The sequence below is a fragment of the Plecotus auritus genome (genome assembly GCF_963455305.1).
Source record: "Plecotus auritus genome assembly, chromosome: 1".
Classification (NCBI taxonomy): domain Eukaryota; kingdom Metazoa; phylum Chordata; class Mammalia; order Chiroptera; family Vespertilionidae; genus Plecotus; species Plecotus auritus.
This window is the reverse complement of record NC_137770.1, coordinates 109,789,480-109,861,568: the sequence shown is the minus strand read 5'-3', so window position 1 is coordinate 109,861,568 and position 72,089 is coordinate 109,789,480.

The window sequence follows — 72,089 nt, the reverse complement described above, 5'->3', positions numbered from 1 at the left end:
CAAGAAAGTAGTAGGCATCAGTTTTTTTCTAAATGAAGGTAACTAAATAATCAAAATACAATTTTTGCCTCTTTAATTCTTTCTTTAATTCTAGAGACCATAAAATGAAAGCAAAACTGTTTCTTTAAGTCATCTATTATTCTCTCATGTTCTTCTTAAAAACTTCAATTAATATCATTCCTGTGATCTTCCTGGAAATAAGATGTGAAATACCTTAACTTTTATTCATTCATTCATACACTGACATTTTCTCTAAGAATTCTCATTTCTCCATTCCATTTATTCCTGCTATTTATTCCCAGTGCTGATTCTTGCCTCTTGGCTTAATCCTCAAATAATTATATCCAAACACCAAAAGAGCACAAATGTAGCAGCCTAGTGATTTAACGCAAATTCTAAACCACTAGTTATTTATATTAATTGTTATAATGAGTTTTTAAAGCATATATTATCATTATTTAACATGCTAGGAATGAAGTTTTGTGCTTTCTTTTTCTCACTAAATTTCAAAAATAGCTGGGGTTAAAAATCACAACAAACCCTTTTGGTTGACCTGTGGGTGTGACAGGGCAGTTCTTATCCATCTTCGTGCCTTTTCACCTCCTTTCTCCTTCAATGACCTCTTCTGTAGAAAGTAAACAGTAAGAGGATCAAATTAACTATATCTTTTTCATTTTTTCCATATCTTACCCACTTGCTTAGGTTAATTGGCAACATAAACATGACTATCATTTTCTGAGAGGAGAGCTTGTAACACCGTGGGTATACTTCACGTCTTCTTTACACACACACATGAACACACACACACACACAGGCACTGTTACTGCTCCTTGGTCTCATGCTTTGTGAGATTTCCCCAGCTGTTTATGATGGGAAAACTGGGGATATCTGTAGATTTACTCTACAGCAAGTCAGCTTGTTCAGACAATGAAAGACTGGAAGTTAATCTTTCTATTTGGTTTTATGTTTCTCCCAAAAGAATGCAAATGCCAGCCCTGTCACCAGGATCTACTAGTATACCCTCCCCATTACTCTTTTCCACATACCCTGATTCATCCATGTCATAGTCAAACCAAGCCACCAGAATGGAGTAGAAGAGCCCAAAGCATTGGGGCATGGGCTCAGAACAGTGGTGGAGGGACAGGTGCAGATGACTCAAGCCATGATTCCAAATATGCCTTAACATGGCTTTCCCTTTCTCTCTCCTCTTTCCTACCAGAGTCCCCATATACTTCTGATTTTCTTTATCCTCTCTTAAGTCTTTATTTTTCTGCCATCTATTAGCCCTATCTATTATTTCAGGAATCTCTCTCAATTCCTTCCCTGAAGAAAGATTAAAACATGCTGTTGGTGTCCACTCTGCATATACACCAAATTCCACAGGATGGTAACTGTACTTGTGACTCTGGAAAGAGACACTTTGTCAAGTGTGTCAGCAGCTTTTAGTTGCAGACAATAATAGTGGAAGGCTATTTGGTGCATGGGTGTTTGCAAGGATCATGCAGAGGTAGTGCTTTTTATCTCAGTTATCTGGCCACATGAATGTTCCCTTCTGTCTGACTCTAGCCCAACATTTGAAGTAAGTCAAAGGATAATCTTTCTAATACCAGTTCTTCCATCAAAGGCTACCTGGATTAGCAGGCAAACATGTAGGCATTGGCCATATATCAGGCTTTCCTTTTTACTTCAGTTGTCTTCTAAAACGTATTTCCTAAGCTGAACAATATATATATAACATTTCTTCTCATTCAAAATTACCTGCCCTTCCTGCCTATCTGCCTGCCTGACCACACTTGATTCCATGGGAAGTTCTCTCCATCAATGTCAGAAGGTCTTCTGGATGTTTCCAATAGCATTCCAAAGAGCATTCCTTTAGCACTGCACTAGAGGCCAGATTGAGTATTCAACAGCACCAAGATTTCCCTTTCCTTCTTGCCAATTTGAGGCATCTCTATAGCGGCAAGGGACAGGAATATTAGTAACTGCCAAGGTTAAATGATTCACTCCCCAAAACCATAGTAAAAATTTGTAGAAAATAAGAGGCCAAGAACACTCAGTGGAAACCAGTGGTCACTTTAAGTGTAAATTTCATGGTTTTCTGTTATAAAGAAACAAACAAATTAGTAGAGCTATTAGCCCCAAAGAAATTAGTTTGGAATTTAGAAAGTGTGACAAACAAATTTAAAGAATTTATCAAAAGTTGACATTTTTATCTAAATAATAAGTCTTGTATTTCATCAAACTTCTTCTTAGAAGATCATAAAATGTTCCATTATGAATATAGTGGAAACTTGATTATTATTTTTGGCTTTATTTGCAAGAAAGCTGCCTTTGGCTGTTATCTAGACTGTTATCATTAGCTATGATATTACATGAATCTATATATCTCTGATTTTTTTTTCAAACTAATAGGCATAAGAAAATTTTCTCTTTTCCACTTAGTGAGTTATTTTATTTTGTCTCTTCCTTGGTATGATCTCAGAGGAAAAGGAGTTGAGAAACCCATAGGAGATTAGGGCAAGGGACTATGGTTGGCAGATAGAGGCGTGAAAAGCCCTGGTAAGTCTATAAAAAGTTGGTTAGATATCTTAAACATAATTATTATTCAAAATCTGCCCCAATATGATGCTAGTAGAAGAATTCCAAAATGTTGAACAGTTTATTAGACAATCTCTGGTCCCCAGCACTGTAGGACAGCTACACTTAGGAATATAAACTATTGTATCTGACTAATGTATGATGACTAAGCTGTTCATATGGAGAGGGAGGTTTGAGCCAAAGTTGCTAAACTGGTTCTCATTAAGACAGCAATGAAGATTATGAGACATACCCTTTAGCGTACTAATATGCACCTTGGAGTCCTAAGACCAGCCACTCTAGAGCCTTATATCACTGCTACTGCTCAGGGGCTTTCATTCACAGAACAAGGTCGAGACTGGTGATGGCAATGATAAGAGAAAATTATTGTTAAAAACATTTCAAGAGCTCCAATTTCTTGTAAGATTTGAACATGAAGCAAGCAAAAGGACAAATATTATATATCAGACAAAGACATCCTGATTGAGAAGAAACAGTGAAAGCTTACCACCAAGTTTAGGCAAAAAACAAAACAGGGCTATTGATGGCGCTGATCAAGGAAGGGAGGGGGTGCGAGAGTAGGGGGTGAGGGTGGAGGGTGATGTGGGCAAACATTACCAGCATCTATAGAATAACTAGAGTGCTCCAGGACCTCCCAAGTCAAAGAGCAGTGCTCCTCCCATCCCCCCTTTTCTCTGTTTGTTGGGAGCTACTTTCTTTAAAAAAGCTCATTTAGTTAAAACTTGTAAATATAGACAATGAAACTGAGATACCAATAGTGAAAGAGGTCCACTTACAACTAGACCCTTTCAAAGTCTTGGAGTATGCCAATGAGTGATGGGTAGGAGGATAGAAACTGATACTAGTGCTGGGTGGGGCGAGGTTGAAATATACCCTGGAGTGGGGGTGGGAGTATCCCAGAAATCCTGCAATTGACTAATCTTGTAAATAAGAAGGGAAATATATTTGTTCAAGATCACACAATTACTGGTAGAACTGAAGTCTTCTGAGTTCTTCCATTATGAGGAGCTACTTCTCCACACTCAAATATCTGAGAAATAAAGCTAATGGAATTGAATAACCCATAACCCAATTTCATTTTTCAGTAAGATCAAAAAGGGCAATATGAAGTCATTATGTGTGTGACAGCAAATAGGGCAGTTCAGAGAAGACCAAGGGTGAACGTGGGTTTGTGCAGATATGTATCAGGGAGGCAACTTCTGCCAGGGTCTGGGAAGTCTTCAGGGTTATGCAGACATGGCTGAGAATCACAGGTAGATATGAAGAGGATGACCACAAAGGTCAACAAAGAGGATGAGACCTACCTGTTCAGAAATATTGAGAAATGAATTATTCACTTATCTTATGTTACAGGCTCTTCATCTCCCCAATTTTATGGGATTTCTGCTGGCTAGAAACACAACAGACTGCCCTAGAGAGAGGCACTGCTTCACAGGCCTTGATAAATACTGGTCATGGCAAATACTAGATATTGTCTTCTATGACAGAGGATTTGAAGAATCTAATAGACTTAATTTGAATAATCAATTAAACTAGTTTTAATTCTTGAGAAGAATGTATGTATATATAGCTGGGCTTCTTGATACAAATAACAAAACTAATTAGAGTTACTTTTCATCCAAAATATAATTAGGGGGGATTTTTACTATGAGTATACACACTACCCTACCAAACTCAAGGTCAGGAAAGAGATAGTCTTCTGCTAGAGACTGAGAATTGCCAGAATTCTGTACTTGCCACATCTCTGCTCTGAACATGGCTTCATTCTTCTCTCTCTACATCCTGACTACTGTCTGACTATCCACTCTGGGCAGGAAGCGACCACCCTAAAGTTCCCAAACTCACAGGTCACCGCACAGCCAAAACATATTCTGTTTGGCAGGTTCTGAGGCTTAATGCCAAGTACCTAAACAAAAGAGAATGTGCTCATTCCAGCTAGATTCCAGAGTCCAGAGTTATATATAAGGGGCTGTATCCAGAGGAAGTGGTATTGCAGTGTGAGATGGAGCTGGAGCCTGAGTAAATGGTTCCCAGGAAAAGAGGTGGTTGTAGGACCCTGGGGTGTCTAACATATTCATTTATGGAATTTAAGATTTGGGACCTTAGAGAACTTTCAGGCCAAGCCATCCATTTTATAAATAAAGAATCTGAAGCTCCAAGAAGTGAAATGCTTGCCCAAATTTGCACTTACAAATTGCAGAGCCAGAATTAATCTGAAGTCTGTCTTCTCATTCATTTATCAAGCTCATATTGACCTACAGCCTGTCAGCATACAGTATGGCAGGCCCTTGGCCAAGGACTGGTAATCAGACTGTGTTGCAAACCAGACAGGATCTTCACCTTCCGGAGGTGTACAAACATGTAAGGGAAAGATTACACAAATAAATAAAATGATAACCTTGCTCAGTGCTAAGTGAGACAGTGCCAATCCCCATTTTGTTGTTTGGTGTAATTTGCTAGGACAAAAGAGTAGGTTCCAGTATTGGCACTCTGAAGAGGAGTTGCATCTAAAATAAACATTGACAGGCCCTGGCCAGGAGGCTCAGGTGGTTGGAATGTTGACCAAAAGGCAAAAGGTTGCAGGTTTGATTCCCGGTCAGGGCATATACCCAAGTTGCAGTTTGATTCCCAGTTGTTGGTGCATGCAGGAGGCAACTGATTGATGTTTCTCTCTTATATTGATGTTTCTCCCTCTCCCTTCTTCTCTCTCTAATATAAAAAATAAAATGCTCAGGTTATAATTAAAAAATAAAATAAAAGAATTGTTGACAGGAGTGACATCACCAAGATGATGACATAGGAGGCTCCTGATTTTCCCTCCTCCCACAGATACACCAAATGTACAGCTGCCCATGGAAAAATTCCCTCAGAGAAATCCAGAAGTAGTTAAGTGACTTCTACACATTAAAATGGGTAGGAAATATTGAGACACACTCTTACCATAAACCCACCTGGGCACAGTGACATACAATTGAGAGGAACCCTTAACGCCCAGCTTGTCCTGTGGTGCTGCAGGTGTGGTTTGGAAGGGTTTTGACTGTATACTTTTCCATCTGCTGCTGGAGAGACCAGCTTTTAATCAACCTGCATCTAGATGCTAACTGGAATCCTACCAGGAGGCCAAAACACCTGGTGTACACTTCCCCTGCATTCTACCTCTGGCTTTCTCCAACAGTAAAACCAAAGTCTCCATGTTATCCCTGGATGTAGCTTGTCCACACATCTACCACCCAAAATTTGTGGCTTCCATCCAAAGAGATGAGCCCTCAGATTATTTAGCTTTTGTAGCCAATGTGCCTCAGCATTTACATGACCACATTAAACAAAAATGCAGTTTTCAAATGGGTGCATGAACACTGCCTACAGCTATACCCCTGCGCTCAAGCAAATGCCAAACAAAAATAAAGAAATCAGTCCCAATTGCTATTGCATCAAAATAATAAAATACTTAGGAATAAGTTTAACAAAGAATTTTAAAGATTTGTACACTGAAAACTATAAAACATTATTGAAAGAAACTGAGGAAGACAAAAATAGATTGTCCATGTTCATGGATCAGAAAAGTGAATATCATTAAATGTCCATACTATTCAAAATGATTTACAAATTCAAAAAAATCCCTACCAAAATTTCAATATCATTTTCACAGAAATAGAAAAAATAATCCTAAAATTTGTATAGAACCACAAAAGACCCAAAATAGCCAAAGCAATCTTGAGAAAGAACAAAGCTGGAGGTACCACATTTCCTCATCTCAAACTGTTACCAGAGAAAAACGTGTTTCTTCTTCTCCTGTTGCTATTGGGAGTGGGGTCCTTGTGATATTCCAAAAAAAGGAATTTCCTGAGGCTTGCACTGGAGGATGCGATATAGTAGAAAGCTTTACATCCTTGGGTTTCCAAAGTGCCCTTTCCCTTAGACCAGTCATAGAAGAAGTGTAGCTCGGATTTCGGTAGGGCTATCATCAGAGGCATAACAGAGAGTTTCCGTCCAATGTTCCAGCAGGGTTCAGTTTAGCACTAGGCTAGCTACAGTCCATGAGTCCATTATGTGTGGGGGTCCCTATGGCCCTGGGCCACATGGGAGAATGCCGGGAAGCCAAGTATAAGCCATGAGCCAAGCATGCCAAAAGGAATCAAGAGAGTGAACTTCTTTGTTCAGGAGATTATATATCCCAAATTTCCTGGAGCTTGCAGTGGCCATGCCCATTCTGGCCAACCATCTCTGTCCCCAGAGATGTGATTGACAGGCAAATATCTTCCCTTTGTCATCTCAACTTTACTGGGCATCTTTCTATCTTCCCTGTGAGGTTCCTTCCCCCAGTGTTTTGCAGGGAACATACCTATAATATCTGGCCTTCCCTTTGTTCCTTTCCTATTATTAATAACCAGAGGACTGATGCACGAAATTCTTGCTAGGAACTCAGCCCTCGCAGCCACGGCAGCTTGCCTTGGCACTTGCAGCCCCAGCTTCATCTGGAAGGTTTTCTGGAAGGATGTCCGGAAGGTCTTTTGGCTGTCCAGCCTAATTAGCATATTATGCTTTTATTTTTATAGACTAGCTAATTACAATGGTATCAAAATTATACAAAGCTATATTAATCAAAATGGAATGATATGACATAAAAACAGACACATAGATCAATGGAATGGAACACAGAATTTAGAAATAGACCAATGAAGATGTGGTCATTTAATTTTTTGACAAGGACACCAAGAATACCCAATGTGCAAAAGATAATCTCTTCAAAAAACGGTGTTGAGAAATTGAATATCAACGTAAAAAGAGTGAAACTGGACTCCTATATTATACCATTGACAAAAACCAACTCAAAACAGATTAAAGCCTTGAACATAAGACCTGCAACTATAAAACCCTTAGAAGAAAACATGGCAGATAAGCTCCTTGACACTGGTCTTAGTGATGATGAAAAGCAAAAATTAAAAATAGGACTACATCAAAGAAAAAACTTTACACAGAAAAGAAATCAATAACAAAATGAAAAGGCAACCTATGAAATGGGTGACAATATTTGCAAATCACATATATAATGGGATAATATTCAAAATATACAACAAACTCATACAACTCAATAGTTAACAAACAAATAATCCAATTTTTAAAATGGGGGGAAAAAACACTGAATGGGCATTTTTTCCAAAGACGACATGCAAATGGTCAACAGGTACAAGAAAAGGTGCTTAACATCACTAATCATCAAGGAAATGCAAATCAAAACCACAATGAGGTAGCACCTCATATCTGTTAGAATGGCTATCATGAAAAAGACAAGAGATAACAAATGTTGGTGAAGATGTGAAGAAAAGGGAGCCCTAGTGCACAATGAAATATCATTCAGCCTCTGGAGAACATTATGCTGAGTGAAAAAAGTCAGACAGGAGAAGACAAATACTGCTTGGTATCATTTATATGAGGAATCTAAGAAAACAGCCTTATTCATAGAAACAGAAAGTAGAATAGTGGTTGCCAGGGGCTAATGGTCAGGAATAAGGGAGAGGTTAAAGGGCACAAGCTTCAGGTTTTAAAAAGATAAGGTATGAGGATCTAATGTACAACATGGTACCAATAGTTGATAAAATTGAATTGTGTAATTGAAATTTGCTAAGAAACTAGAATTTAAGGGTTCTCACCCTCCCCAAAAAAGTAAATATGTGAGGTGATGAATATGTTAACTCAATTGTTTGAATTCTTTTACATTGTATACACATATCAAATCATCACATTGTAATATTTTATTTTTTAATTTTATTTTATTGTTTAAATTATTACAAATGGTAGTATATATGTCTCCTTTTTTATCCCCATTGACCATCCCCCAGCCTCCCGTACCCTCTGTCACCCTCATCCCACCCCACCCCAGTGTCTGGTGTCCATTGGTGTGCTTATATGCATGCATACAAGTCCTTTGGTTGATCTCTTTCCCCTGTCCAAAACACTCCCCAGCCTTCCCGCTGTAATTTGACAGTCTGTTTGATGCTTTACTGCCTCTGTATCTATCTTTTTGTTCATCAGGTTATAATGTTCTTTATTTTCCATAAATGAGTGAGATCATGTGGTATTTTTCTTTCATTGCCTGGCTTATTTCACTTAACATAATGCTCTCCAGGTCCATCCATGCTGCTGGAAATGGTAAGAATTCCTTTTTTATAGCAGCTTAGTATTCCATTGTGTAGATGTACCATAGTTTTCTAATCCACTCATCTGCTGATGGGCATTTAGGCTGTTCCCAAATCATAGCTATGGTGAATTGTGCTGCTATGAACATAGGGGTGCATATATGTTTTATGATTGGTGTTTCTAGTTTCTTGGGATATATTCCTAGAAGTGAGATTACTGGGTCAAATGGGAGTTCCACTTTTACTTTTCTGAGGAAACTCTATACTGTTCTCCACAGTGGCTGCACCAGTATGCATTCCCACCAGCAGTGCACAAGGGTTCCTTTTTCTCCCCAACGTCACCAGCACTTGTCTTTGTTGATTTGTTGATAATAGCCATTCTGACAGGTGTGAGATGGTACTGCATTGTCATTTTGATTTGCATCTCTCGGATAATTAGTGACTTTGAGCATGTTTTAATATGTCTCTTGGCCTTCCTTCTGTCTTCTTTTGAAAAGTATCTATTTAGGTCCATGGCCCATTTTTTTATTGGATCATTTTATCTTCCTTTTTTAAGTTGTATGAGTTCCCTGTAAATGTTGAAGATTAGCCAAAACCGGTTTGGCTCAGTGGATAGAGCGTCAGCCTGTGGACTGAAGGGTCCCAGGTTCGATTCCGGTCAAGGGCACGTAACTTGGCTGCGGGCACATCCCCAGTGGGGGGTGTGCAAGAGGCAGCTGATCGATGTTTCTCTCTCATCGATGTTTCTAACTCTCTATCCCTCTTCCTTCCTCTCTGTAAAAAATCAATAAAATATATTTAAAAAAAAAAATGTTGAAGATTAAACCTTTATCAGTGATAACATTGGCAAATATGTTATACCATAGAGTGGGCTTTCTTGTTGTTTTGTTGGTGGTTTTTGTTTTTTTTTTTTTTTTGCTGTGCAAAAGCTTTTGATTTTGATATAGTCCCATTTGTTTATTTTCTCTTTAGTTTCCATTGCCCTAGGAGCAGTATCGATGAAGAAATTGCTTCGGCATATGTCTGAGATTTCGCTGCCTGTGGATTCCTCTAGTATTTTTATGGTTTCCTGTCTTATGTTTAAGTCCTTTATCCATTTTGAGTTTATTTTTGTGTATGGTGAAAGTTGGTGGTGTAGTTTCATTTTTTTTTTCATGTATCTGTTCTATTTCTCCAACACCATTTATTGAAGAGACTGTCTTGACTCCATTGTATGTTCATGCCTCCTTTGTCAAATATTAATTGAGCATAGTGGTTTGGGTCAATTTCTGGGTTTTCTGTTCTATTCCATTGGAATATATGTCTGTTCTTGTGCCAGTACCAGGCAGTTTTGAGATCAGTGGCTTTGTAATACAGCTTGATGTCTGGTATTGTGATCCCTCTGACTTTGTTCTTTTTTCACAGGATTGCTTTGGTTAGTCAGGGTCTTTTTTTATTCCAGATGAATTTTTTTCAGAGTTCACGCTAGGTCTGTGAAATATGCTGTTAGTATTTTAATGGGGATTGCATTAAATCTATAGATTGCTTTGGGTAGTATGTACATTTTAATGATGTTGATTCTGCCAATCCATGAACATGGTATGTTCTTCCATCTGTTTATGTCATCCTCTATATCTTTTTTCAGTGTCCTGTAGTTTTCTGCGTATAGGTCTTTTACCTCCTTAGTTCAGTTTATTCCTAGGTATCTTAATTTTTTTGGTGCGATGGTAAATGGGATTGCTTTTTAGTCTCTCTGTAAGTTCACTATTGGTGCATAGAAATGCCATAGATTTCTTGGCATTAATTTTTTATCCTGCTACATTGCTGAATTCATTTATTAAATCTAATAATTTTTTTATGGAGTCTTTAGGTTTTTTTAAGTACAACATCATGTCATCTGCGAATAAGGACAGCTTTACTTCTTCTATTCCAATTTGGATGCCTTTTATTTCTTCTTCTTGTCTAATTGCAATGGCTAATACTTCCAGGACTATTTCGAACAGGAGTGGTGAGAGTGGGCATCCCTGTCCTGTTCCTGTTCTTAGGGGAAATGGTTTTAGTTTTTGCCCATTGAGTATGATGTTGGCTATGGGTTTGTCATATATGGCTTTTATTATGTTGAGGTATGATCCTTCTATTCCCAACTTGCTGAGAGTTTTTATCAAGAAAGGGTGTTGGATTTTGTCAAATGCTTTTTCTGCATCAATTTATATGACTATGTGATTTTTTTCCCCTCAATTTGTTTATGTGATGTATCACATTTATTGATTTGCAGATATTGTACCATCCTTGCATCTCTAGGATAAATCCTACTTGGTCATGGTGTATGATCTTTCTGACTTACTGCTGGATCCAATTTGCTAGAATTTTGTTGAGGATTTTGGCATCTATGTTCATGGGGGAATATTGGCCTGTAATTCTCTTTCATTGTGTTGTCTTTATCTGGTTTTGGTATTAGGGTGATGCTAGCTTCATAGAATGAGCTTGGAAGTGTCCTTCCTCTTGAATTTTTTGAAATAGTTTGAGGAGGATAGGTTTTAGTTCTTCCTTGAATGTTTGGTAAAACTCCCCTGTGAAGAACTCTGGCCCCAGGCTTTTGTTTGCTGGAAGCTTTTGGATGACTGCTTCAATTTCTTCCATATTATTGGCCTACTGAGATGTTTAGAATCTTCCTGATTGAGTTTTGGAAGGTTGTATTTTTCTAGGAATATGTCCATTTCCTCCAGGTTGTCTAGTTTGTTGGAATAGAGTTGTTCATAGTATTTTTTAACAATCCTTTGTATTTCTGTGGGGTCTGTTGTTATTTCTCCTCTTTCATTTCTGATTTTGTTTATTTGTGTCCTCTCTCTTTGCTTCTTGGTGAACCTGGTTAGAGTTTCATCAATCTTGTTTATCCTTTCAAAAAACCAGCTCTTGGTTTTGTTGATCTTTTGTATTGTTTTTTTGGTCTCAATGTTGTTTATCTCTGCCCTGATCTTTATTATTTCCTTCCTTCTGCTTACACTGGGCTCTTCTTGATGCTCTCTTTCTAACTCTTTGACTTGTAGTATTAGGTAATTTATTACCATTGTTTCTTATTTTTTGCAGTAGGCTGTAGAGCTATGAACTTCCTTCTCAAGACTGCTTTCATTGTGTCCCATAGATTTTGGATTGTTGTGTTTTCATTGTCATTTGTTGCCATGATGTTTTTTATTTCTTCTTTGATCTCTCTGGTAACCCAGTCATTGTTTAATAGCATGCTGTATATTCTCTATGTGTTTGATTTTTTTGTATTGTTTTTATTGTTGTTGATTTCCAGTTTTATGCCATTGTGATCTGAGAAGATGCTTGATATAATTTCTATCTTCTTGAATTTGAAGAGACTTTGCCTGTGACCCAATATATGGTCTATCATTGAAAATGATTCATGTGCACTTGAGAAGAATGTATATTCTGTGGCTTTGGGGTGAAATGTTCTGAAGATGTCAATTAATTGCAACTTGTCTAGTGAGTCATTTAGGATTGATGTTTCTTTGCTGATTTTTTGTTTAGAGGATTTGTCCAATGGTGATAGTAGGGTATTAAAGTCCCCTTCTATGACTGTACTGCTATCATTCTCTCCCTTGATATCCTCCGGAAGCTTTTTTATGTATTTGGGTGCTCCTGTATTGGGTGCATATATGTTTACCAGAGTTATTTCTTCTTGTTGGATTGCTCCCTTTAGTATTATGAAGTGGCCTTCTTTATCTCTTGTTATGTCCTTCACTTTGAGATCTAATTTGTCAGATATAAGTAGTGCCACCCCAGCTTTTTTTTTCATTTCCATTCGTCTGAAAAAACTTTTTCCATCCCTTCACCATCAGTCTGTGTGTGTCATTTTTTCTGAGGTGGGTTTCCTATAGACAGCAGATACATGGGTCACGTTTTCTTATACACTCAGTTACCCTAGGTTTTTTGATCGGTGCATTTAATCCATTTACATTTAAAGTTATTATTGATAGTTACTTGTTTGTCACCATTTTTATTCTTTACCCCTGTGTTCCTTCTTCGCTTTCTATTTCTTCTTTATACAGCAGACCCTTTAGCATTTCTTGCATTGCTGGTTTGGTGGTAATAAACTCCCTTAGTCCTTTTTTGTCCGTGAAGCTCCTGATTTCACCTTCAATTTTGATTGATAGCCTTGCTGGGTACACTATTCTTGGATTCAGAACCTTCCTTTGCCTGACTTTGTATATTTCATTCCATTCCCTTCTTGCCTGATGTGTTTCTGTTGAGAAATCAGTTGCTAGTCTGATGGGGGATCCTTTGTAGGTAACTTTCTGTCTCTCTCTGGCCCATTTTTAAGATTCTTACTTTGTTGTTTGTGTTTGCCAATTTAATTATAACATGCCTTGGCATTGGTCTTTTGGGGTTCAATTTGTTAGGGACTCTGTGAGCTTCTTGGATTTGTGTGAGTTTTTTCTTCCCTGTATCAGGGAAGTTTTCTGTCATTATTTCTTCAAACAGGTTTTCTATTCCTTGCTCAGTTTCCTCTCCTTCTGGAACCCCCTATTATGCAGATGTTGTTTCATTTTGTGTTGTCCCAAACTTCCCTTAGGCTGTCCTCCTTCTTTTTAATTTTTTTTTTAGAAGCTGCTCTACTTGGGTATTTTTTTCTACCTTGTCTTCTAGCTCACTGATGTGGTCCTCTGCTTCTTCTAGTCTACTCTTAATGCTTTCTATTGAGTTTTTTACAGCAGCAATGTCATTTTTTATTTCTTCTTGGTTCTTCTTCATTTCCTCTTGGTTCTTACACATATTGTTGTATTTGTCTTCTATTATTTTCAGCCATGTTATGACCATTTCTCTGAATTCTTTCTCTGACAGGTTGCTTGCCTCTATTTCATTACTCCCTTTTCTGGTGATGCCTAGTTTTCTTTCATATGTGGGCTATTTCTTTGTCTCCCCATGGTCTCTCTTCTCCAGGTGTCTGGTTATGTCGTTCTCTCTCCTGCTTTGATTTAAAGGCACAAAGTAAAATACAACAAGGCACAACACACAAGGCACTGAACAGAAATGTATTCACAATACTAATAACCCCAAATAAATGTGAGCACCAGAGAAAAGGTATTAGTGGATAAGAAAGAAAGAAGAAGTGAAGAAGAAGAAGAAGAAGAAGAAGAAGAAGAAGAAGAAGAAGAAAAGAGTGCAAAAATTAAATTGGCAAAGGGACAAAAATATAAGAGAAAAAGAAAGAGAATAAAAAAGAAGAGGGGAAAAAACTATTTATATGGGGAGAAAACTCCAATAGAACAGCCACTAATCCCAACAAATGCAAGCAACAAATACCTAGAGATGAATGCAAGCTACAAATGACAACTAATATTAAGCGAAGTGAGTGAAAACAGAAGCATAAAACAAAAAAAACAAAAAATAAAAAGAAAAACAATCTCTTGAACAAGCATAAAAAAACAATGTAATCGACAATCAAGCAAAAAACAACAAAAGGACAGAGAGAAAAAAACTTAGATAGTGAAGAAAGAGAAGAGAGAGGTGTGTATTGTCTTAGAACAGGGGATTGGAAATTAGATATATAAGTAGGTTAAAATTTTAACAGGGGGTAAAAAGAAGGAATAGGGAAAATCTAAAGCCAGAATAAGGTAAGAGAAACAGGACAACAAAAGGGGAAAAGTGAGGAAGAAAGTGTTGGCATAAAGTTAAAGTTGAGATAGAGTAAAATGATGCTAAAGGAAAGATGAAAATAGAATGTAGAACACTAATGCCAAAATAAAATAAAGAGAAAATAAAATGACACTTAAAAAAAAAGGTAAAATAGTAGTAGTAATAATGCTGATTAAAAATAAAAATGTAGTAATTAAAAATGTAAAATCAAGTGAGGAAAAAAGAAAAAAAATTAGTTTCTTAAGTAAAAGATAAAAAAAAATAAAAATGTCTAGTAGTGAAGGTCATTCACTTCCTCTACTGTTCTGTTTGGCATGCCTGTTTCCTAGTCAGGACAGTAATGAAGTTCCCTGAGTTCCACTGCTCCTCAGTGTTGTAGGCCACAGTCCTGATTTTCAAGCAGCAGTACTTCTTTGTTTCTTAGACTCCTTTATTTGTGTTTACACAAGAGTCAACTTGTGATTCAACCCCTGGGTGGCAGTGTTTCTGGATTGACCTCCGGGTGTATAGGTCCTCTCTAGCTAGTGTTTAGATTTTGTTTTTCCTGTGGCACTTAATACCAGTTTGTGGGAGTGGGTTGCCCCAGAGCTGGTTCTCTGATCGTTATTCCCCACTCTGATTCCCAGGTTCCACAGAAACAACTTTCCCCTGCAGTCTCTGAGAGTGTCCCCAATTGGGTGATCCTATGTATTGGGCTTAGTAATCAAAAGCAAGGATTTAAAGAGAAAAAGAAAAGAAAAGAAAAGAAAAGAAAAGAAAAGAAAAGAAAAGAAAAGAAAAGAAAAGAAAAGAAAAGAAAAGAAAAGAAAAGAAAAAAGAGCCAGAGTAAGTGCGCAAACTTTGGCACTGCACGCAAGTCTGTGCAATCTTTTTTCCCCTTGGCTCTAATCAGCTGGCACACTGTTAAAATTTTTAGGCTGCCCTTTTGCACCCAGTTCAGCTATGGGTTGCTTTTAAAAGTTCCCTTCTGTTATCAGCCCTGCAGATCCTCTTCCACATTCGTGGATCATGCTAGCCCCAATGGCTGCGGATTTTTTTGAGTGCAGACATCCCTGGATCCTCTAGCTCCCGTTGTGTGCATTTCTCTCTCCTGCCTGGATCACAGACCTCACCTTATCCACTCCTCTACCAGCCTGATCAATGCCTAACTGCTCCCATGTTGGCCCAATTGCCCCCAACTGCCCTCCCCTGCAGGCCTGGTTGCCCCCAACTGCCCTCCCCTGCAGGCCTGGTTGCCCCCAACTGCCCTCCCCTGCCAGCTTGGTTGCCCCTAACTGCCCTCCCCTGCAGGCCTGTTCCCCTCCAACTGTCTTCCCCTGTCAGCCTGGTTGCCCCTAACTGCCCTCCTCTGCCGGCCATCTTGTGGTGGCCATCTTTGACCACATGGGGGCGGCCATCTTGTGTGAGGGCATGAGGGTCAATTTGCATATTACATCTTTGTTATATAGGATTTGTCAATTATACCTCAATAAAGCTCAATAAATAAATAAACAAACAAATAAAATAAAAAATCTTTGGCACTTATTCACAATCAATCAATATTGCTTATGTGGATAACACACAATATTTAGAATCATGGGACATAGTTTAAAAACACCCATAAATGTGCCCCAGTGGCCCGACATGTGATTGCTCACCCACCCACAAATACTATTTTCTCAATAGATTTTTATTTTTTTTAACTGATGTTGACTGAACATTTGAAAACAATAGGAATATTTTATCAACTCAAAATACTGTCTTTTTCAAGAAAATTTTTAGTACAACTATCTTAAATATTTCTTTTTCAAGCATCTGTGACTCTTCTACTAAGATCTTGTCATAAAAAAATGTAAAAGCCTATGAAAAACTTAGTCACTTGGTTTGGCTAAGGCCCTCAGCTGGAATAATGTCATCACATGTCTGCACTTCACTTGTATGTATGGAATTGTACTTTGAATATTTTTTTTTATATAAAACCAAGTCAATTTCAAAGTATCTAGCTACCTTTCTTTTTAAGGAATTGCTCTTGATTTCCATACATTATTTTCTCTTTTATTATCGGCCTGACTCCTTCTCTATACAACTAGCATTCCTAATCTCTTCTTCCCTTCCATGAAACACAAACTGAATTGGAAAAATAACCAAAACTCCAAAATAGCATCATTCTATTTTTACAGTTTTATATGATTATAGCATGCTAGAAATGTCATTATAATTGTAGCAAATTATTTCAACAGTCCTCACAAGTGATGCTATTTATAGACAATCAGAAACGCATGGAGAGGATGATTCCAGTGGCAGAAAACCTGCAGATGGCAATGCTTATCCTCAGGCTGGGACCACCTGGCATCAGGTGATTAGATATGTCCTGTGAAAACAAGTTCCTGGATTCTTCAATCCAACACAGAACATAAGAAACAGAATAAGTAAAAGAGGACATTTAAATGATTACAGCTTGGCATTTACTCCACATTCCTTGTGTATTAGGTACTATTTTTAAAATTACATTCATTGTTTAACTCTCTTTCAAGATTTAAAACTGTTCTATCAGATAGACCTCAGGTTCAGAAAAGGTGAATGTCAAGAGAGAAATGTTTAGGTCAGGAAAAAAAAAGAAAATCCACATATCCCTTCTCTGTTATCCTTTACAAAATGTTAAAGTTAGCAAATGGTTATTATGTGTCAGGCTTACTTTCATCGTTTCATTTTGAGCAAGAAAATAGTTGGCTGGAACAACTTGTTTGTTATTGGTTCCCCTTTTTATTTTTAGTCTCTTTCATTTTATGGTTTTTATATAGTTTTGCTTAACAAAGTTGTAAATTCAGGGATGAAATAAATTTCGCAGTGTCTCTTTAACTTCTACTATTAGCATGCATTTGAAGAAACTTCAAGTTAGATCAGAGAGCTGGCTTGAGATGGAGTTTAAAGAAGAGGAAAAATCATCTTAACCAAAAGTAATTCCTCAATGAATCACAATTTGCTACAAATTATCTGTGTTTTTGCATATTGGTTAATGCAGCTCTCGTGGTCACTGAGTAGAGCTGACAGTGCTGTCATTCTGAGGGTGATGGTGAGTATTTTCCAATCTCTGCCCCTAAACTTGACCATACCTCACTGGGACACCTCCCAGGGAAGTTAGAGCACCATTGCAGCTGAATGGCAACCCTATGTTTGACTTCTCTTAGTTAACAAAAAAGATGTCCTTCTCTGTTGTGCATTATTGACTCGAATGTGGGTAAATTTGCCATTAGTTGGCTGTCATTATGTTGTGGGAACAGACATACAGAATGAAGCTTAATTCCAGGCACAAAGTTGAACTTTAATGACTATTGCACATGGCCAGAAAGTGACCTGGGTACATACCTGTGTGCAAGTGATAAGTGCAGAAAGGTATCTCCAAGGCAGAGGACAAAGATTTCCAGAGCTAATTGTTGGTTGCTTCTTCTGATCCATGTGAAGTATCAAACCAGGGAGGAAAAATAATAACAACAACAACAAAAACCCAAACCCAATAATATATGTGCAGCAGGGGCTGCAGCCACAGCTCCATTTGGAATGAATAAACATGTGTTAATCATTAGAGTTTGAAACTGATCCCAGAGTATGTTGCATTATAGCTTTATATGGGAAAAATAAATCTTTGCACAGATAATAGCTATGAATGCTTAGATGGTGACAAGGCCTCCCCTCATAGTATGAAGATCAGAATGGGGTTGGGAGGGTGTCATTTGATGTCATGGGTCACATTTAAGGAGGAAGGAGATGAATTTTCTTCAGAAGCAGCAGGATATTCTCTGGCATACAACCTACTGGCTGTGTGAGAGAGCTCCAGATGGATGTTGAGCATAGCAACATTGCACTATTGGACAGCTACCTGACAGCGCTGGAAGGAGCCTGCAGAAAGGGTCCCTTCATTAAGCTAATAATACACCAGCTTATGCGATTAACTGAAGCCAAGGGCTGGGATAATTTTACAAAAAGGGAAAAAATTAGCTGCCATGGTAACCTGGACAAAGACAGATCTTCTGGATGTGACAAGATTCCAGTCTGAATTACAGGAAGTCACCATAAGCCCAGAAAGCAAAGTGGATTTAATTAATTGGTTAAGTCTGCAGAACAGGGAGAATGGCTACATTTATCCTTCATTCTCTTTCCAACAGTGTGTCACTGGTATGAGTGTTCCTAGAAAAGGAGCATTTTAGCTGAGAACATGATTGCAAACACTGCTTCACACAGGAAATCCCCAAATTTAAATTCCCTTAAAACTTCAGACCCAAATTAGCCTTGACTTTTTGAAGGATGCACGGAGATCAGTCTTCATTATAGGTCATTCCTAAACATGGCAGCTTCAATGTCCCTCCCCATAGCCACGGATGCCAAGATCACTGCTCTCTCATTTTAAGACTATTAGAATAACTTTAACACAAAAACCTTATTCATCTTATTAATAAAAAAAGATAAGTACATATGACATTGTATTTAGTATCAAATAAAGCAACTTTCAACAGAATAGGTTCCATGAACTCAGATTTTAATATCCAAAATAACATTTGTGTTAAGCCAGATCTGTGGAAGGATATTAAGGGCATTGGAAATTTGTCTGAAGTGGGAGGATTTATTGGGCCATTGCACTTGTAGTTTGCTTTTCTATAATCCTCATTTATATGTCTTAGCTGTGTTTTCTATAGTATTACCATTATACTATTAATTATTATCACTAATATTATTAGTAATTACTTTTACTGTTACTATTTTATGTGCCTTTAAATTTTTTCTCCTTTGGTTTCCATAACTCTCATCTTGGACTATTCTTGGTCCCATTCATGACCCCTCTTCACTGAATACTTCCTTTCTTTGTCTAATATTATACTATAGGCCCCTCAGCTCATATATATATATATATATATATATATATATATATATATATATGCTTCCCAAAGTCTCCTCACATATCTAAAATTGAATTATTCTCCCATTTTTCTTTATTTTCTTAGCTTAATATCAATGTTATCACCATTCTTCCAGGGCCTTCCAAGTTTGGAAATTCAGAACTTGTTATCCTTATGTCCCGTATCCAATCAATCATCAAGCCCTGTTGAATCTTCACTCAGATTTTCCTTCAAACCTACTGCCATATTTTATATGTGGCAATAGCAAACAAACTATAGCTCTGTAAACAGACCACAGTCTCTCTGGTCTGCATGCCTTGAAGTATGTGCTTTTTTTCATTAGGTAATTAGTAATAGAAACTCAAAATAGTTCTCAATAAAGGGATAGTGATTGTAAATATTTACAGAAACTTCATAGAATTCCAGGGAGGAAGCAAAATCCAGTCCACAGACTCGAGCTGAGGACAGAAAAGGTGCCGAAACTGAAGCAGCATTTCTCTTTACCCAAGAGGTGCTTCATTCCCTTGCTTTGCTTAAAGGTCAAAACTCTCTTTGTTTATTCATCAACACGCAAATGACCACATGACCACCAGGCATCAGGACCTACAAGTTCCACTTTCTTTCACCACCTGTAGCCTCCTCATTCAAATTTCAAGGAGCAGCTTAACCAAGACAACACATGTGTTTGGTTGCTGGATCACTGGTAGGAGGCTTTTGTATCTGGTCTCAGGTGCCCACCCTTAGACAATCAGCCCGCTCTGGATGTGGGAGGGGTAAATACTGCTATTGTTCTGAGAGACTGTGGGTATTGCAGGTTTTTAGAAGGGGCCAAGGGGAAGACAGACAATGAAACAATTCTTGTCAAAAGTGCTGTTTCCTAGAATACCCTTTCCCCACCCATCCACTCAGAACACTCCTCCTACTTATTCTTTGAAATCCAGAAAGGGTCACTCTTTTCCACATTTTGCTCATTTTGCTCAGTCTTGGGCATAAACAATTACACCCTGATCTGTGCTGTTAATCTTTCTTTAGTTCTTATCTATAACTGCACACAAGTCACTAAACTGTAATTATTTATTTGCATGATTGGGTCACTAATCTCTTAAGGATAAGTTTTGGATTTTATTCATCTCAGTATTCCCAACATTGAACACAATGTCTGGTAGTAAGTACTCAACGAATGTTTTGTTTACTGAATTGCTTTTAATATGCTAATTGATTACTTAATATTTATGAATGTTGCTCCCAAGTCTGCCTTTGCTTTAGAGAATTACTTTAATGTAATTAAGAGGGAAGAAGTTCCAGTTAGAATCAATCAATTAGAAGCATCCATAGAAATATGGATGAATCTTTAAAATATAGTCTTTAATGAAAAAAATAAGGAAGAGAAGATATATAATTTACATGAATTAAAAATATGTGCATACAAAATAATAATACTCATTCTAAAGAATACATACAAAAAACACACTGAACACACATCAAATACTGAAATGTTTGACTGGAGAAAGAGTTATGGAAACAGGATATAGTTATTTTTAAAAAGGATAAAAATAAGTAAATAAAATTAGAAAGAGGCCTTGTATAGATCAAAAGATGACAATGTGCCTTGATCTGAGCAGAATGGTTAACCATCTGATTTTACTTCAAAATAAAGAATAAGAAATGGGGTAAACTTTAACATTATAAAGGTTTGAGTTTCTATTTGTTGGTGGATTGATACTGGGAAAGTTACTTAAATGTCTTTGTACCTCAGTTTCCCTATTTATAAAATTGGAATATTATTATCAACTACATAAATTAAATTAGAAAATGTATATATAACTCATATCAATCACATAGTAACTTAAGAAATATTTATATAAATGGATTTTTACATACTATCCCTGCCTGCAAATTGCCAATGGGTTCTTCCAGTTTAAATTTGCCCACTACCAAATTTATCTTTCAAAGACATTATGCTCCTGTCCAAACTTTTTTATTATTTCCTGCTTTCTATATAATTTATTTTCCAATTTATTGAAAACTTGGTGCATAGTGGTGGCAAGGGAGAGTTGTTAGAAATGTCTTAAATCTTAATCTCTGGGTTTAATAGAGTGAGGGAAGAGATGGATGAGGAAGATGGCATGAGAGGACAGGGAATGAAGGACTGCTCTTATACCAGAATTAGACCATAGAGTTGGCTACTGGTACATCTATCCCTCTTCTATAATATGAGGAGTGGCCTCAGCTGTCATCAGGTGATCCACTAGTCAATGGTTAGCAACTCAAGACTATTCTTACCAACTTTCTGTCATAAACATTTAGCTCCAGGCAAACTGATTTTGCTATCATCCCCCCACAGGAGCTTTGACATTTCCAAGATGTATGACTTTACTAAAGATATTTCACACTTAGAATGTATTGTCTTTTGTCCCCTGTTTCAATGTTATCCATTCATCATGGACCAGTTGAAACCCAACTTCTATTAAAAAACAAAACAAAACAAAAAACAATTTTCCTAGATAACTTACATTTTTTAGTAATTTCTCCTTTCAAGTTGGTCACACTTATTTGGCATTATAAAACTACTTTCTCATAAGTTTAGGCCATCTATTCAATGTGAAATACTCAGTGTATGGACTTATATTTTTATGGTATCTTTGATTGTGCCTAGACAGTGATTTGTACATAGTAAACTTACAAAAATATTGTTTAATAACGAAACTGTTTCAGTAGTTTGAAATAATGAATGATTTTTTTTTTTACTTTTCAGTTTCCCTCTCTGTCTTTTTTTTTTAAATCCACAGAGCTTTGTGGGCCATTAGTAAAATGAAAGTGTTTGGTTAGAAACTTTCTTCAATTGAAATCTTCTGTGAAAACCCAATCAGTAACACAGAAAAAGATTCATGATGGAAGTTGTGGAGGACTAGAACGACCATTTTCTTGTCTTTGTTGCATTCACTGGTCTCTTAGAAGCTGACTTTGAAAACCTCAGGATGAAATCATCCCAAAGGCTCTCAGACACTTATTAGTTGCAGTCTTCATGAATGCAGGAAATTGAACACCTTGTTTCTTTCATACCACCTTTCTATCAGGCTGGCTTTCACGGTGGTAAAGGCTGTTCAAAGGAGTAGGATCTTTCCCAATGCTCTATGATGATCAAAGGAAGTAATATAGGTCAAAGTGTTTGTCAATAATAAATCTTTGCCATAAAGTAATAGTGGTATTATTCATAGTTAGGTGACTATTATTAATGTTTTTGCTATTTTTATTACTACTTTGCAGCACTTTTTAGTGATAGTTATAATAGTTTTACTTAAAGATGAGGAAATAGGGGCTTAGAAAAGTAAGTACCTCAACTCAGCAAATCATAAATAACAAAAAAGTTATTCTAATTGGAGGATTTTCTTACTCAAAAATCCATGATATTTTAATCCTGTCTCAAGCTGAACTTGAAAGGCTACCTGAGAAAAACTGACTTTTGAAAAATACTTTTAAAATAAGACAACTGAGAATGTCCTCCATGACAGCCCTGACTAATATCTCTGAAGAGCTAGGAGTCAATCTGCTTTGATCTTGGGAACCATCCTGAGACACAGGCAGTGTTGGGGGTTACAGAGTAAAAGCCTCTCATGAGTTTAGACTGCTTGTGAAATGTTAGAGGGAAGCAAAAACCAAACAATGGAATTCACAAGTAGCCAAGCACAACTGCTTTTGGCATGAGTAGACTCTATGGGTTATTTTCTTGGTTTGTGTTCATTCTTTTCCACTCTAGGTAATAAATTGACAAATTTCTATGTTTGGTTTCTAGGCACTCTCAAACTTAACCTAATAAACTTGATCTTTGCTTTTCAAAGAGTTCAGACTAATATCTCTTATAGTACATATAAGACCATATAACATTCACATGCTTATTCACTGATTTCGGTGTCAAACTTGTATACCTGCTTTTTTTTTAAATTTCTTTATTGATTAAGGCATTACATATGTGTCCTCATTCCCCCATTACCCCCCACATCCCATTCATGCCCCCACCCCCCTGTTGTCTGTGTCCATTGATTAGGCTTATATGCATGCATATAAGTCCTTTGGTTGATCTCTCCCCCTACCCCCACTGTCCCCTACCTTCCCTGAGGTTTGACGTTCTCATTGATATTTCTCTGTCTCTGGATCTGTTTTTGTTCATCAGTTTATGTTGTTTATTATATTCCACAAATGAGTGAGATCATGTGATATTTATCTTTCTCTGCCTGGCTTATTTCACTTAGCATAATGCTCTCCATCTCCATACATGTTGTTGCAAATGGTAAGAACTCCTTTTTTTACCACAGTGTAGTATTCCATTGTGTAGATATACCACAGTTTTTTAATCCACTCATCTGCTGATGGGCACTTAGGCTGTTTCCAAATCTTAGCTATGGTGAATTGTGCTGCTATGAACATACGGGTGCATATATCCTTTGTGTTTCTAGTTTCTTGGGATATATTCCTAGAAGTGGGATCACTGGGTCAAATGGGAGTTCCATTTTTAGTTTTTTGAGGAAACTCCATACTGTTCTCCACAGTGGCTGCACCAGTCTGCATTCCCACCAGCAGTGCAAGAGGGTTCCTTTTTCTCTGCATCCTGCCAGCACTTGTCATTTGTTGACTTGTTGATAATAGCCATTCTGACAGGTGTGAGATGGTACTGCATTGTTGTTTTGATTTGCATCTCTCTGATGATTAGTGACTTTGAGCAGGTTTTCATACGTCTCTTGGCCTTCCTTCCGTCTTCTTTGAAAAGTGTCTATTTAGATCAGTTGCCCACTTTTTGATTGGGTTGTTTATCTTCTTTTTGTTAAGCTGCATGAGTTCCCTGTAAATGTTGGAGATTAAACCCTTATCGTTGATATCATTGGCAAATATATTCTCCCATGCAGTGGGCTTTCTTGTTGTTTTATTGATGGTTTCCTTTGCTGTGCAAAAGCTTTTTATTTTGATGTAGTCCCATTTGTTTATTTTCTCTTTAGTTTCCATTGCCCTAGGAGCAGTATCGGTGAAGAAATTGCTTTGGCATACGTCAGAGATTTTTCTGCCTATGGATTCCTCTAGTATTTTTATGGTTTCCCATCGTATGTTTAAGTCCTTGATCCATTTTGAGTTTATTTTTGTGTATGGTGTAAGTTGGTGGTCTAGTTTCATTTTTTTGCATGTATCTGTCCAATTTTCCCAACACCATTTATTGAAGAGACTGTCTTGACTCCATTGTATGTTCATGCCTCCTTTGTCAAATATTAATTTAGCATAATGATTTGGGTCAATTTCTGGGTTCTCTATTCTATTCCATTGATCTATATGTCTGTTCTTGTGCCAATACCAGGCAGTTTTGAGAACAGTGGCTTTGTAATACAGCTTGATATCTGATATTGAGATCCCACCTACTTTGCTCTTCTTTCTCAGGATTGCTGCAGCTATTCGGGGTCTTTTTTTATTCCAGATGAATTTTTGGAGAGTTCGTTCTAGGTCTGTGAAATATGCCGTTGGTATTTTAATCGGAAGTGCATTGAATTTATAGATTGCTTTGGGTAGTATGGACATTTTGATGATGTTGATTCTACCAATCCATGAACATGGCATGTTCTTCCATCTGTTTATGTCTTCCTCTGTCTCTTTTTTCAGTGTCCTGTAGTTTTCCTCGTATAGGTCTTTTACCTCCTTAGTTAAGTTTATTCCTAATTTTTTTGGTGATATGGTAAAGGGGATTGCTTTTTTAGTTTCTCTTTCTGTAAGTTCATTATTGGTATATAGAAATGCCATAGATTTATTGACATTAATTTTGTATCCTGCTACATCGCCAAATTCAGTTATTAAGTCTAATAATTTTTTGTTGGAGTCTTTAGGGTTTTCTATGTACAGTATCATGTCATCTGCAAATAAGGACAGCTTTACTTCTTCTTTTCCAATTTGGATGCCTTTTATTTCTTCTTCTTGTCTGATTGCAATGGCTAGTACTTCCAGCACTATGTTGAACAGGAGTGGTGAGAGTGGGCATCCCTGTCTTGTTCCTGTTCTTAGGGGAAATGGTTTTAGTTTTTGCCCATTGAGTATGATGTTGGCTATGGGTTTGTCATATATGGCTTTTATTATGTTGAGGTATGATCCTTCTATTCCCACTTTGTTTAGAGTTTTTATCAAGAAAGGGTGTTGGATTTTGTCAAATGCTTTTTCTGAATCAATTGATATGACTATGTGATTTTTATCTCTCAATTTGTTTATGTGATGTATCACGTTTATTGATTTGCGGATATTGTACCATCCTTGCATTCCTGGGATAAATTCTACTTGGTCATGGTGTATGATCTTTCTGATGTACTGCTGGATCCGATTTGCTAGAATTTTGTTGAGGATTTTGGCATCTATGTTCATGAGGGATATTGGTCTGTAATTCTCTTTCATTGTGTTATCTTTATCTGGTTTTGGTATTAGGGTGATGCTGGCTTCATAGAAGGAGCTTGGAAGTATTCCTTCCTCATGAATTTTCTGGAATAGTCTGAGGAGGATAAGTTTTAGTTCTTCTTTGAATGTTTGGTAAGACTCCCCTGTGAAGCCATCTGGCCCTGGGCTTTTGTTTTCTGGAAGCTTTTGGATGACTGCTTCAATTTCTTCCATAGTTATCAGCCTTTTGTGATTTTTAGTATCTTCCTGAGTAAGTTTTGGAAGGTTGTATTTTTCTGGGAATGTGTGCATTTCCTCCAGGTTGTCTAGTTTGTTATAATAAAGTTGTTCATAGTATTTTTTAATAATCCTTTGTATTTTTTGGGGTCTGTTGTTATTTCTCCTCTTTCATTTCTGATTTTGTTTATTTGAGTCCTCTCTCTTTGCTTCTTGGTGAGCCTGGCTAGAGCTTCATCAATCTTGTTTATCTTTTCAAAGAACCAGCTTTTGGTTTTGTTGAACTTTTGTATTTTTTTTTTTTTTTGGTCTTTATGTCATTCATTTCTGCTCTGATCTTTAATATTTCCTTCCTTCTGCTCACTGTGGGCTTTTCTTGTTGCTCTCTTTCTAATTCTTTGAGTTGTTGAGTTAGATTATTTAATACAATTTTTTCTTTTTTTTTTTTTGAGGTAGGCTTGTAGAGCTATAAACTTCCCACTCAGGACTGCTTTCATTGTGTCCCATAGTATTTGCATTGTTGTGTTTTTATTGTCATTAGTCTCCAGGATGTTTTTAACTTCTTCTTTAATCTCGTTGATCACCCAATCATTGTTTAATAGCATGCTATTCAGCTTGCAAGTGTTTGAATTTTTTGGAATGTTTTTATTGTAGTTTATTTAGAATATTATGCCATTGTGGTCTGAGAAATTGCTTGATATGATTTCAATCTTTTGAATTTGGGGAGACTTTGGTACACAATATGTGGTCTATTTTTGAAAATGTCCCATGTGCACTTGAGAAGAAGTGGCTTTGGGTGAAATGCTCTGAAGATGTCAGTTAGGTCCATCTGATCTAGTGAGTCATTTAGAATTGCTGTTTCTTTGCTGATTTTTTGTCTAGCGGATTTATCCAGTGATGTCAGTGGTGTATTAAAGTCCCCCTACTATGATTGTATTGTTGTTGATCTCTCCCTTGATATCTTTCAGGAGCTTTTTTATGTATTTGGGTGCTCCTGCATTGGGTGCATATATATTTATCAGGGTTATATCCTCTTGTTGTATCGACCCCTTTATTATTATGTAGTGGCCTTCCTTATCTCTTGTTATGGCCTTTACTTTGAGGTCTATTTTGTCAGAAATAAGTACTGCTACCCCAGCTTTTTTTTTCATTTCCATTCACCTGAAAAACCTTTTTCCATCTCTTCACTTTTAGTCTGTATGAGTCTTTTTTTCTGAGGTCAGTCTCTTGTAGACAGCATATATATGGGTCGTGTTTTTTTTATCCATTCAGCCACTAGATATCTTTTGATTGGAGCATTTAGTCCATTTACATTTAATGTTATTATTGAAAGGAACTTATTTGTAGCCATTTTTATTTTTTGTGTCTGTGTTCCTTCTTACCTTTTTATTTCTTCTTTTTACACCAGTCCCTTTAGCATTTCTTGCATTGCTGGCTTGGTAGTGGTAAAATCCCTTAGCATTTTTTTGTCTGTGAAGCTCCTTATTTCCCCTTCAATTTTGAATGATAGCCTTGCTGAATAGAGTATTCTTGGATTCAGTCCCTTGGTTTGCATCACTTTATAAATTTCCTTCCATTCTTTTCTGGCCTGATGTGTTTCTCTTGAGAAATAATTTGATAATCTAATGGGAGCTCCCTTGTATGTAACTTTCTGTCTCTCTCTCTTGCAGCCTTTAAGATTCTCTTTTTGTCCTGAATATTTGTCATCATAATTATGATGGGTCTTGGTGAGGGTCTTTTTGGATTCATCCTATTTTGGACTCTCTGTGCTTGTGTGATTTTTTTCTTTGCCACATCAGGGAAGTTTTCTGACATTATTTCTTCAAATAGTTCTTCTAACCCTTGTTCCTCTTCCTGTTGTTCTGGCACCCCTATTATTCATATGTTGCTTTGTTTCATGTTGTCTCATAGCTCCTTTAGGCTCTCCTCCTGTCTTTTAATTTTTTTCTCCAGTTGCAATTCAGTTTGGCTGTGTTTTGTTTCCCTGTCTTCTAGTTCACTAATTTGGTCCTCTGCTTCTAGTCTACTGTTGAAACTTTCATTGGTGTTTTTTATTGCAGCTATATCACTCTTCATTTCTTCTTGATTCTTACAGAAGTTGTTGATTTTTTCATCCATTTCTTCTTGATTCTTATATAAGGTGTTGATTTTTCTTCCATCCTGTTTATGAACTCTATGACCCTTATTCTGAATTCTTTTTCTGACACATTGCATGCCTCTGTTTCACTTAGCTGCTTTTCTGGTGCTTCCTCCTTTTCTTTCCTTTGGGGGTATCTTTGTCTACCCATTTTTGGTCTCACCAACTGATCTAGATGTTGAGCTGTGCAGGGGCTTCTCCTTGGGTGGCAGTGGCTTCTCTGGCTGCGGTTGCTCCTCGGGCAGTTACGGTAGCAGCTGCTTCTCAGTTGGCCGCGGCTCCTCTGGTGAGTCCTATTCACAGCAGTGGTACCTCCTCTGGCTGGTGGGGGAGGCTGCTCGTATAGCTGCTGTTCCTTGGATGGGGGTGGGCTGATTATGAGGTTGCTGCTCCTCGGATGGGGACAGGTTGCTTGTGTCCACTGTTCCTTAAACGGGGCCAACTGCTCACGTGGCTGCTGCTCCTCGGACAGGGTCTGACTGCTCGCGTGGCTGCTGTTCTTTAGATGGGGGCTGGCTGCGTGCTGCTGCTGTTCTTCAGATAGGATGGGCTACTCGTGATGCCGCTGCTCCTTGGACAGGGGCAGGTTGCTTGCAGGGCTGCTGCTCCTTGTACAGGTGCGGGTTGCTCCTGCAGCTGCTTCTCCTCAGATGGGGGGCGGTCTGCTCATATGGCTGCTGCTCCTTGCGTGGGAGTGAGCTGCTCTTGCTGTTGATGCTCCTTGGACAGGGATGGGCCGCTCACCAGGCTCCTTCTCATCAGTCAGGTGCAGGCTGCATGTGGGTGCTGCTCCTTGGACCAGTGTGGACTGCACAGGGCTGCTGCTCCTTGGGCGTGTGTGGTCTACTTATGTGGCTGCTGCTCCTCAGATGGGGGGAGGCTGCTCGTGTGGCTGCTGCTCCACAGAAGGGGGTGGGCTGCTCACACAGCTGCTGCTCCTCCGGATGGGGGCAGGTGGCTCACACAACTGCTGCTTCTCAGTCATGGGCAGGCAGTTCGTGTGGCTGCTGCTCCTCGGAAAGGGACGGTCTACTCACACAGCTGTTGCTTCTCAGAAGGGGGTGGGCTACTTGCACAGCTGCTGCTCCTTGGAAGGCTGCTTGTGCGGCACAGCTGCTGCTCTTCAGACAGTTGCAAGGTGTGGGCTGCGTGCAGCTACTGCTTCTCAGAGTGGGGCCGGCTGCATGGGGCTGCCGCTCCTCAATAGTGGGTGGGCTGCTCAAGCGGCTGCTGCTCCTTGGATGGGGCAAGCTGCTTGCATGGTTGCTGCTCCTCAGACGGGGGAACTGGCTGCTCACTCAGCTGCTGCTCCTTGGACAGAGGCAGGCCATATGAAGCTGCTGCTCTTAGGCTTGTGGTGGGTTTCTCACGGGGCTGCTGCTCCTTTTGACAGGAGCGGGCTGCTCACATGTCTGCTGTTCACGTGGTTGCAGTGCCCTCGGCTAAAGCGTTGGGCCAGTCAGAGGAAAGCCTGCTTCTGAACTCACAGGAGCCTGCACCCAGGGTGGCTGGAGCCTTGTTGACCATGGGATCACAGCTTAGGTAGCATGTCCCTGGCAGGGGTGGCTGTAGAGTCCCAGGTGTTATCTGAGGGCACTCTGGGTGGAGTTGAGGCTGGGAACCCAGTTACAGCAGCTCTTCCCTTCAAAAAGGCTAGGCCTCTGAGGACAAGCGGGCCTCGCGGTACTGTTTGCAATGGTAGCAGAAGCTGCCTATTTAGGCGAGCTTGATTAGCCTGCCCCTGAAGGTCCTGTGGGATCTAACTGAGCCTCACTCACTCTCTCTCTCTCTCTCTCTCTCTCTCTCTCTCTCTCTCTCACACACACACACACACACACACACACACTCCACCTGACAACACGCTCCTTTTTTACTCCCTCACTCACTCATGCTCTTTCCCTCACTGCCACATTATTCCTGCCTCTATAGTTGAGTCTGGAGTGTTATTGACCCGTTCGTGGATGGAGTTTCCTCTTCAGGTGTCTGGTTATGTGGCTTGCTCTCAAGCCCCTTGACCAGACAGGATAAAATTCACCTCAACAAGACACAACACAGAGGGAACTAAGCACAAATGTACATACAACACCAATAACCCCAATATAAGTGACCACCTGAGCAAAGAGAGTTAGGGCAGAGAAAAGAGAGCACAAATGCTGTCAAAGAGTGAGAAAAGGATAAGGGATAACAGACAAAGGAATAAAAAAGGAGAATATATATATGTATGTGGGGTAAGACACCACCGAACCAACAGATAAACCAAAAAAAATACAAACACCACACACCCAGCAAAGAGGATTGGGACAGAATCTGTAGAGGCTGAGCTTATATAGTGAAAATAAGATTAAGAATTGGATGAATATGGGGAGGACCTCAATTTAGTATTGAGGAATTAAAAAGGGAATAAGTGGATGAGAAGGAAGCGAATGAGAAGAAAAAATAATAAATTTACAAAAAAAAGTGATTTCAAAAATAGTATAAAAATTAAAAATAACAAATAAAAAATAGTGATGGAAAAATAATGCAAAAAGAAATAGAAAAAAAAGCAACAAACAAAAACAGGAAAACAAAGAAGAGAAGAAGAAAAAAGAGAGAAAAAGAAAAAAGGATAATAAAAAAAATAAAAATAAAAGTGAAAAAAGTGGAGTGTCATTCCTTTGGCTGGCTTATGAATCCAGTCATCTATACTGTACTATTTCTCCGTTTCTGGTTGTTGGGGCTAAAGATTTCTCTTTAGGCCAGTTCCTATGACCTCAGGGAGTATTCAGATTCCTTTGTATTATTCAGGGTGGAATCTGGGTGTGGCTATATTGGTTGCCTGGAGACTGGAGGGATGGGCTATCTCTCAGGAGAAAATGGCGACTGGGGCTTAGATATGACTCAGCACCAGACTCGCTACCACCTCTCCTGGACAGCCACCTACTCTCCCCAGATTCCACAAGTTCACACCTTCTCCGGCACCTCAGCCACGGGTAAGTGTCTGTATCCAAGAGGTCCTATGAACTAGGTTCAGTGGAGAAAGGCACAGGCCCCAGCACGAGGAGGGACTGAATCTCTGCAAGCTCCTCTCTTGACGGCACTGTGCAGTCCGGCCAGCCCTTCACGGCCGCCTCTGAGCTCAGATCCAAAATCCAGACTCCAAGGTCCAAAATCCCCTACCTCCTGCAGTCCCGTGGTCCCTTTTTTTCCCCACAGTCAGACGCTTTGCCTATCCTCAGGGACGCGGCTTGGTGCCCTGTAGTTTCTCCCTGACCCTCTGAGCACAGAGGTCTGGCAGACTCTCTTGCCTAGATTCTTGATTTCACCTTTATCCAGGGGACCTCTGCCCTTCCCAGGTGCAAACTGTCTCACCATCTGTGTCTCCTTCACCAATTCGGGCTGAATTCAACTCGTTTCAGCTGCTCACTCTATTTGCTCCGGGTCAAGGCTCAGGACACGTCTGTCTATTCTGCCGCCATTTTGTTTCTCTGTGTACTTGTTTTTTATTCTAAATCCATCAGTCATGACAGGTGGGTGGTCACTGGTGCTGCCTACATTACTGAGATGAAGTGACTTGCCCAAGGTCATTTAGTCAGTGACAAATTCAGTGTCCTGACCCCAAATCCAGCTGTCTCCCACATAGATTTTGGATGAAGCATTAAAAACCGGCCTATGTATTAGTGTATTGTCATCTGATCACATTACTGACACATGGGCTGTGTAAAAATATAGTGTTTTCCTCCTCAGGAAGCTATTCGATTCTCATATGATCAAACACTGAAAATGTCATTTCTTGTCTTCATAATCAGTATGGATAGTGATATGAGGGGTGAAAGAAAGCAGGCATTGAAATATATTTATTTGACTCTTAGTTTCTTTTCTTTTGCAAGTTCTTTTTAAAATAATTAATCAGGCCCAATGAAGGAGCTTTTAGTTCTCTCTCTTCCTCTCTTTTCTTTCCATAGTTTCCTATGGGATCTCAGAGATATCTTTTCAGAGAAGAGAATCTCAGAGACATAGAGGCAAGGCTTTGGGGAAGAGCTTCAGTGCCCTCTCCCAGGGACCCATGGGGTTCAGTGACTTTACTTCCAGGAAGGCTGGCACAAGTATCAAACCCAGGACAGAGAGCTCAAAACTTCTACTTACTAGTACATCCCTGCTCCGCTGCTGCCAGAAAATCCGAATCTTCTATCTAAGGTTCCCTTCTTGATCTCAATCTTTCAAAGCAGGATGATTTTTCAATATAATTCACAACAGCCAGTTACATTTGATAAATTATTAGTAAAAACTAAATAACTAAGCTTCTGTTCAACAAAACTTGAACCTGATGTTTTTAGGTTATTTTCATTTAGAATTTCCAGTAATTACTCTGATAGTCTAAAACTAGTACAAAATATCCTTATAATTCACCAAACTGTTAATCTTGCATTTCAATTTAGGAGGAGAAACAGGAAATAAAGAAAAAAATATAGTTATTACAGTTCTAAATCTCAAAAAATATTCAACTCTAGTTTGGGGGTGGTGATTATTTCATTCAGATTGGTGCAGTCACTGAACATAAATTTTCGAATGTAGACAGAAGGTCTGTGAAGCATAAATTATAGTTGTTTTCTCAACTGATCTGTATAAAGGATTAGCATAAATCATAAAATCTTAATTCACTAAAACTCTATTCTTCTGAAAAATAAAAAACTAACTTGGATTAAAGAATCCTATTCATTCACTTAAAGAATTTATACTGGGTGCCTTGGATATGTCAAGCATTGTGTTTAGCACCATGGGAGACATGGAAATATATGTATATAAATCACAGTCTTTGACATTAATAGGTATACAATCTAGAAGTTTGGTTGGAGTTATTTCAAGAGAGGAAGAAAAGGACAGAAAGACTACAATTATTATACTGGAAATATCAGGAAATCCAGTTTCTTTTTTTAAAACATAATATATGTTGAATTTTCTTTGATCTTCTTTGGTTGCATATATCTTATTTAAAAGACAAATATTTGTTCAGTGTTTAAGCACTAGTAAAGTCACAAGGATAAATAATCTATAATCCCTGTACTCAAGAAGTTTACAATCTTGTAATCATTTTGTTAACTAAGTTTTAAATAAAAAAAAAAGGAGATATCTCTGTCCTCCCAAAGCAAGAATGAATAGGTCTAAATGGAGGAATTAGGAAGACAAAAGAACCAGGCAATATCTGGGTTGGATTGTGTAGAAAGAGGAAGATGTTAAAAAGATTGACATTTGTAGAGACAAATTCAACATAGAAGAAAATAGAATACAGGGAACCAATTCTGATTTCTGGGCCAAGATTAACTGTGGCTTGGACAGATGATCCAAACTAAGAGGAATCTGTGGAAATGATCTCTTTATCTGGACAAAACTAGATCCTTATCTGTGCTCAGTGTTGGGTTTTTATCAATAAGGAACTGGTACTGCTGTCTGGCATTAATAAGTGATAACACCTGCCCCCCAAAAGAGGTTCAAAGATGGGAGAGTTAATCTCAGATGCAAAAATTACAGGATACACACCTATCTTGCCTCCCCACCTCCACAGCTCACCTTGAGCAGAGCTCAGCAGTGCTAGTCTTCCCTCTTATCATAGAAAGAGGAAAGCTAGGCCACTGAAAGGACCATGCCACCATGTCACCATCAATAGTAACCCAACAACCAATTTAGACCTTTAAGGACTGTCATCCTGCACTGTTTCCCTATGCAAAATATAAATAAAATAACAAGTACATCGGAGATGAGATTAGTGAGAAATTGAAATCTTAAACTTGGACTTTAAGACTATATCTTAGCCGAAACTGGTTTGGCTCAGTGGATAGAGCGTCAGCCTGCAGACTGAAGGGTCCCGGGTTTGATTCCGGTCAAGGGCATGTACCTTGGTTGCGGGCACATCCCCAGTGGGAGGTGTGCAGGAGGCAGCTGATCGATGTTTCTCTCTCATCGATGTTTCTAGCTCTCTATCCCTCTCCCTTCCTCTCTCTGTAAAATATCAATAAAATATATTTTAAAAAAAGACTATATCTTAGTGTAACATATAAACTTTAGCACTAGATATTATCTATCTATTCAAAATATAAAAAATACAATGCAAGTAAACCTTTAAAAAATGTGGATCAAAACTTTTTCCATGAATTGGCAAATTTGAATAGAATCTATGACAAAACACTCTCCTAAAAACCCATGAGGCACTTAGAAAAGAATCTCATAGAACCATGGAAACTCGGGGTATGATATTACCTTAGGATATAATGCTTTCCAATGCTTATAAAGCACTTCAAACCTGCCATATAGTAAATATGTAATAAAGAACACTGTCATAGGTTTCTGCCCTCAATGATCTCAGGGTGATAAGGAGAGAGGCCTATTTCGTTGAGGGGATTCCTCTATCAGTAAGCCTCTTCCATCCTTGGACACAGCCCCTTTTACCCTGGCTTTTTGCTCTAAGACCCTTTGTTTCCTCTACTTCCCTGAACACTAAACTTTGAATATCCACTAAATAAAAAATACCAGCTGTGCACTCAATAAAGACAGAGGTAAAAGAAATCGATACAAAAACTCCTTCAGCAGACTGCATAGAAATTAGCTTAATTTCTGTCAAATATAAAGAAAGAATGGTTTCAAGCTTCAAAAAGAAACCTAAAAAGCTAAAAATATGAAGAACAACTAAATTGTGTTGAAGGCTCATTAGGCTCTGCTCACAGACCTTCCATTTATCTCAGTTCATTGCAGAAAAGTGAAATTACTTCAAACAAGCTATGGTCCCTAAGTTTATGTATTCAAAGTATCAACTCTTCCTCTGAACCCTACTGGTAGTGCCCACTGGCCTAGTCTTATTTTGTCCATCGAATGTGATCCTCCATACACTAAAACAAAAAGGAATAAGAGTGAAAGTATTCAAATATCTTATTCAAAATTTCTATACCAATTGACATCTATTACTAAATTAATCTCACCTGTAGGAAAATAAGAGAGTGTTTTATGAGCAGCTACCATCTTTATGTATTTCCTTTTCAAAATAATAGCATAATTTTTTTATAATCTTTCTTTCAGACTAATCTTCTATGAACATAGAATAGATTCACACCACCTTTGGATTCTCAACTAGAATAGCAACAAGGGAAAAAAACATTTTAAAGAAATCTTAATACTATGCAGAAGTGATCTAAGGGAACCCAAGATGTCACTATGAAGTCATGAGAAGATCTTTGCTCTGGGACACTTGGGGTGGGGGGGGGGGGGGTTGGGAAAGTAAGCCAGGGTTTTAATACAAAATCTGCTGCAATTTTCTGCGTAGTCTTTTAGAAAAGAAATTCATTTTCTCCTTATCCTCACCAGCATTTTCTCCTTATCCTCACCAGCGATTCTGATAGGTGTGAGGTGATACGTTATAGTTCTTTTAATTTGCCTCTCTCTGATGATAATGACTTTAAGCATTTTTTCATATGTATATTGGCCATTTGTATGTCCTCTTTGGAGAGGTGTCTATTTAGGTCCTTTGTCCATTTTTTAATTAGATTGTTTGTCTTCTTTTTGTTGAGTTGTATGAGTTCTTTATATATTTTGGAAACTAACGCTTTATCAGATTTATCATTGACAAATTGGTTTCCCTTTTCACTTTGAGGATGGTTTGTTTTTTGTGCAGAAGCTTTTTAGTTTGATGTGGTCCCATTTCTTTATTTTTTTCCTTTGTTTCTCTTGCCCTAGTTGTATCTGTGAAAATTCTGCTACACGAGATGTATAAAATTTTACTGCCTATGTTTTCTTCTAAGATTTTTATGGTTTAACTAGAGGCCCAGTGCATGAAATTTGTGCATGGGGGGTCCCTCAGCCCAGCCTGCACCCTCTCCAATTTGGGACCCCTCAGGGGATGTCTGACTGCCAGTTTAGGCCCAATCCCTGTGCATCCCCCTCGCAATCTGGGACCGCTGGCTTCTAACCGCTCGCCTGCCTGCCTGCCTGGTCACCCCTAACTGCCTCTGCCTCTGCCCCTGCCACTGTGGCTTTGTCCAGAAGGACATCCAGAAGACGTCTGGTCTAATTAGCATATTACCCTTTTATTAGTATAGATGGCTTACAAGTAAGTCTTTTATCCATTTTGAGTTTATTCTTGTTTATGGTCTAGTTTTATTTTATTTATTTTTTGCATGTAGCTGTCCATTATTCCCAACACCATTTATTGAAGAGACTGTCTTTACTCCATTGTATGTTCCTACTTCCTTTGTCACATATTAATTGAGCTTAATGGCTTGAGTCTATTTCTGGATTATCTGTTCTGTTCCATTGTTCTATATGCTTGTGCTTGTGCCAGTACCAGGCTGTTTTGAGTATAGTGCTTTGTAGTATAACTTGATATCCCTCTAACTTTGTTCTTCCTCAAGATTTCTGAGGCTATTCAGGGTCCTTTTGAGTTCCATATAAATTTTTGGATTATTTGTTCTAAATCTGTGAAACATAGGGTATCCCCCCAAAATGAATACAAATGTGCATACATTTTCTTGGGACACCAATGTTGCTGGTATTTTAATTTTTTAAATATATTTTTATTGATTTTTAGAGAGAGAGGAAGGGAAGGGGATAGAGAGATAAAAACATCAATGAAAGATGAACATCATCAATTAGCTGCTTCCTGCACGCACCCCTAGTGGGGATGGAGCCCACAATTTGGGCATGTGCCCTGACCAGGAATTAAACCAGTAACCTCTTGGTTCCTAGGTCAATGCTCAACCGCTGAGCCACACTGGCTGGGCATATTGCTGATATTTTAATAAGGATTGTGTTGAATCTATAGATTGCTTTGGGTAGTATGGACATTTTAATAATATTACTTCTTCCAATCCATGAGCTGGTGAGGATGTGAGGAAAAGGGAACCCTAGTATACTGCTAGTAGAAATGCAGACTGGTGCAGTCACTATGGAAAACAGTATGGAGTTTCCACACACAAAAAAGAAAAAAATTGAACTGTCATTTGACCCAGTGATTCCACTTCAAAGAATACACTGAGTGGTCAGATTATTATGATCTCTGAACGCATAATAATCTGGCCACTCAGTATATATCCTATATAATAAAAGGCTAACATGCAAATTGTCCCCTCAACCAGGAGTTCGACCAGCAGGCAGGCTGGCCAACCGCCCATGTCCCCTCCCCCTGGCCAGGCTGGCGGGACCCCACCCATGCACAAATTCATGCACAGGGCCTCCTCTAGTATATATAATATATATAATATATATAATATATGTAATACACACACACACACACACACACACACACACACACACACACACACTGAGTGGCCAGATTATTATGTGTTCAGAGATCATAATAATCTGGCCACTCAGTGTATATCCTAAGAATTTCAAAACACAAATCATAAAGAATGTATGCATCACTTATGTTCATAGCAGCACTATTTATAAGATCTGGAAACAGCTCAAGTGCCCATCAGTAGATAAGTGGTATAAAAAAGTTGTGGTATATGAAATACTATGCAGCTATAAAAAAGAAGTATATCTTACCCTTTGAGACAGCATGAAGAAACCTGAAGAGTATAATGCTAAGCAAAATAAGCTAGTCAAAGAAAGATAAGTATCACATGATCTCACTTATATGTGGAATCTAATGATCAAAATGGGTCCAGAGGCATAGAAGCATGGCACAGACTGAGGAATATCACAGGGAAGGGGGCAGATGGTGAGGACAGAGATTAACCACATAACTTATATGCATATATGCATAATCTATAGACACAGAAAATAGTATGGTGAAGGTTTGGGGTGGGTGGGAAACAGGTGGAGTGGGAAATGAAGGAAAAAGTGGGGGACATCTGTAATATCCCCAACAATGAATATAACTAAAAAATAAAATAATATAAATTAATAAATTAATAATTAAAAAGTTTAAATTAATTAATTAATTAAAATAAATTCCTTCATTTTTTCCTAATCTATAAATTGATATGGTTATGTGAGCTGTCTCTAAATTCAGCTTTAGGATTTTATGAGCCTGAATATGGTTGACTTCATTTTCTATATATCTTCCCCTATCTAGCATTCTACCCCAATCCAACTAATGTTATCTGCCACTCACACCGATGGTCATATTAATAACCTAGAGGACATCTTCTATGACTTTCTTTCTCTACAACCCACATTCAATCCATTTGAAGTGCCCTGAGTCCTGAATCCTAAACACATCATGAGTTTGATCCTTCTCACTCTTATAATTATGCTAAAGGCCCAGTGCACAAAATTCTGTACTCGGGGGTTCCCTCAGCCCATCCTGCTCCCTCTCACAGTCTGGAAGCCCGTGGGGGATGTCCAACTGATGGCTTAGAACCTTCCAGAACATAACCATCCATGGGTTCTCCTTTAATCTTGGAATACCTTGTGAAATCTACCATGATCTGCAAAGGCCTATGTGGTACAGTCCTGGCTATCTCATCAACCATGACCACACTCTCCCTTTGCTTATGCCCTCCAGACACACTGAGCCATTTTTTGTTCCCACTCAAAGCCTTTGCATGTGCTGCTCCTCTGCTTGGAGCACTCTCTGCACACCTACATGGTCCCCTACCCTACTGCACAGGTCTCTTTTCCAACGTAACCTCCCCAAAAAGACTCGCCCTGATTTCTTTTCTGAAATAACTACCCTGGCACTCTCTAGCAATCCTCTCCCACATGCTTTATTTTTATTTTGTATCTCTTATTAGCAATGTGTTATATTGTTTCCAAAATGGTGCACAATGAATCACAGCTCTTTGTACCTATACCCATATATTGTTCCCTCACATGTTGGCTCTGAGTCCATGAGACATGTGCAGATATGATGCATTGAATAAACACTTGCTCTTTTGTGCTTGTTCCCATGACAGCCTAAGACCTTCTGTGGTCAAAAGACCACATGATTAGAGGGATCCAGCCAGCCCATCTCTACCCGCTGAGCTTCTGAGTCAAAGCAGCCAGACCAGTGAGCTCAGGTGAGGCCAGCAGGAGAACTAGCAACTCACCCACAGATCCAGTTCGTGCATGGGTGGGGGTGTCCCTCAGCCCAGCCTTCACCCTCTCCAATCTGGGACCCCTCAAGGAATGTCCTACCAGGATCAGGCCTAAACAGGCAGTTGGATATCCCTCTCACAATCCAAGACTGCTGGCTCCCAACCGCTCACCTGCCTGTCTGCCTGATTGCCCCTAACTGCTTCTGCCTGCCAGCCTGATCACCCCCTAACCACTCCCCTGCCAGCCTGATCAATGCCTAACTACTCCCCTGCCAGCCCAATTGCCCCTAACTGTCCTCCCCTGCAGGCCTGGTCACCCCTAACTGCCCTCCCCTGCAGGCCTGGTCACCCCCAACTGCCCTTCCCTGCAGACCTGGTTTCCCCCAACTGCCCTCCCCTGCAGGCCTGGGTCCCCTGCAACTGTCCTCCCCTGCAGGCCTGGTTGCCCCCAACTCTCCTCCCTTGCAGACCTGGTCCTTCCCAACTGCCCTCCCCTGCTGGCCTGATTGCTCACAACTGCCCTCCTCTGCCAGCCATGTTGTAGCAGCCATCTTTGACCACATGGGGCGAGGGGGACTGTCTTGTGTGTTGAAGTGATGGTCAATTTGCATATTACCTCTTTATTATGTAGGATTTTTATTTATTTCAGAGAGGAATGAAGAGGGAGAGAGAGAGAGAAATATCAATGATAAGAATCACTGATTGCTTCCTATACACTCCCTACTGGGAATCAAGCCCATAACCCAGACATGTGCCCTGACTAGGAATCAAACCATGACCTCCTGGTTCATTGGTCAATATTCAACCACTAAACCACACTGGCCAGGCTGAGGTGGTTTTTTTATATTCCAGCATATAACCGGTAGAGCTCCTATGACCTATTGTTTTTCCTATTGTTATCGTCCCATTGGACTGTACAATCCATGGGAACTTGTTTTATTCACTGCTATAATCCCACTTTTTAGAGCAATGTGTTGAGTAAATACTCAATGGCATGGAGTATATTCTTAGGAAATATTTTTCAAATGAATGAATGTATGTAGGAATGAATACCCTCATAGTTCACAGGCAAATATGCTGCTTAGCCCAAGCAAACATTCTCTGGACCATTGTGTGTTTTTAAATACTGTCATAAATAGAGGGATAAAGGTGACATTTCAGTTTTTCACTCATAATTAACCCTGTTTGAAAATATATTTTTTCTTCTTGGAATCATGTGGAACCTAGGATTCAACTACCCCAATTTCATTCCTGACTCTTGCATTACACTCTTCTGCCTTAGTGCCTCCTGCAGTGTGTTTATAACTTCAACATATTTGGCTATAAATATCTGGTTAACACACAACTACAACAAGCTCTGCTAGAAAACCCCATATGCCCCTTAATAAGTGATGGAGTGAGCTGTGGTGGAGAAGTGCCAGTGAGAAAATGAAAGGAGTCTAAGCATGTGATCTGGGCCAGAATGAGTGTGGGGCCATGTCTTCCAAAGGTTCAGTTCATTCACACAGTCTATGCCTATGGCCAAAACCACCACTGTGCCCATTCTATCTTACCCCCAAACTAGGATCCCCTCAATCTTGTGATGTGTGAGCTGCATTGTTGATTTCTAAACATAATCATCTCTGAGTTTTTATACCTATGTACAAAGGGAAAACACACATTTTAAGTGACAGTTATTTCCTATAGAGTATAATGATAATTATAAGCCTGCTGATTCTCCTGCCTCCTCCAGACTTTAGCAGCTTCGGTTCTGATGAGGGAGGAAGGCTGTGTCCATGTGAGAGCTCAGTCAGGTGAGTGATGTGGGAGGAATGGATACTGAGAGGCCACACTCACCAAACTGCCTCCTGCCCAGTGGGAGACCAAGACTGGGGTAACCCACCAGAAAAACACCATGAAGGAAGAGAAATGGCAGCCTAATAGGCAGACCTTGTCCCAGAGCCAGACTGGAAATAGAACTAAATTAGAGAACATTCACCTGGAATTACCAACAGAGGTCCAGTTGAGGAGGTAACTTATAGCAAGGAAGAACAGAAAACACCTGGAGACTGGTAGGAAGGGTGAGGTCACAAAGAGGAGGGTAGCTGAGAGAAAGGAGGGAGCACTGCATAACCAGTAGAATATATTTCCTCAAAAAATAGAAGCCCAGAGCCCAGGCTGGCTCCACAGCCCCTAACATCAGAGCCACAGTCCAAGATGTGACGCTCAGCACAACCAGCAGCACACATAACATCCAACCAGCTGCAGAAGGTGGCAGGGCTGTTGGCAGTAGCCAAGTCTAGAGCCAGCAGACGAAAACCAGTAGGAGAGAGAGCTGCAGTTTTGTTTCTTTCCCCCCCCCCCTCTAAACCCAAGTTTCATTTGCAACTACTACCTAAGGCTTTGGCACAGGAAGGGAGGCATGGACTGAGGAGCCTGAGGAGAGGTGAGAGTGGGAAGCAGGGCAGGGAGATGTGAAAAAAAAAACAGTAGCCAAGAGTCCTGCATTGGGTCGTTCATACACTTCCAAACCAAAACAGCCATATTTCCTGAGAGGAGCTAGCTGCTCCCAACACCTAGAGGGGAGGTAAAGAAAAGAAAAAAAAAAAAAAAAACAAAAAAAAACACCCTAGGTAATACAGCTTGCCACACCCTGTATTTTGAGCTTTATAGTGGAAACAAAGGCAGAAGCCAAGCTTACTGGTCTGAACAGTCTCAAGGAGCCCTCAGGGACTGATTAGAGAGGGGCTATCCACCTATTCTAGGAACCAGACTGATAAAAACTCCATGGTCCCAGGTGACTCCACTGGTCTCCATACAAGGATCTCTGTCCAACCAAGGGCAGAATAATATTTTGGGCTATTCATAGAGGAGTAGCTCTGGGACAGGAAAACACACCCATTATATCCCTGAAAGCTAAAGAATACATCCCCCACCTAAAGCCCTGTTAGAAACAGACTTTTGAGTGATTAAGATTGACAGCTGGCTGGCAGGCAAAGGCAGGCAGAGGTGGAACCTCGAGAATCAGGGGAAGTGTGCTGAACCATCTCTGAGCACCATGTGGTTAACAAACCTACTCTAGAGGGCAGATAAGCCCTTCCTGCTTGCAGCCAAGGCCTGTGGATACAGACAGAAGCAGTGGGTCAGTGGATCTTTTGGAGCTTCAAACAGGGTGCTAAAAGCCAATAGACAGAGCCTGGAAGTGGATAGCACCTAAGTACATAATAGGAAGCCCAGAACTGGCATACAGAACAAAAGAATAGGGTCTTGAGCCAGCTCCCATGGGGCATTAAAATTTGTCTGAAAAGAAAGACACTTCACTTTTTTTTCCACCTTTTTCTTCCTCTCTTGTCTTGGGGAGAAATAGGGACTTATGTAATACTTTCAACAATGAAGATTAAAAAATTAATAATACAATAAATAAATAAATAAATAAATAAATAAATAAATAAATAAAGCAAGCCTGAATTTTAGCTCAGGAGTGTGTTGAATCTGAGCATATGGTAGACAGCAGATATCACTTGATTTCTGTGTTTCCTATCCTTAGAGAAAGCCTGGTGTCAGAAAAGGCAGACCTATGACCTGGGGATTGACCTGCCTGGAAGTTGCCTTACAGCCTATTCCACTGGCTGCATGGCCTGGATCAAGTTCATTCTGCTGTTTCAATTGCAGGGTTTTTCCCACAAGATGAGGAAATTGTACTAAGTTTGAAAGGGCCTTAGAACTTATGGGTATAAATCAGTAATACCAGAAATATGCCATTTGACTGCATCTTAAGAGGTAAAGCCTGAAATGACTATTTTTTTTTACCAATTATTAAGCACAAATTAATAGTCTTATGAAACAAGTAGATTTTTATGAAATTGCCTCTTAAATGTTGCTATTTGTTTCTAAAAGAAACATCATGCATTGATTCATTCTGCATGTATGCACTGCATGTGGGAAATTGCAGAACTGGATCTGGGTGGGCACAGTAGACAACCCCCTTTAGAAGGCTACTACTATTATAAAAGGATCTTTATTTCTTGAAGGCTTTAAAGTCAGGAGTTACTGATCAGTGTGGTACAGAGGAGGACCATTCTAGTGTCAGGGCTACTGAAAGGGGGAAGAAGCAAGTGGCAAGGAGACCAGCAAGAAGGTTGCCACAACAGTGTGAGTTACCAATGAGGACACCTATCTTCATCTGCTCATAGACTCACTGTTGTACAAGAGACCCAAACATGCCACAGTCCATAGGAGGCACTGCTCCAGATAGCTGATAAGACAAGAATAGTCCCTCCACACAGTTCTTCAGAGGCCCAGGCTCTGCCATCTATGGCTCTACCCCTACGCCATTCCTGCCCCAGGCCATTCAATTGCAGAAAATAAAGGAGAATGTAAAATTATGAGCAGCAGGTTCTTAGTGACAAGCTAGCAGGACACATGCCATTTCTGCTCTCTTTCCAAGGGCATAGCCAGACATGGAGCCTGGAAAACCATCAACTCCTGGAAGTACCCAAGAAGACAGAATAGATTTTGGAGAACCATTGGAAGTTTCTAGTATAAGGCATGAGTTGAGAAAGCATCAAAGAGGATAAAGATGGGGGAATGGGATTAGGGGGTTTTTCTGAAATGAGCTATAATCACAGAACGTGGAGACAGTTTGGAAGGAGGCTAGGAAATGAAGGAAGAAATGTGGTGATGACCCTGAGTTGTCCAGCTCAGAAAACTGGAATTAAAAATACAGCAAGTCCTCGAATAATGTCATTTAGTTCAATGCCCTTTTGCTGTAATGTTGATGAGATGTCATAGGAAGTTAACTCTTGTTTATATAAATTAGCTTGTGGTAAAATTGGTTTTGTTATAAGTTGTCTCACTTAATGCTGCAAATCTACTCTATTGGAAATAAGATATAACCTCTTAGGAGGGCAACTAGATGTTATCTATCAAAATTTAAAGTGGAGCTTACTTCTCTCACAAATATTCTACTTTAGAAATTAACACTATAGAAAAATGGACACTATATATACTGTACACACAGACACACACATACACAAACACACATATACACATATACAAAGACATTAACTGCTTACATTAGTCAAAAAAGGAAATCTACTCAAATCTTCAAGAGGATTCGTTATGATAAAGTATAATACTGCCATATAAGTGACAACTATTAAAACTTGCAAGATTAATCTGTGTGTATTGACATGAAAAGATTTCTAAATTGTGCTTCCAAACTCAAGAAGCAAGTTGAGGAATAATATATAAAATGTTTTGAAATAAAATTATATGTATGTATAATCATTGAAGAAAAACTCTGAAAGAATATACCAAAAACTATAAGGTGACTATTTTAAGTTACCTATTATTTAAATTTTTACAGAGTGTCTATCTTCACTTGGGTAATCAAGAGCATCTATGATTTGGGGATGTGGGATTTATCTATCATCTATCTATCTATCTATCTATCTATCTATCATCTATTAGATTCTGTAAGGCAAAGCTCAGGTGAAGGGAGAATGTATGCATGGATGGATATATGTGTTGTTTTTGTTGTTCCTCCAAAACACTTTTCAAAATAAGCAGTTTTCCCATTTTAGCAAAGAGAAAATGGGAAAACTGCTCATGTGCTTCCCCAATATCGCAAACAACTGAAGGAGTTTTATGCAGGCTCCTGGGGCAATACTATATGGAAGTGTTCCTCTGTCATTCTTCTATTCTGCACAAACCTCTACAAGAAGACGTTGGTGGTGGCCTGGTGGCACAGGAGGGTGGGCAGAGTGGCAGCAAGGGAAAAGCAGAACAAAGAGGCTGTGTCTTTTTTCCAAAGAGCATGTGGAATGTCAGCTAAAATAGCCCCTCTATTTTCATTTTGCTCAGTTTCTCTGATTTCCCTTTCCTCTTCTTGCTCTTCCTTTTCTTGATTCTCCACTTTTTTTTTTTCTTACTCTGCCTCCCAACAAATGAAATGAGAAGGTAAAGAGGGATGAAAAAATTAGCAAACCTTTCAGTTGTTTTCTATGTTTTGCAAATGTAGCCATAAGACCTTCTTGTTTGATTTGCTTTTGTTTTTATTTTGTTTCTAATCACAAACCCTTGAAAGTCTTGGGCAATGCAATTTTGAGTATTTGGTACTCTGCCTCCTGTAGGGACATTGTCATGTCAATAAAACTCTATTACTAAGCTCTTGGTCACAGATACCATTTTAGAAATAAATGGCAATTGTTGAGTTTTTTAATTACATATTGAGTTACCCATTAATTTGTTTTATTATTGTCATCTTTCTCAAGTGTTAAGTGAAATAAATAACAAGAGTGTATACTTTGATTTAAATTATCATCTTGTTTTTAATGAATCATAAAAAGGATCTTTATTAACAAATATAAAAGAGTCCTGGCCAGTGTGGCTCAGTTGGTTGAAGTGCTGTCCCATATAGCAAAGGTGGTGGGTTTGATTCCCGGTCAGGGCAGATGCTCAGGTTGCAGACTGGATCCCCAGTAGAAGGTGTGCAGGAGGCAGCTGATCAATGGTTCTCACTCATCAATGTTTCCCTCTATCCCTCTCCCTCTAAAGTCAATAATATACAGTACACACACACACACGCACACACACACACACACACACACACACACACACACACACTAGAGGCCCGGTGCACAAAATTCGTACATGGAGGTGGGGGATCCCCTCAGCCCAGCCTGTACCCTCTCTAATCCAGGATCCCTCAGGGGATGTTTGATTGCTGGACATCCCTCTCGTGATCCTGGACCGCTGTCTCCTAATCGCTCACCTGCCTGCCTGCCTGATCACTCCTCAGTTCCCCCCCTGATGGCCTGGTCACCCTTAACTGTCCCCCACTGCCGGCCAGGTCATCCCCAACTGCCCCCTCCCTGCTGGCCTGGTCGCCCCTAACTGACCCCCCTGCCAGTCTGGTCACCCCCAATTCCCCACCCCCCTGCTGGCCTAGTCATCCATCACTGCCCCCCTGCCAGCCTAATTGCCCCCAACTGCGCCCCCTGCTGGCCTGGTCGTCCCCAACTGCCCCCCCACCAGCCTTGTTGCCCCTCATGGCCCCCCACCAGCCTGGTTGCCCCACACAGCCTACTGTTCAGTCATTTGATTGTCCCTCACTAACCGCTCTGCTGGCCTGGTCGTAGGCAGCCATCTTGTGAAGGCGTGAGGGTTAATTTGTATATTACCTCTTTATTATATAGGATATATGGTATATATTTATGTGTAATATATTTTATAAAAAGTAAAACTAAAACATAAAATGTCACATATCTACAATAATAAAAGAGAAACATGCAAATTACCATCACTCTGCTATGCTACCAGCCAATCAGAGTGAGTATGCAAATTAACCTGAAAACATGGTGGCAGTCCCACCCCCGAGCTGCTCCGGGCCTGTGGGGGTCGGAGAGGTCGGGCACCAGCGCCTGAGGCTAACTGCAGCCCAGGAGACCAAGAAGCCACCTGCCCCCTGATCCCAGGCCGCAGCCAGCCAGAGAAGTCGCCCACACTGCATCCCAGGGAAGACGGAGAAGCCGCCTGCCTGTGGTCCAGGTGCCAGCACCTGCGGCTGGCTACAGCCTGGTAGATGGAGAAGCCGCCCACCCCACGGTCCCGGGCACCAGCACTTGAGGCTGCAGCCCAGGTGAAGCCACCTGCCCACCATCCCCTGCGGCTGCAGCCAGCCTGGGCGCCTATGGCTGACCAGAGGGAGGGAAGCCTGGATCCCGGGTGCCCGTGGTCAGCTGGAGGAGGGAATCCTGGGTCCCGAATGTGGGGCCGAGGCAGAGGTGGTTAGGGGCAATCAAGCCAGCAAGGGAGCAGTTAGGGACAATCAGGCTTGCAGGCTGAAGAAGTTAGGGGCAATCAGGCAGGCAGGCGAGCGGTTAAGAGCCAGCAGTTCTGGATTGTGAGAGGGATGTCCGACTGCTGGTTATCCCCTGAGGGGTCCCAGATTGGAGAGGGTGCAGGCCAGGCTGAGGGACACCTTTACCCCGCACCCGCCCCTGCATGAATTCCATGCACCGGGCCACTAGTATTTATATAAGCTCCCAAAAGCCAGTTATTTCCATGTAATAAGACATTTCCTAACTGACACATGAAATTTTATTTCTTAGCTTTATAGTCATTAGAGGAAGAAAGAAAGAGAGAGAGAGGAAGATTTGGCTGAGCAAATATAACTAATAGCCACTTTTATTACAACTTCATTCTTATTGCTATGCTTATAAAAATATATTTAAGTGTATATTTGAATAAGAAGATGCTTTTATATTTAATGTAAAAATAAGTCTGTTATGAATGTAATCATTAGAATGCAGTTGGTGACACATTTTTTATAAATAAAGTTAGCAATAATTACTAAAAATTGTTCTTTTTTAATAAATGAAACCTGGCTGGTGTGGCTCAATGGTTGAGCACTGACCAATGAACCAGGAGGTCACGGTTTGATTCCCAATCAGGGCACATGCCTGAGTGTCTGGCTTGATCTCCAGTAGGGGGCCCATAGGAGGCAGCCAATCAATAATTCTCATTGATGTTTCTATCTCTCCCTCTCCCTCTCTGAAACCAATAAAAATATATTAAAAAGGAAAAAATTCTAAGCCTCAGTGTGTGTAGCATGTGTCTGTGTTATACAGATTTACCAGGTGGCATAAAAATGCATACAACTTCAAAGTTAGTGTAATGTATTCAGATGAGAAGGAAGAATTCAGAAGAAAAGAAATAATATTTATAATAAATATTTATTAATATGCTTTTCCAAAAATATTATTATGAAAAATATTATTGTGTGTGAATATATTAAAAGGCTATAATTTCCAGGAATCTACTTCAGCTTTCTCTGTCCTCAATAAAATCAAATAAATTAGATTAGATCAAGCATCAGTTGGTTGCCAAGACTTATTTTTGTAAAAATCATTCTGGAGTTGTAGATATTCATAAAAAGACTAATTGCAAAGTGGTTTAAATTATTATTATGAAGATTTAATATTCAAAACAATTTTCCCTTAGGAACATTTTTTTCAAGTCATTTATTTCATTTTACCAATGATCTTCTTTATTTTTTATTGTTTAAAGTATTACATATATCTTCTTTTTTCCCCATTGACCTCTCCATGGTCACCCCAACCCCTCAGCATATGCCCTCACCCCCCTAGTGTCTGTGTCTAAGGGTTATGCTTATATGCATGCATATAACTCATTTGGTTGATCTCTTATCCCGCACCCTAGCCTCCCCTGCCTTCCCTCTGAAATTCCATGGTTCTATGTCTCTGGCTCTATTTTTGTTCATTAGTTTATGTTGTTCATTATATTCCACCAATAAGTGAGATCATGTGATATTTATCTTTCTCTGACTGTCTTATTTCGCTTAGCATAATGCTCTCTAGGTCCATCCATGCTGTTGCAAATGGTAAAAGTTCTTTCTTTTTTACACCAGCATAGTATTCCATTGTGTAGATGTACCACCATTTTTAAATCCACTCATCTGCTGATGGGCACTTAGGCTGTTTCCAATTCTTACTAGTAGCTATTGTAAATTGTGCTGCTATGAACATATGTCCTTTCTGACTGGTATTTCTGATTTCTTGGGATATATTCCTAGAAGTGAGATTACTGGGTCAAATGGGAGTTCCATTTTTAATTTTTGAGGCAACTCCATCTATTTTCCACAGCGGCTGCACCAGTCTGCATTCCCACCAGCAGTGCACGAGGGTTCCTTTTTCTCCACATCCTCGCCAGCATTTGTCATTTGTCGATTTGTTGATGATAGCCATTCTGACAGGTGTGAGATAGTATCTCATTGTCATATTGATTTGCATCTCTGGGATGATTAGTGACTTTGAGCATGTTTTCATATGTCTCTGGGCCTTCTGTATGTCCACTTTTGAAAAGTGTCTATTTAAGTCCTTTGCCCATTTTTTGATTGGATTGTTTATCTTCTTTTTGTTAAGAAGTATGAGTTCCCTATAAATTTTGGAGATTAGGCCCTTATCGGATATAATACTGGCAAATATGTTCTCCCATGTAGTGGGTTTTCTTGTTTTGTTGATGGTTTCTTTTGCTGTGCAGAAGCTTTTTATTTTGATCTAGTCCCATTTGTTCATTTTCTCTTTCGTTTCCATTGCCCTAGGAGCTGTATCAGTAAAGATATTGCTATGACATATGTCTGATATTTTGCTGCCTGTGGATTCCTCTAAGATTTTTATGGTTTCCCATCTTACATTTAAGTCCTTTATCCATTTTGAGTTTATTTTTGTGTGTGCTGTAAGTTGGTGGTCTAGTTTCATTTTTTTTTTTTGCATTGTATCTGTCCAATTTTCCTAACACCACTTATTGAAGAAACTGTCTTGACTCCATTGTATGCTCTTGCGTCCTTTGTCAAATATCAAATTGAGCATAATGGCTTGGGTCAATTTCTGGGTTCTCTGTTCTATTCCATTGGTCTATATGTCTGTTCTTGTGCCAGTACCAGGCAGTTTTGAGATCAGTGGCTTTGTAATACAGCTTGATGTCTGGTATTGTGATCCCTCTGACTTTGTTCTTTTTTCACAGGATTGCTGTGGTTAGTCGGGGTCTTTTTTTATTCCAGATGAATTTTTGGAGAGTTCACTCTAGATCGGTGAAATATGCTGTTGGTATTTTAATGGGGATTGCATTAAATCTATAGATTGCTTTGGGTAGTATGGACATTTTAATGATATTGATTCTACCAATCCATGAACACGGTATATTATTCTATTTGTTTATGTCTTCCTCTATATATTTTTTCAATGTCCTGTAGTTTTTTGAGTACAAATCTTTTACCTCCTTAGTTAAGTTTATTCCTAGGTATCTTAATTTTTTTGTTGCAATGATAAATGGGATTTTATTTTTATTTTTATTTTTATTTTTTAGTTTCTCTTTCTGTAAGCTCATTGTTGGTGTATAAAAAAAGCCATAGATTTCTGGGTGTTAATTTTGTATCATGCTACATTGCCAAATTCATTTATTAAATCTGGTAATTTTTAATGGAGTCTTTAGTGTTTTCTATGTACAATATCATGTCATCTGCGAATAAGGACAGTTTTACTTCTTTTCCAATTTGGATGCCTTATATTTCTTCTTCTTGTCTGATAGCTATGGCTAGCACTTCCAGTACTATGTTGAACAGGAGTGGTGAGAGTGGGCATCCTTGTCTTATTCCTGTTCTTAGAAAAAATTGTTTTAGTTTTGCCCATTGAGTATGATGTTGGTTGTAGGTCTGTCATATAAGGCTTTTATTATGTTGAAGTATGATCCCTCTATTCCCACTTCGCTGAGAGTTTTTATCAAAAAAGGGTGTTAGATTTTGTCAAATGCCTTTTCTGCATCAATTGATATTATTATGTGATTTTTATTTCTCAATTTGTTTATGTGGTGTATCACGTTTATTGATTTGCCGATATTGTACCATCCTTGCATCTCTGGAATAAATCCCACCTTTACCAATGATCTTCTAAGAAGTTCTAATCAGCCTACTTTGTCAAGTTAAAGTAGGAAATATACAGTTGTACTGACACTGTGGGCTGCTTTCTCTCTCTCTTCCCTTTCTCTCTCTTTCCTCCCATTCTCTCTTCTGTTTTCCTTTATGAAACTATGCACCTTATTATTAAAATAATTTGAAAAAGATTGATACCTATTAAGTTAAAAACAAAAGTTCTATCTTAGTTTCATCAGGCTAGTTTGCCTTTATATGAAAATTTTAGAAAGATATTTAAATAGTATACTGAGTATTTAAAATGAAAAATAATATGAATGGATTTAAATATACATATATATAGATATTTATATTGTTACTATCTAACTTAAAATATAAAGTGTAATACATACATACATACACAAATGTTTATTTTGCAAAAATCTTAATTTTCAATGAAGTGTAGCATTTTACATTTAAAATCTCCCTTATCAAGAATCTTTGAAAGCCCTGAAAAAGGTTCCTTCTCTTGTTGTACAAATGAGTAATGTTTATTTTCTGTGCACTAACTGATACAGAAGTGTTTGAATAACCATAATGCATATAGAAAAATAAATTCAATCCAGTATATCTATATTTGCCTCATGTGAAGAGCTATGTTATTTGGTGCCTGAGTCCCCAGGACAAAAATGAGGATTGGAGACTAATAATCTAACTTGCCCCCTTCCCTTTCTTTTATACACTGAGCAATGGGTCCACTTTCATATCAATATGCAGATGTGGACCATCTGACCTTCCAATTCTATAAAGAACCTGAGAAAAGTAATAAAGGTGGGAAATATAATGGGGTTTGTCTAGAAGATATCAAATTCAACTTCTTTAGTGACTAAAAATTGGGTGTATTTAAAATATAATTACTCTCAATAATAGCTTGAGAGTTTAACCTATATAATATAAAACAAGTAAAACACAGATTTATCACAATTCTCTTTGAAACAAGTCTTATCTTGATCTCTGGTCTTCACACGGTATAAGGAGAAGGTGGCGACCGGTGTCACATGTGTACAAAAAAAGTCTCCTACCAAAAATAGTAACAAAACCAGATATCGTATGCTTTAACAACTCTTTAAGAACAACAGATTTACAGTTGTTTTTAAGTAGGTTTACAGTTGTTTGTAAGGAAACTAATACAATAATTAATAAGTAATATTATAAGAATAAACTCTGTATTTTGCTTATTCACCTTGATAAATCTACTCTTGCCCCACTCTGAATGTAGCCATGTCAGGATTATGGAAGAAAAACAGAAGGTGAAAATATATACAAATGAAAGGATTTTGTTATGGACTGAATTCTATTTTCCCAAAATTTGTATGTTGAGGGCCTAACTCCCAAGGTGACTATATTTGGAGATAGGGCCTGTAGGGAGGTAATTAAGGTTAGTTAAATAAGGTCCTAAGAGTGGGGCCCTATTCCAATAGTGATGATATTCTAGCGATGCTGAAGAGGAAGACACCAGAGATCTCGCTGCTAGTACTTAGAAGGCTATAGTCCACAAGTCAGGAAGAGAGGCTTCACCAGAAACCAACCCCAATAGCACCTTGATCTTGGACTTCCAGCCTCCAGAACTGTGAGAAAATAAATTCCTGTTGCTTAAGCTACCCAGCCTGTGGTATTTTGTTTTGATAGCCCAAGTGGACCAATACAGGTTTAAACCATGTTTGCTTATGCTAATGAAAGGTGAATCAAAAGGAAAAGATGGCTGTCCCAGAGAGGTGTAGTAACTAACTGAAAAAGATCCCAGAGGACACTGAAGGTGATGGAATCCAGAGCACAGATCACAGAACACAGGTGACAGACCAATGGTTCCAGAATCATTAGACAGGACTTAGATAATTTAATGAGCATTTTGACCTTCAATAGGCACAATATTTTTTTAAATGTACCCTTTCCCCTTTATCTCAGAAGAAGAAATTATCTGTATTCTAAAACTAAGCCTTCTACTTGTGCCTAGAATTTGAAAAGCCCCCACAACCTGAAGAGCTCTTAGATTTGTAGACTACATTACCTCCTGGCCCTGCCTCTCCCTCCACCAGCACCCAGACAATCCACCTACCCTGTGTCTTCCTTCCAAATTTCCCAGCCTCTTGTGAGTCAGAAACTCTTATCACAATCTTACTAATCATCTCTCTTAAAATTTTTTCCTGGTATAAAATAAATTAATTTTAAGTTATTTTTCTTTTAGATCCATTTTTATTAAAAGTCATACTATAAATTTTATTTAATATAGTCTTCTATAATATCAATGCTATGTATAAAAATTTTTAACTTTTTTCTATTTGTAATGTGACACATACTGTTTGTTTTACTTTAATTATGTAAGAAAAAGGGATGGGTTAGTAACATTTTAAAATGGTACTTTATGGGCTTGGCTGGCATGGCTCAATAGTTAGGTGTTGACCGGGGAACCAGGAGGTCATGGTTTGATTCCCAGTGCCTGGGTTGCAGGCTGGATCACCAGTGTGGGGTGTGCAGGAAGCAGCTACTTAATGATTCTCATCATTGATGTTTCTCTCTCTCTCCCTCTCCATTCCTCTCTAAAATTAATTTAAATTTTTAAATAAATAAATAAAATAAAATGGCACTGTATGTGGTTTGGGGACTGATGCAGATTAAAATGTAAATTAAAATTTAATTACTTGCTACACCATCAGGAATTGACTTTCACAGCTGTTTAGAATTCCTGCATTTCATAATTTAAAAATCAACTGGTTCATTATATAATTGTTAAGTTGTAATGATGATCTGAAAGGAGTTTTTAGGCTGTTATTTGCAAGCACTTTCCAAATGACACATTTTTATTAGATAAAAACCAAACTAGATATGATAATTAGGTATGTTTTTCCTCTTTTTTGTTTATTTATTATGTATTTCAGACATTTTAATGAGCTTTACAAGGATTTTTATATATGACTTGTGGATCTGGTAAAGATAATCTTGAGGCAAATTTACATAAATATTATATTCTTCTTAATAAATTATATTCTAACATCAACATTTCTTACTTTATTTCTTAAGCTAAAGTCCCCTTTTTCATCCTCAAAATGTGGTTTAAAAATATTTTTAAAATGATATGATGGTTGAAACCAATGATGTTTGAACAAGTCACATCTAACCTATGTACTAACTGCCACACTTGCCTATTAGGTTATGTATTGGGGCTTTAAATTATGCTGTTATCGCTACAACTTATACCTTTGCAAATTCTGGGTATTCACATGTTACCAGTTAGAACCATTCGTTCACACCCATTGGTCTTAAATTTTGAGGTTCTCAAACTTTAGTGAGTGTCAGAATCAAATGGAAGAATTGTTAAAATACAGATTGTTGGTTCCCACCCCCAGAATTCTCTGACTCAGTAAATGTAGGGAGGTCCAACAATTTGTGTCTCAAGAAATTCTTAGATGATGTTGATAGTGCTGGTTCCAGGATCACTGAAGAACCACTGCTCCACATCCAGACTATTGCATTCTGCATTCCCTTTCTCAGGTCCATGCCTTTGTTTTTCTTCTCCTGTGATGCCCCTCACCTCCTGTCACTCCCCACTCTATCCTCTGAGCTATACTTATTAAAACCCTACCTGTCCTTCAAGGCAAAATTCCTGCTAATGTCTCTGAGAAGCCTCTGTTTTCCCCATGTTGAGACTCTGTGGGACAGCAGGGTGGATGCTTGCTCAGGGTGCAAACGCTGAGTGCAACCTATGAGCTAGTCTCTAGGGAAAATGCCCAGAACATAAAGATGTGTCCGCAGCAGCCCTTCCCTTGTAGGTCACCTTGTTTTTGTGTCTCATTCTCATTGACTGAGTTTAAAACTCCTTGATTGTAAAAACCCCTTGACTGTTAACCTCTATATCCCCAAAATTGCCTAGTACATATTTACACATTCAATAAGGTTACTTCTGATGTTAATTGACTCATGAAAAATATTTACTTATTTGATAAATACTCATTGGATGTGCCATGATGAATGATGCAGACCTAATCCAGCCCTCATAATAATAATGACAATCATGATGATTTATTGAGTGCTTTACATTTATTAACTCTTTTAAACCTCAAACAAGTTTATATGGGAGGTACTGTAATTACCTTAATTTTAGATCAAGAAAGTCTAAGTAATCCGCTGCAGGTCACAAAGCTAGAAAGAATATAAACCCGAATTTAGAGCCCTGGCATGGTAGCCCCAGAGCTCATGCCATTTACCATGCTTCTATAGGTGATGAAACATATTCTAGAAATGGAGGTGGACGGCAAAGAGGAATGAATTAAATACAACCTCACCTGTACTATGAATGAGAAGTGTAGGATCCTCTGATACTATATGACAGGAGGAGCAAATCTAGTTTTTGGAGGGTGCTCAGGGAAGGCTTTTTTGTGAAAAGGATTTCTAAGCTAAGACTTGAAGGATGAGCAGGAATTACAAAAGCAAAGGGAGAGGGTAAAGTGGTGTTACAAGTCAAGGAAAAGACATGCACTTAGTTGGAAGTGGGTGTAAAATATTTAAAGAACTGAAAGAATGCTTATGTATGAAAAGGTGCAGCTGAAGAGAAATGCTGGGTCAAGATCAAAGATTAAGAGATCCTAGGGAGAATTCTGAAATCCACCCTAAGAGCAATGGGAAGCCACTGAAGTTGTCTATGTAAGGCAACTGTGTGATGGATATACACAGATTAGAAGGAAACAAGTACAAATGTGTGTGGTGACTGGTAGGCTACTGAGATGGTCCAGACAAGAGAGAAATGTGGCTTATATTGGGATTTTGGCATTGGAAAGAGAACAAAACGAATTGACTTCAGTAAGATTGAAGAAATAAAATAAAAATCAGCCTTAGCTGGTTTGGCTCAGTGGGTAGAGTGTCGGGCTCCGGACTGAAGGGTCCCAGGTTCAATTCCAGTCAAGGACACATGCCCAGGTTGCGGGCTCGATCCCCAGTTGGGTGTGTGCAGGAGGCAACCAATCAATGATCTCTCTCATCATTGATGCTTCTATCTCTCTCTCTCCCTCTCCTTTCCTCTCTGAAATCAATAAAAATATATTTAAAAATGAATAAAATAAAAATCATTGGTTAGCTGAATCAATGAAGATTAAGGGAGAAGTCCCAGCAATGACTCTGATTTCTGTCATGCAGAGGGATGTTACAGAGTGATAGGAGGGTGACTTTTAAATTTAAAGCTGAGTGATAAGAAAAATAACCAGAAAGGTAGAGATAATGGAGAGAAAACTGCAGGCAGCAGTAAGAGCAAGTGATGTGGGGGAAAGCTTGATGTGTGCGGAGAAGAGGGAGAAGGCAGCACAGCTTGGGTCAGTGAGAGAGGTAGACTGGAGAAAGGCAGAAAAGGGGCCTGGGACACAGGGCCCTCCCAAGACATCACAGCCTTGTGGGCCAAGGCTAAGAATTCAGAATTATTCTGAGTGAAATGGAGAGTTTGAGACAGGACAGATATATGCATGTATATGTTTAGAAATTGTTTTAGCTACTATGTAGATAATTGATTATAAAGAGATGAGAGTACACTAGGAAGACATACAAAGGTTACTATAAAAGTTTAGGTGTGATATATTGGAGTTTAAAGTAGAAAAATGGAGAGGAGAGAATAGAATCGAGACACATTTTAGGTGTGAATATAGTAGGACTTGTGAATGGATTGTATTTAGCAGTTAAGAAAATGAGGGATTTAGATTTTGGCTTGAACAGCACATGAATGGTACCAATGGGGAGGATACTGGGGAATTACCGCTCAGGTGGGAAGGACTCTGTGATTGAGTGTTGTTTAAGGTGCCCAATAGACTTCCCAGTGGAGAGTTACACTGACAATTAGATATGTGGATCAAAGCAAGGCTCAGGACCAGTGCTACTTGGGGTGTCAAGTTTGGGGCCTTAGGTCAAGCTGTCAGAGACAGCAAGAGCCCTGCTCAGCACTGCTGCTCTGAGTTGCGTTGAGTCCACATATTCTTCTAAATTCTCCCATTTGACTACGCCAAGCACAGGGCAGGTTCCTTCTCCTACCCCCCCCTACTGTACTAACTGTTGGATCGGAGCCCCTCTGCCTGGGGCTGGATCTCCTGGAACATTAGGTCTTAGATGGAGAAGCCATGAGAAGTTGTTGGTATATAAGAACGAGTCTTTATTGCAGGAGTCAGTGACCATAAGCCGTTAGACAAAACAGTTCTTTACAGCAAAGTCTTTTACAAGTAGCCACACACCTGCTAATAAACAGATACACATCAGCAGTATTAGCCTCTCTGCCTACAGATGCTTCTGAGCAGCCACAAGCTGCCTCTACACTCACTGCCTCACATCGTAGTGGTATCTGAGCACTCTGCCTTAGCAGCTTCTCCCAGCCTCCCTGGCCTCTCCCCTCTCTCCAGCACACTCCTCTGCCCAGCACACTAGCTGGTCTCTGTAGCCTTAGACCTCTGTGTAGCACACTCCAACACACTTCTTCACACACTCTAGCACACTAGCTGGTTAACATGGTAGCTATATCTGAGCTCTCTATGAGCTCTTAGACTTATATCATAGCAGTACCAGTTCTCGGCTTCATCGGAACTCTCTAGCATTTTTAATACATTTTTATTATTACTTACACAAAAGAGGCTAGTTGCCAACAGTGACATCAATTATTTGGGTTATAGAATTGCAGAGCGTACCATGAGGTCACTGTGGCCTTACAGCTGTTTATGGTATCTTAGCTTTGAACATTTGATTAAGATTCCCATGTTCAGAGTGGCCGTGGCTGTCCAGCATACTATCAACAAGGCTTCCACACTCTAATTAACCTTGACTATCTGGGGACTCTGGCATGGTTCCCACAAAAGCCATGGGAATGTATAAGATCATTAAGTGAAATAAGAAAGAGAAAGGAGCACTATACTGAGTTCTGAGACACATTAACTTATAGAGGTTGGGCAGGCATCAAAGGATATGGAAGAAATTACCCACCCCCCCCCCCCCCGCCAAAAAAAGAAAGAAAAATTAGAAGATTGTGTTGTTAGTAGAAGCTGAAAGAAGATAGCAGTTCTAAAAAAGAAAGGTAAAATGTGGGACAAATAAAAGACTAGGGTAAGGCTAGAGAAGTGGTGCCCAATAGACTTCCCAGTGGAGAGTTACACGGCATATGGCCACCTGCAGGTCATTGTGACCTTGACAAGAGTGATGTCAATAGTATGGTGGCAGGGATAGCTATGTGGAATTGTGGTGAGGGGAGAAAGCAGAGGGATGCTGTCAATGACTTCTGTCTTAAATTGTCTTGTGATGAAAACCAGAGAAATGGAGTGGAGGGGATATAGGAAATACTATGGCTTATTTGAGTACAAGTGAGAAAAAGTCAGTGAATAAATTGATGATGCAGGGAGAGTAGGGAGCAAGAGAGCAGGACCAAAGTCCTTGAGAAAGTCAGAGAAGTAGATGGAGGAGATGGCTTTAGATGGAAACAGGGATAGTTCTATTAAAGTAGGAAATAAGGAATATTACATAGATAAGGGTTAGGGTGGTTAGGTTGGGTTAGGTTAAGTTAGGTTAGGTTAGACAGGTACAGATAGTATTTAGATTGGTAGATTGGTGGAGGAAAGATCAAATAATTTTTGTTTTCTGCTTATACTTTTCAATGAAATATGAGTTAAAGTAATCAGCTGACTGGCTTGGATAATTAAATGTAAATATTTTACAAGGAGATAAGAAGGTATGACATAGTCATATAAACAAGCAGTCAAGAAAAACTACCAAGGAAGTAAAGCAGACCTGTCCAACAGTGTCTGATAGAGATTGTGGTTATCAACTTAAGTTTGACCAGTCAGTACTATCATGTAATTTTCCCCCAATGTTCAGCTGTTTTGGGAAAGGACAGAGTAAATGGGCAATTGGTTGAAACAAGAATGAAGATATGCTTCACAAGTTCAATTAAGGGAATGAGGGGCAGAAAAAAGGAAGGAAGTGATTGTAATGATGGACTATGGATTTTAGGCTGTGTGAGGAAGGAAGGAAGGGAGATCCATAGATTTGAGATCTTGCTAACGTTTAAGAATCACTGGTGTGAGACCCAAGAGCATGTAATTAAGAGGGATCATTGTGCTGTCTCAAAAGAGGAATGTTTAAAATCAAGATAATTTTTCTTTTATTATAGGTTATTTGGCTTTATTCAAAGTTCTGACAGCCAAATATATTCACTATTCAGAATTTTTCAAATTGTAGAAAATATGGCATACATGTCATATCCCAATGGGATACAGGTGGCATTCTTTAATCAAAAACATTAATATTTCTGTAGCAAAACTATTATCCTTCATATGAAGTGGGATAAATAAGGACTATTAATAGCCTAAAAACAAATCAGATTAGGTCATCTTGCCAAGTCAGTTCAGATCTGGTCAGATTTGGCCTCAAATGAGTAGTCAATAAATTTTTAAAAAAGGTTTCAGAGCTATTTGAGTTTGGAATTCAGATAACAGATTATGACTACAATAATCCTCTGTGCCCAAAGTCATTTGATTTTTTAATTCTTTTTTCTTTTCTCTTTTTCTCCAACAGACTTTATATAATACCTGAGGAAGACAGTCATGATGCTCAAAGAGGCATAATTTAAAATGCTATTTCTCTGATATCACACATTTACCATTGCTTAACTAGAAAAACAGTTTTACATACAACCCATGAGTAACTTAACTTATAAAAAACGTGGCCTGGCCGATGTGGCTCAGTTGGTTGAACATCATCCCATGCACTGAGAGGGTGCAAGTTTGATTCCAGGTCAGGGCACATGGCATGGGTTGCAGAGCTCAATCCCCAGTAGGAGGCATGCAGGATGCAGCCCATCAATGTTTCTCTCTCTCCCTCTCCCTTCCTCTCTTTCTCCAAAATCAACAAAAACATATTTTTAAAAAATTTATGTGAACAAAAGTAGATGTGCTTCTGGGGACAAGGAGGAGTGGGGGAATGATCCCAGAGTGTGCCAGCTCTGGAGTGGCTCTGAAGTCAACTCCCATCCTCTCATTTACATTTGTAAGAAGGATTCACTCAACAGCTGTGCTTCAATCATCCTTAGAAATGCTCTTTCTCACCCCCTATTCTGTTAGTGAATTGTAATAGATAAAACAGAGTTGAATGTGCTGGGAAATACATATTATGCTCTATTGTGTAACTGTGTAATTACTGTACTATACATGCTGGCCCAGAGATGGACTAAAAATGGAGAATTGTACAGAGTTGTGGCTAATCCTGAACCAAATCCAGCAGACAGTTGAATGAGACAATCCTGATATTTTGCCAAGGCCAGGGCTTATAGATAACTGACCTGGGATGGGGTGAAAAAATAGTGATGAAAATTTAGATTAATAAGTTTATGAGTATGTCAAGTTTATTCAGAATGATCTCTTAGGATGGGTTGTTTAAAAAACTTTATATATCCTTAAATTTTGCCGAAACCGGTTTGGCTCACTGGATAGAGCGTCAGCCTGTGGACTGAAGGGTCCCAGGTTTGATTCCGGTCAAGGGCATGTATCTTGGTTGCGGGCACATCCCCAATAGGGAGTGTGCAGGAGGAGGCTAATCGATGTTTCTCTCTCATTGATGTTTCTAACTCTCTATCCCTCTCCCTTCCTCTCCGTAAAAAATCAATAAAATATATTTTTTAAAAAAATTTTATAATCTCTCCATGTTTCAAACAATGTTTCTATTCCAACATTTAGCAATGTTTTATCATGTTGATGAAAGTATCAACCTTCTTTTTTTCCTTTGTAATTTATTGAGATGAATGTGTTTTTCTTTAGGATAATTTTTCTAGCCTGACATTCCTGAACCGCCACAGTTTGCAAGGAGAAGGAATCATTTATAATTTTATTTTTCCAAAAGTTTAAAGAAACCATATATTTAATTATAATAAGACCAAGGAAGATAATTAACATTGCAAGTATATTCCTGACAAAGTCCATTCCAGGTTGGAGAAAGACTGAGCAAAGGTAGAAAGGTAGAAAGATGCATATGTCCAGGATGTTTATCCCAGCAGGACAGAGCGTTTATGTGGAATTAATGGGAGTGAAGAGCAGAAATAAATGTCACAATCTAGTTTTGAGGTTCTTAAATGCTAGCCTGAAAAACTGGAATTTAATTTGTCTGCAAAAACAATGCAATTGAAAGGTTTTTGAATAATAAAATGGCATTATCATATTTATGTAGCTTTTTTCCATAGAACTCAAGCCACTTTATGTTCTTCTGAGTCATTTAATATGTCTATGAATTTGGGGTAACATCAAGGTAACATTTGAGTCCTTGTCCTAGTTTTCACTGGGTTCCAAGACCTGGAATTTACAAATTAGAGTCTGACAGTGACACAAACTCTGCAGTTCATTTTGCTTATATGTAACTGGGATATTAACACTAATTTTAATAAGTCCCTGTGAAGATCAGATGAAAGAATATATAAACCACATTATGCAGTATATGGTACCAAATAGATGTTCATTATAAGTCAGTTCTCCTCCTAGGCCTTCCATGTCTTCTAATAATTAGAATGATAACATCAGAAAGAAAATATCCCCCATATAAACCTTTTCTTTATACAATTTAACAGAATTTTATATGGTAACTTCTTAGGCCCTAAGACACAAAAATGAATAAAGTAAGTCTCCTCTTCTCAAGGATTCTGTAGCTTATTAAAGGAGGCAGAAACCACATTGGTAACCAGAACACCAAGTAAGAAGAGCTAACAAAATAACAAGGGCACAGAGTGGGAACTAATCCTAGTTAGTGACCTGGGAAAATATCAGGAGAGCTGGTATTATAATTAATCTTTGAAGAATGAGGAGGTAAATGTGTGAGCAAATTGCAGAGGCATAAAAGTGGGAGCTCCTAAAGCAAGATGGTGAATAGAGTGGAGTATGAGACCAGTTAAGGAACACATCTATCCTACTGTGAGTGTGAATTTTATCCTATACATGAGGAGCAACCACAAAAACTGTTCAAGCAGATGTGATATTTTAAACAGTGGTACAATAAGTTGGATTGGAGAACCAGAGCAGGGCTCCAAGATCCACAGAGAGCTCCTAGTTCCCAGCTTTGATATCTCTATGGAAACTATAACCAAGAGGAGGAGTCCAAAAGTAGAAACATTTGAAGAAGTGGATTGAGGTGTGAGATTAAATTATTTGGGATCCCTTGGATTTGAATTGGCAGTGGGCTGAGCAGATGAAAATACAGGTTTAAGTTCAGTAGAGATCATGATGGATTCAAGGAATCATAGATTATAGGTGAGAGCTAAAGCCAGAGATATTATTGAATTGAACCAGAAATATTTGAAGTGTGAAGAAGAGAGGTCTAAGAGTGGAATTACAGAGATCACAGTGTGAACTGTAGTAAGAAAAAAAGAAATGAGTGATATCAATAGTACAGATGGAAAAGAACAAGGGGAAAAAAGAATGTCTAGAAAGTCAATGGAGAAAGCCAGAAAAGATCAACTGTGCAATTATACTTTAAGCAGAAACCTCAAAAAAAATTTAGGCATTAAAGTATATATTTTTTCCATATATACTTTTTTCTTCCTTAAGATCTATATCTATAATTTAGTATATATTTTCCATATGCATATCTACACATCTTAAAAGCCATTAAGTGTTTATCTATGTTTTTCCCCTGCATATCTTATTATGTAATGGCTCCAAACAGAAAAAATTTTCTGAAGAGAATATTAGTTTTTCTTATTTTTAGATTATCTCCATGACGCCATTTAGTCTTCCTGTGTCCACTCTTTGTGTAATATAATCAATCCTGTTTAATGACACAGATATATTTTCCTGAGACTACTAAACATGCTACTTTTCTATTCAATGAACCTTGAATTACTCTTAATTGCTTACAGGATAAAGTATAAAATCCTTTTCTTTGGCATTAGCAATCCTTCATATGCAAACTACACCCTCATGTTCTCTTACTTTATTACATGAACCTTCTCTCTCGTTTACTCACTGTCATCAAACAAATCTTACACATTTATGCCTCTAACAGTTTTCCTATAGTTATCTAATTCTCTCTACCCTACACTTAGACATGAACAAAAACTGCTATGTCATTCCTATACATCCTTTAAGATTCAGCTCAAGTCCCTTTCCCACTAAAGTCCATTCTGCCTTTCTACACCTTCTATAGTTTTTATTTAATATTTATCAGATCAGAGACCAGTAGAACTGAACTGGGCCCCTAAATTACTGTGTGACCTATGGAAACATCTCTGGGTTTCAGTTTTCTCATTTGCAAAATGAGGAAATTTTTAAGCTTTCAAGCCCTAAAATCATTTGATCCTACATGCTGCAGTATATATACAGCTAAAAAGATAGGAGTGTCTAAAACAGAGCAGACAAAAACAAAACCATAATACTGGGCACGCACACAAATATAAACACGTGTATAATATTCCAGCAAGGAATGAAACTGGATATCTTCCCAAGAAATAAATGTGCTAACACTAGGCCTTCACCAATGAACTTGGTTTGGGAAAGAATATATACATGGGATTGGAACAATGATAACTTGGTCATAGACCAATTCAAGCATTTCACAAAAATGGAAGCTAAAGTCCAGAACAAACTTAAGCTTTTAAAAAACACTACGAATAAAATTAATTTAAGGCCCCTGTTATCTGACTTCAGTGACCTCTTGATACTCATCTTGTGTTCCTCTCACATCTTCCTTGCCTCATCCTGAGGTGCAATATCTTCCCAAGTCTCTCTGAGCATACTAATCATAGTCTCCGGTTATCTTTTTTTTCCCCTGAAATATCTCTCTTTCCTTTGGGGTTGATTTTCTTTTCTGGTGTTTCACTTTCAAGCTGCAGGCTTTTCTCAAATGCTTGGTGATCATGGTTGGCCCTTCACATTAAAGAATAAGGAAATAAGTCCTAGATGGTTTTTCTCAGTGGTTAGAGCATCAGCCCTCAGACTGAAAAGTCTCGGATTTGATTCTGGTCAAGGGCATGTATCTTACTTGCAGGCTTGATCCCAAGGCCCCATCGGGGCACATGCAAGAGTCAGCCAATCAATGTGTCTCTCTTACATCCAAGTTTATCACTCTGTGTCTCTCTCCCTCCCTTCCATTCTCTCTAAAAATCAATGGAAAAATATCCTTTGGTGAGAATGAACAACAACAAAGAATGAGGAAACAAGCAACTTGTTTCTTTGCCTGCCATTCTTACTAGACATTAAGACATTAAAATCCTTAAGGAAAGAAATTTTGTTTTGTTTACCATTTTTTGCTAAAACACTTTTGCAAAGTTAGTATGAAATAATAGAGTATATTATTTAGAACATCATAATTGACTTACTCTTTCTATTTATACCATATTTGGAGTAAAAGTGACATTAATAACCAACATGGGGTACTCATTCAGTTATGAATTTGCATTCTATGATCAACAATTGAATAAAGTTATATCATTAATCATACAAATGGAGAGGTTTCATTTAAGGTATAGTCAAATATTTAAATGACTGTTATGCAAACACCATTTAATATAATGGGCTCTTACCCTATATCAGGCACTATTCTGAAAATTAAACATGCAACTCTCCTAATCCTATGAGGTAGTGTTTATTTTTTCCTGTTTTGTAAATGTGCTATCAAAAGGAAAAACATAAAGTAAATTTTCCACGGTTACACTGTTAATAATTAATAAAGCCAAAATGTATATCCAGGCTATTTTTAGAATAGTCATTTAATCTCTATAGACTTAATTATCATATGTTAAAGCGCTTAGAATTTAGAAATGGGTAAAATTTATTAGCAATTGGAATTCCCCAGTGATGAACTGACAGGATCAAAGGCAGGGGTTTCAAGAGGACATATTTGCAATGACAAGAAGCTATATCTACTCCAAATTCAGGAGATTCTAAAGGCTGTTTAATGTACACATATGTATCTATCCCCTCCAAACAAAATGCAAAATTCTTGGGATGTATTATATTTGTTGCTGTTTGTCTCCATACTGTTCTATATACATAGTAAGCACAAATATTTGTTGTTTAATTTTGAAATACTTTTTGGTGACTAGCCTTTTAGAACAGAGTTGATTATCTCTTCTCCATGATGTTGAAAATGAAGAGAACAGGACAGATTGGTGACTTTTAAAGCTCCCTTCCAGGGCTAGAATTTGGTAGGAGACAAAAATAGACAGAAAAAAGCACCAACATACTTCTGTCCTTCTGTGACACAGTTGGAGAGTGCTATGCCAGGGTTTCTGATTTTAAAGGTTGTTTTTATAAAAATAAAATAAAATGGAGTTCTGAGCAATTCTCAAAATGGCTTATTGATCATGTCTCTCAGGTCTTCTAAACTCCACCTTAAACATATAAGAGATAGAAAACTGGTGTTAGGGAAAGGAGCTAGCCTTTCTCACGACTTAAAGGATATATCAGACATCAAAGCAAAGTGTCTAAATATTTCTAGACTATAACATTCAAGACAAAAGGAGCAATCATAAAGATTTTACAAAACTATTGTCAGCAAAAGAACACATCTGAAAAATTATAATAAGATGGGATAATATTTCTTAAATGTCTCTCTGGATTATTGGAATCATTTTGAAATGATCATTTGGCCCCCAACAATAGCAATTGGTGTTATAAATAGCACAATATAGTAATTATGAAGCAAAAGCTACTGGGGTCACTTTGCAATTAACTTTATACTTAGATACATTATTCTACTTTTAAAAGGCTGAATAAAACTGCAAAAACTATCACTGAATCATGAAAGGAAGAGTATAGGATAATGATAATAATCCTCCAAATCTACTATTGAAAATTTAGAAAGAGTACATTGTACATAACCATTTTCATCCAATAGCAAGAACTTAAAGACATGATTTGTGGAAAGAGAACTAAATGTCTTTGGATTTAGAGAAAAGTAATCAGTCTTTGAAAAGGGACCTCAAATCTTTGAAAGTATCAAATGATCCTATAATTATGAAATATGATTACTTTTAAAATTATAATTGTACCTACATTGACTATGCTCCTAACTTCCAAATAAGTCATCTATACTAACAAAATGGTAATATGCTAATTAGACCGTTGATCAGATGTCTTCCGGACATCATTCTGGACATCCTTCCTGACAAAGCTGGGGGCACGGCTGGCCTGCAAATCACCCGCATTCCTTCGCCCAGGCCAGCCCCCCCCCAGCGGGGACCCCCACCCCGATCGGGGGTGTGGCCAGGCTGCAAACCCCCGGTGGCCCCAAGCCCAGGCCAGCCCCACCCCCAGTGGGGACTCCCCTCCCCAATCTGGGGCCGCCTTTTCAGGGCAGGCCAGCCGGTCCCCACCTGTGCACCAGGCCTCTATCCTATATAATAAAAGGGAAATATACAAATTGACCTTATGGAAGAATGACCAGAATGACCGCTGGACCAGTCACCATGAGATGCACTGACCACCTCTTGGTCCCTTCCCCAAGCCTGCAGGCTCTGATCACCTGATGGCCCCCCACAGTGGGGGCAGGGCCAGTGAGCAGGCAGGAATAGCCAACCTCTCAATCCCTTCCCTTGGCCATCAGGCATCAATCACCCAATGGTGAATGGGGAACTGGGGGTGGGTGGCAGCAGGGAGTGGGGCTGGCTGCAGGTAGCTGGGGAAGATGGCCCTGATCGTAGGTCAAGCCTAGGAACCATACCCATGCACGAATTTTGTGCACCAGGCCTCTAGTTCACAAATAAAAAGCAATTTCTGCTTACCTGCTGCTACCCTCTAGACCACAAAGACATCTCTGGCCCCCTCACTGATGCTATCTGTTCCCTCTGACTCTCTTCTTCACATTGATGTTCTCAGTTGTTAGAGCTCTTACTTCCAGAAATATAAGTACTGTTAGGATCCCAACCAAGCCATTGCATTAGGAAACACCCCCTTGCAATTTCAGGATAGAAACCAAGCTCCCAAAGACTGACTTTTGTGAGCCTTCTTCATTTGTACCCTGTTGACTTAGTATCCTTACCCCTCTTAAAAATAACCGTGTCTAGTGTCATAATGGTCTCACAGCTCAGGGTTATCAATAATGAAAATTCAGCAATGTGTGGTGGACTGGCCTATGGCCTATCTTTTATGACATTGTTTCTGTGGGGAACCATGTAGGATTTTAACCAACTAATTTTGAAATAGATATCTAGAATATAATCCATTCCTAGACTAGGGACCACACATAATAATAATCATCCAAAATACACAGCAGGCGCTGAAATTACACAATTGAAAATATTCCACTAGGGAAAGAAGAGGAACTAAGATATTGGGAATTTATATTAAATAGTTGTAGCTATAGAAACAAACAGTAAATTGGCACACACACACACACACACACACACACACACACACAAAGGCAGCAAATTAAGAAGGATTTTTTAGGTGAAACTACTAGCTAATAAAGCTGTCATGGGAGCCCCTATAAAATGCTTCCACTGCAGTCTAACAGACCCCAGAAACCTCCAGCGGTTCAGGAAATCAAGTTATTGAAAGCATAGTATCTTTGGCATTTAGAATGTTCTTTCCGCTTTAGATGAAGAGTGTGTTAACATCAAAGACATTAAAAATAACCAAAAAGAAAAGAAAGCAAATAAATAAACAAAAAAAAATCACTATGTTATTCTTTTAAAATAAAAACACTAGGGTCCTGGCCAGTCAGGCTCAGTTGGTTGGGTGGTGTACCATGCACAAAAGGTTGCTGGTCCAATCCCAGTCAGAGCACATGCCCAGGTTTCTGGTTCCATCCCTGGTAGGGGGCGTGCAGGAGGCAGCTCACATTGATCTCTCTCTCTCTCTCTCTCTCTTTCTCTCTCTCTCTCTCTCCCTCTCTTCCTGCTTCTCTAAAAATCAATTTAAAAATATTTATAATAATAAATAAACATAAAAGACTAGGGAAAAAAATAACAAGGACCTGGTAGGGACAAACTAAAGGTCACCATTGTGTAGAGTGCATGAGCTCAACACCAAGGGATTTGAGAACTTGGACTTAATACTGTAAAAGTGTTTGTGCTTAATAATGGAAGCCTGTGGGGACCCTTCCTTTTCCCCTTTAAGTGTGGGGAGTCATTAGTAATGGAAATTACCTGGTTGTGACATTAAGAAAGACAATGTGTTAGATGCCAAGCAGGGCCAACATGGTTCTGACAAATCACAATGAAGCCACTCTTAGTGCAGCAGGATGCCACTCTGACGGATTTTTCCATCAGCCAGAGTACACCTACCTGGGTCTTTGTAGATATGACCTTCAATTAAGGCAATGATTTCCTCATTACCCATTTTATACAAGCTTATTTTATAGAGAAACTTACAGGGAGCATGAAATGGGAAAACTCAGGAGGAACAAGAAAATGGATTTTAAAATCAGGAGACATTATAGCCTCAGGAGAAAAGGTGAAATTTTTTGGAAGTCTTTGTAAAACTTCATTTTATTTATGTTATTTTCTAAGGACAGTTTTTACTAAGAATGTGGTTGTCAAAATCGCAGCAAAGGTATGCTCTGTTTGTTGGATGAAGAAGCTCCTCTGACCCTCTCATGCTTTGGGCCAGGATAACACTGAGGGATATTTTTATGTTAGCAAAAGAACCTACTTCCCAGACTCCATAATATTGAGAATATATGCTGCACTCAGCCATAGCTGAATCAGTATAAATTGACTATTTCTAAAAAGAATCAAAAATTGCTTCAGAAAACTTATCTGTCAAAAGCATGGTTCTCAGAAGAGTGCCCAACCTCATGAGCAAGTCTGCACTTAAGCATGATTCAACTAAAAAATACTCCAAAATATACCCTGGCATAGAAGCTAGAGACAATATAAAGCTAGAGCCACAACCCAATTTGTTCTTATTTGTCTTCAAATTGACCTAACACTAGTGATGCTCCGTTATTGCTCTCCTCATTGGAAGTGGGATAGAGGAGCAGAAACCCAGCTTACATTCTGCTTCCATTGATGGGTTTATCTAGAAAGGCAGACCATTTGCAGGAGCACAAGAGCACATGTTCAGAGAATCATAAAGAAGAACAGACATGCTATAACCCATATTTTCTCAAGAAATCTTTTCCTTAAAGTTTTGATTTATTTAACTCACAGCCCTTTATAAAATAAGTACTTTTGTTCCCAGCTGAATAGAACTACTGACACTATACGCAAGAGAAATCAGGCAGGGAAGAGATTTGGTGAGAGTTATCTGTCCCTGAGTTTTGTGGTTTCTTTGTTTGGCTTTCTCTTGTGGCTTTGGTCATTGCTCTGATAGTACGTTAGGGGTCTTTATGTCCACTTCAGAGCTTGGTGGTCCATGATAGGAACACAATTCAGAAAGAAAATATACTGAGAAAGTTTCAAATATCAGAAGTACAAAGGAGTCAGTCAGAGTGAGGCATGTGACATCTGGGTACAGTACTCCATACATTCAAAGCCTCACATAATATTGGATGATGACACACCCACTCTAATGTTTTCAAAAACTGCTCACAAGCCCTGGCCGGTATGGCTCAGTTGGTTGGGCGTAGTCTGAGCACCAACAGGCTGTAGGTTGGATTCCAGGTCCCAGAGCATGCTGGGTTGCAGTTCAGTTCCAGGTGGGAGACCTGCAGGGGGCAGCACATTGATGTTTCACCTTGAGGTTTCCCTTTCCCTTCCTCTCTCTCTAAAAATCTATTTAAAAATCTTAAAAGAATAAACAAACATTTATTAAAAACAAACAAAAGACTATTCACAAAACAGTATAATCATTAAATTATGCAACTGATAAGGTCCTAAAAGATGACTCAATTCAATACCTGTCTTTTACAGATGAAAACATTGGCAGCCTCTCAGGATGAAGCATTGTATTCTGAATTGCAGAGTTGTGCTAGAGGGACTTGACTCTCAGCACAGTATTCAGAATCTCAGTTGTGCTTTCTGTTATATACTTTCATAAGTCAGACTCTTCCTGACATTGTTTCATCTCTATTTAAGCATGTACTTTAAAATTTTTAAAGGGTAGCATTGTGAAAAAATAAACAAACTGGCACTACAGATCAGATGTGTATGGGTCTATTTCAAAAACATCTCAACTATAGTCAAGTAATTCTTATGTTTCATGAGGTTTCGCATGCATCAGGAAAATATACCTCACAAGATTTGCAGGAAAACATACTGTTTTGAGCTCCTTTTATGATGTGATGCTGTTCATACATGGAGTCCACCAATCATGTCACCCCAAACCCTTTGCATTTGTTGAAAAGAATGAATTATTTTATAAGTGTCTTCATGGCAATCTTCCAGATTAAATATGTCTTTATTCCCTTTTCAAAGGCAGTTCAACATTTCTGCAACCCAGTGGTGTATTCTGATACCAGTGTGCATAGATACCTTATTCAGTATTTTTTAAGGAAATCCTGAAGGTTCCTTGCCTCTAAAACCTTTCCCACTTGGATAACATGGCCCTGAAATCTCACCTTCTAGAAGTTAAGTGTGATGCTATTATATAAAGTGAAATATTTCTTTAAAGGTTTTTGTGAGGGGGCACAGAGAAGAGAATAAAATACTGGACATAGCCCAGCTGGTGTGGTTCAGTGGTTGAGCGTCAACCTATGAACCAGGACCCGGTCAGGGGCACAAGCCTGGGTTTCGGGCTCCATTGGCAGTAGGGGGTATGCAGGATGAAGCCAATTCATGATTCTCTCTCATCATTGATGTTTCTATTTCTCTCTCCATCTCCCCTCCTCTTTGAAATCAACAAAAATATATTTTTAAAAAAATGCAGGGCATTCCCTGAAAAGTAGATGGAGTTAAACTTCTTCACCTGCTTTATAGTTTTACTGACAGCAAATCCTTAATGAAGTACTAGCCTCAGAGTATGAAATAAAAACTATGGATTCATGCTATCTGCCACAGGTGTATATTTAGATAAAAATCTAAAAGCAAAGCAAATACAACACCTCTACAGTAGTGCAAAACGAAGAACTTAAAGTTTCATCACTCTCACTTGAAACCAACAAACAATAACAGAGAGTGGTCTGCTGAATAGTGGACACGTGTGGCTTCTGATAACCTGGCATTCTCTCCCCTTTCTTCATAAAATACAGAGGGCCTCCTTTTCTCTTGGAAATTGCCTCTCTGCCTTCTGGCCATCATGTGCCCTCATGCCTACAGTGAGGGTGGGCAAGTGTCCCAGGCTGGCTAACAGGAGTCACCCATCTCCCTTGACAACTGACTGGACCAGGAGCAAGCAAATAATCCAAGTGGAGCCAATCTGGATTTTATTAAAGATAATTAGCTACCCTGGGGAGGAAAGCACCCTATCTTTGAATCTTTTCTCTGTGATCACAACCTAAAAGGAAGGACCAGTTAGTTGGCTGGAGTGGATGAAGAAGTCCGCTAGAAAGAGCAGCTGAACAAAGCAGAGCTAGAGAGAGCTCAGAGAAGCAGAAGGGATAGGCACAGAGAATGTAGCTCCTATGTGTGTTGGAGAAAGGGGAGCTCAGATGGAGCTGAGAGCTGATACTGCTACAATATAAGGCTAAGAGCTCAGGGAAAGCTCAGATATAGCTATCATGTTAACCAGCCAGATCAGCTGGGCAGGGGATATAGGAGAAGCTACTGAGCCAGAGAGCTTAGGTACCACTATGATATGAGGTGTTAAGCCTAAGGGGAAGTGTGCGGCTGCTCAGATGATACTGTGGGTACAGAGACTGATGCTGCTTTATAAAAAAGACTAGAGGCCCAGTGCAAGAAATTCATGCACGAGGGGTGTGTCCTTCAGCCCAGCCTGCACCCTCTCCAATCGGGCCTAAATGGGCAGTTGGACATCCCTCTCACAATCCAGAACTGCTGGGTCCCAACTGCTCGCCTGCCTGCCTTCCTGATTGCCCCTAACCGCTTCTGCCTGCCAGCCTGCTCACCCCCTAACCACTACCCTACCAGCCTAATTGATGCCTAACTGCTCCCCTGCCAGCCTGATTGCCCCTAACTGCCCTCCTCTGCAGGCCTGGTCACCCTAACTGCCCTCCCCTGCAGGCCTGGTCCCCCCGCAACTGCCCTTCCCTACAGGCCCGGTCGCCCCCAACTTCCCTCCTCTGCCGGCCTGGTCACCCCTAACTGCCCTCCCCTGAAGGCTTGATTGCCCCCAACTACCCTCCTTTGCAGGCTTGGTCCCTCCCAACTGCCCTCCCCTGCTGGCCATCTTGTGGTGGCCATCTTGTGTCCACATGGGGGCAGCCATCTTGTGTGTTGGAGTGATGGTCAATTTGCATATTACTCTTTTATTAGATAGGATAGAGGCCTGGTGCATGGGTGGGGCCAGCTGGTTTGCCCTGAAGGGTGTCCCAGATCAGGTTGGGGATTCCCTTGGGGCATGGGGTGGCCTTGGTGAGGGGCCTGTGGTGGTTCGAAGGCCGGCCACGCCCCCCAGCAACCCAAGGGGAGGCCCTGGTATCTGGGATTTACTTATCTTCTATAATTGAAACTTTGTAGCCTTGAACAGAGGCCAGGGCAGGCCAGGGCGGGTGGAAAGCTTGGCTTCCTCCATTGACAGGGGTAACCCAAGCCTTCTGCTCTCTCCAACTCTGTGGCCACCGCCATATTTGTTGAGTTAATTTGCATACTCACTCCTGATTGGCTGGTGGGTGTGGCTTGTGGGCTTAGCGGAGGTACAGTCAATT